At 48.0% G+C, this 69,868-nt stretch overlaps 3 protein-coding genes across 12 annotated transcripts in view; 2 read left to right on the top strand and 1 right to left on the bottom strand.

The window, feature by feature from the left end:
- The window catches only part of LOC123018017, a 76,705-nt gene extending 71,672 nt beyond the window's left edge, over positions 1 to 5,033 (bottom strand). The window contains exons 1-2 of the mRNA XM_044419756.1: positions 4,897 to 5,033; positions 2,111 to 2,347 (exon numbers count right to left, since the gene is read on the bottom strand). Coding sequence (XP_044275691.1) covers positions 2,111 to 2,347; positions 4,897 to 4,936 — 277 coding nt within the window. The 5' untranslated portion in view covers positions 4,937 to 5,033. The remainder of the gene's footprint in view (positions 1 to 2,110; positions 2,348 to 4,896) is intronic.
- Positions 5,034 to 14,640: 9,607 nt separating this feature from the next.
- ZBTB12 (zinc finger and BTB domain containing 12) lies at positions 14,641 to 24,057 on the top strand. Of its 2 annotated transcripts, none has more exons than XM_044419705.1 (3): positions 14,641 to 14,803; positions 19,098 to 19,687; positions 23,025 to 24,057. In XM_044419705.1, exons 2-3 carry the CDS (start codon positions 19,191 to 19,193, stop codon positions 24,055 to 24,057), a joined length of 1,530 nt encoding a protein of 509 aa, XP_044275640.1. In that variant the 5' UTR covers positions 14,641 to 14,803; positions 19,098 to 19,190. The 2 variants fall into 2 exon arrangements, with proteins under 2 accessions (XP_044275640.1, XP_044275639.1); XM_044419704.1 differs by lacking the exon at positions 14,641 to 14,803 and adding an exon at positions 15,298 to 18,114.
- EHMT2 (euchromatic histone lysine methyltransferase 2) lies at positions 23,980 to 64,521 on the top strand. Of its 9 annotated transcripts, none has more exons than XM_044419696.1 (28): positions 23,980 to 24,080; positions 33,624 to 33,687; positions 34,872 to 35,111; positions 35,488 to 35,810; positions 37,085 to 37,157; positions 37,412 to 37,512; positions 38,214 to 38,357; positions 39,809 to 39,967; positions 41,095 to 41,209; positions 42,533 to 42,634; positions 45,744 to 45,889; positions 46,627 to 46,770; positions 47,208 to 47,437; positions 48,907 to 49,098; positions 49,916 to 49,998; positions 51,377 to 51,483; positions 52,641 to 52,763; positions 53,714 to 53,815; positions 54,349 to 54,453; positions 55,772 to 55,926; positions 56,031 to 56,198; positions 57,054 to 57,198; positions 57,725 to 57,802; positions 59,349 to 59,464; positions 61,092 to 61,178; positions 61,361 to 61,439; positions 61,977 to 62,152; positions 63,070 to 64,521. In XM_044419696.1, exons 1-28 carry the CDS (start codon positions 24,078 to 24,080, stop codon positions 63,248 to 63,250), a joined length of 3,741 nt encoding a protein of 1,246 aa, XP_044275631.1. In that variant the 5' UTR covers positions 23,980 to 24,077; the 3' UTR covers positions 63,251 to 64,521. The 9 variants fall into 9 exon arrangements, with proteins under 9 accessions (XP_044275631.1, XP_044275630.1, XP_044275634.1 ...); XM_044419695.1 differs by lacking the exon at positions 23,980 to 24,080 and adding an exon at positions 28,833 to 28,895; XM_044419702.1 differs by lacking the exon at positions 23,980 to 24,080 and adding an exon at positions 29,361 to 29,517.
- The last annotated feature ends 5,347 nt before the right edge of the window (positions 64,522 to 69,868 follow it).

The raw sequence follows: 69,868 nt of genomic DNA, 5'->3' as shown, positions 1-69,868 counted from the left end.
ACTGAAGACTTTCCCTGTTGGATAAAGAATCATTATCTTGGGCACTGATTCCCAATCTAGGGTATATGTAGACCTTGGGGTACAAACCAGGATATTTAGGAGTGCACCAAAAAAAAAAAAAAAAAAAAAAAGAATAATGGTGGGAAAAGGAACATAGGTCAACAGTGCAGGAAAAGTCAAAAGTTGTGAATTAATTAACATTATGACATGTGGCAGAATGGATTTTCTTCATTATTTAACCTTGAGAAAAGCCCCATTCCCCCACTTTTGGCAAATGGTGGGGAGTTCTCCCTAAACAATGTGTTGTGAACACATCACTACCTTATTACCGTATTTTTCCATCTATAAGATGCCCCCATGTATGGGATGCCCCCCCCCACTTTTCTTACTGATCTCTGAGCGAGCAAGCTGCTGCCTTGCTGCGCCCCCGCCGCCTCGCCGCCTCCCCACGCGTGTGCCCGTGATCACACCAGTCTCCCCTCTGAGCACACCTGCGATCACACCTGTTTTCCCCCCCAAGCGAGCCCGCGCCCGCCGCCACCTTTCCACTGGCCCCTGTTGAAAAAGTTTGAGGACCCCTGGGCTACACGCTCTCCGCAGCATCAGCTGACAACAGTTACATAAGGCTCATGATTGGAGGAAACCTGTTAGTCTGTCTCTGCATTCGGAAGTTTTGCTCGTGAGGCTAGCTTGCAGAGATAAGGTACAGCAAGTTTTGCTACCATGGTTCTCCTCTTGACCCCCGTGTATAAGACGCTCCTCCATTTTTAGGTAAATATTTTAAAGAAAAAGAAAAGCAAAGAAAAAATCGTGTATAAGATGATTTTTCCATGTATCATCTTATATACGAAAAAATACGGCATTCTGTTGCTTTTTAATCCCTTTATTGGACTATTTATTTACAGTTACAATATATACATTTGAAATAACAGCAACTTATTAATTACAAACTTTTTGCTAATATGAAGGATACAATTTATGGAAATGGGCTGGCCAAGGGGTACAAAAGGTTGGGAATCACTGATGTAGAGAATGATATCATATAGCAGGTCTTCCAGATAAAGCTTTTAATAAAAGAATGAGCCCTTTTCTATGAGTGGCAGTATAAAAACAGGGAAACAAAAGATTCTGTCTCCAGTTCTGCAGGAAGAATGTCATCATGAAGTGGAATCTAACTACTGTTAGCAAAACAGAGGGTAAAAAATTAAGATGAGCAAGCATAAATGTCTTCCCATCAGGGGTAGCCCTACTATTAGTGAGGTAGCTGCTTCAGGTAGTGGATGATGGGACACAGGATAGCCAGGCAGAGCAGTGAGTGACGGCAGCAAAGGGCTGAAGGACAGAATTATGGGTTCCACGTGACCTGTCCTGCCCCACCTGAGCTAGCCGTCAAAAGATATGGTCCCATTATAAGCCTTGAAGTAACATCCAGTGCCCAGACCAGCTGGGTTTTGTATGCAGAACAGACAAGAGAGAAGGGGTGGAGTGTTGCCACAGGCAGCACAGTGATGTTTTAATGGTCAGTTGTTGAAGTGAATATAAATAGCACAGGCAACCCCCGAATGTGATAGGTTCCCCAAAACATTGAGCAAGCATGCAATGGACAAGAACTTCAGTGACTCAATCACTTGTTTTTCTTTCCTTTCTGAAAAAGGAGCCCACTTTTCAAAAATCAGCTTGCCTCCCCAAGCTTCTGTACATTGGAACGCCTGTACAAATTTACCTTGCACTGGGATCTTCAATCTTTTAGGGTCCTGAGCTGGAATTTTGTGAGTGTGTTATGGACTCTCTCACAAAATGGCTGCCTTGGGGTGGTGCTTGCTTATTCCTAAAACACTCATAAACACTCATTTCCCAGAAGGCAAACTAATAAGATGAAAAGAAAGGTAACTTACCCAGCAACCTAAGTATAAAGCAGAAGTGGAGTGTGAGTTCCAAAACATCAAACCACACTTTCGCACCCAAATAAAGATGGCGCTACAGGGCATCTGCACTTTACAGCATGTCAGCCTCCCAATTAAAAACAACCTTAGAAACATTTAAACATAAAATAAAAATCAAGGCGTGCCTACAGGAGATCCTAAGATTATACTAAACAACCATGACATACCTTTGCATTGTGCTATGTTGGTACGGACTCCATTGGGTAAACGCATGGGAGTCCACTTCCCATCTGACTGGCAGATCCGCTTTCGTGATGGATATGCATAGGTGCCAGCTGGGCAGGAATAGGTGAGGACGCTTCCTGGGCGATACCCATCTGAGAGTGACATGGTGCCACCTCTGATAGACAGCTCTGTTGGGCAGGACGGTGCTGTATCAAGGACAGATTCCTGCGTGGCAATAGCTGCAAGGCATGGCAAACAGATATCACTTGCTTGGGAGTTGACAGAGAATATCCTCACTCAGATTTTGGGTTCAGTACTGCTATTCATTTTTACAGGCCGTGAAACGATTAGAGAGAGGCATGTCGAGAACACCTTCTCCTGGGAAAAAAAAAGCAGGACAGGGTTTCCAGAAAGACTGTTGAGGCTCCTTTCCTGTACATGCTGACCTGGAAGCAAGACCATTACTTGCTACAAAGAAGGCATGCATAAGATTGCAGCACTAAGCTTTAGAGATACTGAACCTCTATTAGGCTTAGGGCCGAGTTCCATTATGGAGAAACTGTCTGCAGCTATATTCCAGGATTAAGTGGGGCTGAAGGAGATGAGGCCAAAGGCAAAAGAGGCCAGGCCAGAAATGCTGTTGATATACTTTATTTATTTATTTATTATTTATATCCTGCCTTTTTCCTACAAAGGGCTCAAGGAAGCTTACATCATTCTCCTCCTCCGTCTTATCCCCACAACAACCCTGTGAGGTAGGCTGGGCTGAGAGTCTGTCCCAAAGTCATCCAGTTGGCTCCATGGCTGAGCGGGGACTCGAACCCGGATCGTCTGAGTCCCAGTCCCACGCTCTTAACCACTACACCACACTGGCTCTCCATGTGCCTCTATTTTAAAAGGTTAACTGAAAAGTTTCCATTCTCCTGTTGTTTCTGCCCGTTTCTTCTTAGCAAGCCAGATGTATTCTGATAAAGGGAAAAGACCAGGACAATGAAGAAGCCCAGGTGTAGTTCAATTGCAAGCTTGTTCACACAGAAAAAAATCACAGTGTCCAGCCAGGCTTACTTCCTGATAAGCAGTCCTGGCCAACTGGGTTGCACCAGCCTTATTTTCATAACATAGAAATCTGGAATAAAATTAGGACTTGAATAGCACTTTTGGATGGACAAAGCATTTCACATATTGTCTGAGTGGTACTCACAACCCTGCAAAGTAGGTCAGCATTCCCTGTGTATTGTGTGTCCATGTGGCAAGTGTGGGGCATTACTGACAATGGGAGCTTCTCTCCCATTGCATATAGCTATTACGAAGGACTGACTCAGACTGGGCCTGTAGCAGGGGCAAGGGGTTAGAAACACTCGGTATGCCGCAGTGGCATCTGGTTCAAAGCAGTTTATTAAGCATCTGAATGTGAGGCCAAACAACAAACAAATATCACATCCAATTAAGAGAAGGAAGTTAGCCACGGGAGGGTCAGATTACAGCAGACCTTTAAATTTTTAATATTTCAGACTCAGCCCATACTCAACCTTTGAGTGTGGGCCATTGTCTCTTTACAAAATGTTAATCTATTATATTTAAGAGTATCTGCCAAAGTTGAGCTCAAAAAGTGAAAATGTTCAGCTTCCAAACAATACAATTTTGTACAATTTTTTTCCTCTTCTAAAAAGTTGAAATGCAATTCCTAAGGTTCAGTTACCAGCAATAAGAGTCCTCAGCTAAAGTAAGATGGAATTCGAGCAGTTTTTGGACCTGCCTCTCTTGCTGATGGCCCTCACACTACCGATGCAGCTCCACAAAGCTTCTCAAAAATGGAATTCAGCCCTCTAACTGAAGGAGGTTCTTGCATCAGGTCATTAGAAGAATTCTTGTGTTACTTCCTAGATCTAAGGAAGCACTTCCAAAGATCTCAGCAGAAAGATCTTTAGGAACTTAAAAAATAAAATGGGTGTGAGAAGAAAAATGGGGGTGGGGTAGTAGAACAAGGATGTGGCTGTAATCCTAAATATAGTTGCTAGTAATCCTCATTACATACAGCAGAACTTACTTCTAAATAAACATGCATAGACTTTGGAGTAAACATGCTTGGGTTGAGCTGTGAAGGCTATTAAGGAAACAGAATGAAAGAATTCAAGTAACATTGCGTTCCTATATTTGCGTACCCTATAGGAGGCTCCACTGAGTTCAATAGGACTTTACACTCAGCAAGGAGTTTACAGGATTGCAGTACTTTCTTTTACATTTCTTCCCCGTTTTATATTTTTTTTCCTTTTAGGTGTAATCTCAATACACATACTTAAATACATAAATAAAAAATAAACACACAACTTACAGTGGAACCTGATTGATTAGCCATGTAAGAGGGGTGCCATATGCAAGATAAAAGTGGAAAGGTTGGAAGAAGGAAGAAAAAACAAAAAGAGGTACGGCAAAATTAGACACATAAAAGGAATGAAAGGGTTACAAATATAACGTGAGACCACGAACAAGGAATTAGCTTTGGGAGGAGGAAGAAATCAAAGCGTTTAAGGATGCAAGTCTATCCACCCTTCCCTGGGGGTAAGTCCTACGAACGTATTTCTCAGCAAAAGGAAATGGAGAAAATAAAGGAATGGCAGTAAGAACGTCAAAGAAAACGTCAGGTTCAAATACAACGCACAGAGGCAGAAGTATAAGAAAAGGTGTGACAAAGAAGCTAGATAGTGCAGTTTCTGGCCCTTCTCCCGCCTCGCCTCCTTGCCACGGACTTCCCAGAAGACGCCACCCACCCCACGGTTGCGGCTACTACCTGGCAAAAAGCAGAAGAGGGCACAGAGGAAGGGGATCATGGTGCCGCGACTTCGGAGTCCTCTCCTAATTCATGCAAAGGTCGCAAAGTGGGAATTTAGTTGTCAGCTGCTAGGAGAACAGTTTCGGTTCTGCCTTCAAAGAGCTGAGAAGGGAAACTGATGAGGGGCACAGGAGAGAAAGGCGATTGAGCAAGCTCATTCCAGGGTTGCACTTCTTAGTTGGACACGCATCAGAAGATGTTTGTGCTGATGTGCAGGTTACTGCTGCAATTTGGGTCGGAGTAAGGGTGCTAGGAAAAGTGGGGAGAGGGGTTAGACCCTTTCTTCCAAGCACTTTTGGCAATCTTGGTTTGCCCCCAAAGTACCAAAATAGAGGGAAACAGACATGTGTGAGTATATGAATGCACACACAAGTTAGAATGATGCATCTGTTTATGACCCTGAGTATTTTCTCCTGCTGTCAGAGGTCTGGTTACTTTTTTCCTTCTGTCCAGCAGAAGCTGGCATCAGTTGTGTCATTATGAGGACAAAACATTCCCTTCACAAATAATCCTCCCCCGCGCCCTATTTTCCCGTAATTCTGTGTTATGTTTGCAAGTTTACTAAAGCAGAAGTCAAGGCTACTTCCCAGGAATGTGAAAATACAGGCTCTTCTCATCCCTGTTGGCAAAGTTAGATATTCCCATTATTACTACCTTTTAACCTGCATTTTTTTTAGATTTGGAAAGAATTCATCTACAATGGTGGGGCAAAACAAAGAGATCAAAGTGCTAATTGCAACTGCACTAAATACTGGGTCACCTGGCTGATACCAATTTTCATCCCATTTTAATTAAAAATGGTAAGTAGAACAGCTAAAGTAGCTTTTACAAGAAAGATCCTGGTGGTGCCTTAAAGACTAGCAAGGTTTATTTTGGCATAAGCATTTTAGGCTAGAGTCAATGTTAATTAGATGCTTGATCCAGAGAATCTTATGCCGTAATAAGCATGTTAGCCTTTAATGTGCCACAAGATTCATAGCTGTTTCGCTGCCCCTCTGGAAATGTTACTACCTATACTTCTCTTTGCTTCTTTCTCTCCCTACCACAGAAACTGTGTGTTGTACCTACAGTCAGGGACAAATCCTGGTATTGGCGAGGTTTTATATTTTTTAAAAACAATGGAATTGCCTATTATGTTTGTGTTTGTTCCGTGTGCTCGACCTGCCAAGGGTATTTTGTTGCCTGCAGTGAAATGGCACCCTCGCCCACACTGCATCCACAGAGAGAAGCTGAAAGGGCTGGAAGCTGGACCTTAATACTAGAAGGACGTCCTTTATCATAACCAGAGGCAGCGGGGTAGCTCTGGGATCACAAAGCAGACTGCACAAACCATCCATCTTCACCTTGCAACATCTCGCTGCAGCTCCCTGCTTCCCAGCAACTACCACGCTCTGCCTAATGGTAGGTACAGTTGTTCTGTCTTGGCATAACCTGACACCTACACGGCACTGACGAAAGCCTAGGTCTGTGCCGCTTTTTCCACTCCATCACACCGAGAAGTCAGATTTCTCCTCTCTTACCCAATAAAAAGTTATTTTATTTTATTTTATTTAAAACTTTTATATACCATCCCATCACTGATGTCTCGGGATGGTTTACAAGAAAACCAATAAAATAAGATAAAAAGGTAAAAGTAGCACAGCATCCAATAACAAATATAAACCCACAAATTAAGACAATTAGCAGTTAAAATAGTGGGGGGAATTAAAAGGTTTTCCTTTTCCAAAAGGAAAAAAGCTTTGGTGCCAGGCAAACCTCTCTGGGAAGTGTGTTCCACAGTTGGGGTGCCACCGCAGAGAAGGCCCTCCTCCAGATAGCCACCCTCCTTATCTCTTTCAAGGTGGGTTCCCGAAGAAGAACCTCTTGACAGTTATTACATGCTGGCGAGACTTAATGGCAATCCCATGAATAAACACTCTCCAAAATGTCCTGCCCTTCACGGCCTTGCTCAATTTCTGGAAATGCAAGGCTGCGGCTTCCTCAATTGATTGCATATTTAATGTTCCTTTTCTTCTTCTGCCTTTCCCTTTCCCTTTCCCTTTCCCTTTCCCTAGCATGCTGGTCTTCCGCACAGAGCTTTGCCCTCTCACAATGTGTGCAAAATACAACAGCCACACTTTTGCCATTTTTGCTTCCAGGGCAAGTTCTAGCTTGATGCGATCTAAGACCCTTTCTTGAGAGAACTGGGCTTGTTCAGCCTGGAGAAGAGAAGACTGAGGGGAGATATGATAGACCTCTACAAGCACCTCTAAGGCTATCACAAAGGGGGACAAGATCTCTTCTCATTCAGCCCAGGGTGCAGGACATGGAATGACAAACTTAAGTTAAAACAAGCCAGATTTAGACTAGACACCAAGAATAATCTCCTCACTGTCAAAAAAGTATGACAATGGACTTTATTACCCAGGGAAGTCTTGGGCTCTCCCTCACTGGAGACATTCAGAAAGTATTTGGACAGTCACCTGAGTGGGATGGCGTACCTTAGTATCCTGCAATAGCAGGGGCTTGAACCCAATGGCCTTCTGGTCCCTTCCAGCCCTACTGCTCTATGATTCTAAGACCCACTTTTCCATCTTTCTGCCAATCCAAGGCATTTGCAAAGCTCTTCTCCTGCACCATATTTTGAATTCATCAGTCTCCTTCCTGTCAGCTTCCTTCACTGTCCAGTTTTCACATCCACACGGACGGTGATCTGGAATACAGGACTGTGGGTGATTATCTTTTCTAGGTCCTTCATTGCTGCCCTTCCAAGTCTCAGTCTTCTCCAGATTTCTTGGCTGCAATCTCCATTTAAATTGATGTTTGAGCCAAGGTATGCAAAATCTTTCACAATTTCAGTTTTTAAATTGTTGACCTTAAGGTTTGTGCAATTCTTCTTATGCAATTCTTGTCTGGCACCTTGCTTGTAAGAAACCTTTCTGTTTCTCCATATTCTGTTCGAAGGCCAGTGCGAAATATGTCTTTCCTGGGCAAGGTTCTTGAGAGGATGGCTGCACTCTTGGAGGAGACCGATTACCTGGATCCATCCTGATTGGTTTTCAGGCTGGTTTTCGCATGAGAATGGCCTTGGCCGCCCACTCTGATGGCCCGTGCTGAGAGAGGGACTGGGTGAGCGAGACCCTGTTGATACTTCTGGACCTCCTGGCAGCTTTCAATTCCATCAACCCCGGTATCCTCCTGGGGTGACTTTCTGACCGGAAAGGTGGGTGATGCATCGCAGTGGTTCTGTTCATACTTGGAGGGTCCTCTCCAGAAGATGGTGCTTGAGGAATACTGTTCCTTCCCATGGTTTCTCCAGCAAGGGATCTGTTCTTTCTGCCATGCTGTTTCACCTCTACATGAAACCACTGAGTGGGGTCATCCAGCATTTTGGAGCGCATTGCCATCCTGATGACACACAACTGCCGATAACACACCGTTCTATTTCCCTTTTTCCTCTTCAGCAGGTGAAGTTGTGGATGTGCTAACCCAGTGCCTGGCTGTGACAATGGACAGTATGAGGGCCAAGAAACCAAAGTTCAGTTCAGGAAGACTGAGATGCTGTTGGTGGGTGGTTCCCTCTAGTTGAACTCTTCTTGAAGGAACAGGTTCATAGTTTGGGGTTTTCCTTGATCCATCTTTGTCACTTGAGGTTCATGTGGCCTCAGTGGCTTGGAGTGCCTTCTACCAGTTTCAGCTGGTAGCTCAATTTCATGCCTATCTGGACAAGGATAGCCCCTGAAGACAGTTCAGAAGGTGCAGCTCGTGCAGAATGCAAAGTCAGATTGGGACCCATAGATCCAAACATATAAGACTGGTTCTAGCCTGTCAGCATTGGCTACCTGTATTCTTCTGGGCCCAATTCAAGGTGCTGGTTTTAACCTATAAAACTTTACACAACTTGGGACCTCAATGTCTGCTGAATGCCTCTCTTGGCATACTGATCTCTTCTGATACTATACTCAGCCTCTGGGGCCTTTCCCCAAGTGCCAACCCTAGGGGAGGTTCAGAGGGTGGCAACAATGGGAATAGCTTTGGCTATAGGGCGGTATAGAAATGAAATAAATAATGATTTAAAAACATGTTATTCACACAAAGTTATGGAGGTTTCAGATGGTTTTCAAGATGTACTCCTCTTCCATTTTCCCACCACCTCTTCTAGCATCTTCGAGGAAAAAACCCCATTAAGGCATACAGGATAGTTGCACGATGCCTTTTGATTATTAATATAGAATCAAGGAATAGCAGAGTTGGAAGGGGCCAAGAAGGCCATTGGGTCCAACCCGCTGCTGGTGCAGGACACCAGGTTACACCATCCCACTCACAGGACTGTCCAGTTTCTTCTTGAATGTCTCTAGTGTGGGAGAGCCCACCACCTCTCCAGGCCGCTGGTTCCACTGTCGTATTGCTCTGACAGTGAGGAAGCTTTTGCTGATGTCCAGCCTGAATCTGGGTTGTTGCAACTTGATTGATTATTCCGTGTCCTACACTCTGGGATTATCAAGAAGAGATCTTGATCTTGCCCTTTGTGACAGCCTTTGAGGTACTTAGAGGGATACCATGTCCCCTCTCAGTCTTCTCTTCTCAAGGCTGAGCATGCCCAGTTCTCTCAGTCTCTCTTCATAGGGCAGTGTTTCCAAATCGTGGATCATTTTGTTGCCCTTCTCTAGACCCTTTCTCATTTTTCTGCATCTTTCTTAGATCTTGGTGCTCAGAACTGGATGCAGTAATTCAGATGTGGTCTGACTAATGAGGAGCACAGGGGAACTATTTCTATTAATGCATCCCAAAATAGCATTTGCTGTTTTGACAGCTGCATCACATTGTTGGCTTATATTTTGCCTGTTGTCCACAATTATTCTGAGGTCTTTTTCTTTTTCAGTTCTGTTGAGCCACATATTCCCATCTTGTATTGATGCATTTGGTTTCTTTTTCCTAGATAGAGGGATTGGCCCTTGTCCTTATTGAATCTCATTCTGTTGCTTTCAGTCCAGCATTCAAGTTTATTAAGATTGCCCTGGACCTTCATTCTGTGTTCTAGGGTGTTCACTATTCTACCCAGTTTTGTATTGTCTGCAAATCTGGTTACCTTTTCTTGTACTTCCTCATCTAAATCATTAATAATGATTCTGAAGAGCACTGGGTCCGGGACTGAACCCTGTGGCACCCCAGTAGTTACCTCCATCCAATTTGAGAAGGTGCCATTGATGAGCACTCTTTGTGTCTGATTTAGCAGCCAATTTTGAATCCACCTAATAGTTTTTCCATCTAGTCCAGTTTTTGCTAATTTTCTTATCAGAATGTCACGGGGCACTATGTCAAAAGCTTTGCTAAAGTCTAGGTAGATTATATCCATAGTGTTCCCTTTGTCCATTTGGGAGGTTACCCAGTCAAAAAATTAAATTACTCTGACAGGATTTAATTTTGATAAATCCATGCTGGCTTCTATTAATCACTGCATTTTCTGCAAGATGCTTGCAGACTGATTTTTAATAATTTTCTACAAAATTATTCCAGGGATTGATGTCAGACTAACTGGTCTGTAGTTCCCAGGTTCATCTTTTTTCCCCTTTTTGAAGATGGGGACACAATTAGCCCTTCTTCAGTCGTCTGGCACTTCTCCTGTTTTCCAAGATTTATTGAAGATAATAGCCAGTGGTTCTGAGAGTTCCTCCTCTTATGACTCTGCGATGGAGTTCATGGGGCCCTGGAGATTTGAAAATGTTTATTCCATCTGGGTATTCTGTGACCATTTGTCTGTCAATCTTGGGCTGCCATCTCTCACACTCAGCTTGTACTTCCTCTTGGTTGTAGATTTTCTTGTGGGAGAAGACTGAGGCGAAGTGGGAATTGAGCACCTCCTTAGTATCCCTCACTAATCTCAGTTCATTTTCTGCTTTAGCCTTCCTTATGCCATCCCTGCAATTCCTTGTTATTTGTTTACGCTCTTCCTTTGTGTCCAGGACCTGTTGCTACTTCCTGTACATGTTCTTTTTTCCTTCCAGGCTGTCACTTAATTTTTTGTGGAGCCATGTGGGCTTCTTCTGTTGTCTTTTACATTTTTTCTTTTTGGAATTGTTTGTAGTTGTGCTTAGAGAATCTTCTTTTTTAAGATTTCCCACCCCTCTTGGACTCCTTTTCCCTTAACAGTAAGTTGCCATGGCATTTGGCTTATTATTGTTCTGAGTTCGTCAAAGTTGGCTTTCTTGAAATCTAGGAAATGTGTTTGGCTACAGTTAACCTTTGTCACTTTCATAATTGAGAATTCAAGTATTGCATGGTCACTTTCTCCCAGAGTTCCCATGGCTGCTATTTTGTCCACCAGGCAGGAAGGAACCCCAGATGACAGAATGATTTTGAATTAACTTTTAAAAGCTATCATGGTTGGAAGCAGGTAAACTGACATTGACAGAATTTTCCAGAGCAGAAGAGCCACTGCCAGAAAAACCTTACATCAAGACTAACTGTAAGATGAAGCAGGACGTTTCCTACTCTGTATAGACTTAGGACACCATTGTATGCATGTTTAGACAGAAACAGTCTTAAAATTCCCAGCATACCTCCACTAGTCATGGCTGCACCTAGACAGGGGTCTTACAGTGCTATTACCCTGCCTCATTCACCACATTTTCTTCAAGTGCATGTGTCCAGAGAATATAATTCACTTGTTATCCTCCCATCTTTTTTTACTGTTTCTTCTCTCTTTTCTCTTACCATGGAAAATCTATTAAGAAAGAAAGGATGGCATCATTGCACAATGTCTTCTCATAGCCAGTGCAATAATCCATTTATCTGGAAGCACTTTTCAGAGACATTTTCTGAAAAAGCTATCATTTGGGATACCTCGTCATCCATGAAACTAAACAAACATTTAGACAGCAAAATGAACTATCCAGACCACATGCAACTATCTTAGACTCAACATGAAGAACTCTCGGCTTCCCTGCTCCCTTTCTTCTCACTTATTGCATTACACAAATCCCTTCAAGTTTTCTGTGTCCCATTTCTTTTCAGTTGTTGGTATGGGACACATGGAAGAAGGGCTAACCAGTTTGCCGAACAAATTCACAGATGATACCAAAGTGGGGGCAGTGGCCACAACTGAGGAGCAGGTGATCCAGATCCATAAGGATCTGGACAGGCTGTAGAAATGGGTTGGGGACAACAGGATGGCGTTCAATGTGGATAAGTGCAAGGTCTTGCACTTGGGACACAGGAATAGCTGTCATAAGGACAGGTTAGGTGACAAGTGGCTGCAGAGCAGCACTTGTGAAAGGGATCTTAGGGTACTTGTCAACAGCAGGCTGAACATCAACCGGCAGTGTGACATGGTGGTTAAGAAGGCAAAAGCCATCCTTGGATGTATAGCCAGAAGTGTGGCTTCCAAATCTAGGGAAGTGCTGATACTGCTCTGCATGACTCTGGTGTGCCCACAATTGGATTACTGCATCCATTTCTGGGCTCCACATTATAGGAGAGACATAGCTTGGTTAGAATCGGTTCAGCACAGGGTTACAAGAAGGGCAGCCAGGTTGGGAGAGATGACATATGATGAGAGACTGAGGGAACTGGGTCTTTTCAACCTGGAGGAGACTTCAAGGGGATCTTTTAGCAACTTATAGGCATGTGAAGGTATGTCATATGGAGGAGGGCTGTGACCTGCTCTTTCCCTGCATTAGAGGGCAGGATATGTTCAAGGAACCAGGCTTCAGGCTGGATGTCAGGAAGGACGTCCTGATAGTTAGGACCCCTAGGATATGGAATGGGTTTCCAAGGTGGTGTCGTGTGCTCATACTCTGATGAGATTTCCAGGTGCGCATGAGAGATGGCCTGTCTTGGTGGGACTGGTAGCTCAGACTCGGAGGATGAGGTGGGAATGGCTGAACCAGAAAGGGCTCAGAGCTCACACTCTGACAATGGAATAATTGTTGTAACTGACAGGCCTGCTCTGGATGAAAGTAGCTCAAGGACACCCATGGGGCCCAGTCTCCCTCCCACCTGTGGCAGACAGAGGATGGGAGGGGGGAGGTATGAAACTGGGTAGTCTCTTGGATGGAGAACACAAGCCTTCTCAAGACATGGACCTGAGGGCCCACCCACACAGCCGCAGATTGGACCAATTAGGGGCTCAGAGTGCAGAATGCAGGTGTGCACATTTTCACAGCACCCCACCTTCAGGAGACCAGCCCTGAAGGGTTCATAAGCAGAACTTTGAGTAAACAGGGGCCAAGAGGGGTCAACACTTCTCCTTGTGTAAGCTCAGAGGCTTGTGAATGCTTAGATTTCCTGTGTAGAATAAAAGCCTCTTATAAGACGTGCTGGAAGTGATTGTCTTGCTTGGGAAGGGACACCTAGCACAGGACAGGTGTCAGGACCCTTGGCAGCCTCAGTGCTCCCTCTACTGGTCAAGGACCAGCACAGCAGCCTCAGTAGTTGCAGCATCACTACCCCAGTCTGCTGCAGCTGCCAGGGCAATTATGAGCTCCACCAGGGAGCCCTGGGAGAAGAGCTATATAAGAACTGGCTCGTCTCCCTAGAAGCTGCCTTGGCAATGGAGGTCTTCCTGAAGTGCTCCTGGTTTGTGGTGGCGCATACTTTGCTCATGCCTTGCTCCAGCCCTCAAAGTATCTGCTCCCTTTGGCTTGTCTTCCTGGTTTCCTGATGCCTGGTTTGTCTGACTACACTTTGTTCATGAACAGACTGTCTAATGTTGCAGCCCCTGGCTCTGGACTTTGTGACTGTACTTGTGGCCTGACCTGTTTGCTGCACCCCAATTGCCCAGCTCCCAGTGCTCCAGTGTGCCAATCAGCTGCCCTTGTCCTGGATGCTGATGCAAGGGAGATAGTTGAGGGCCCATCAATGAGGCTGTTCAAAGAAAGATTGGACAACCACATGTTAGGCATTACATGAGTGGAGCTGAGGGTCGGACTAGATGGCCCAATAAGCCCTTTCTGACTCACTCTGTTTCTAAGTTTCTATATCTGTTTCAATGATGGATTTTTTTTCCTGAAGTCCCAGGAACAGTCAGTGAAAAAGATGACAACATGAGGCCCTTAAAAGGAATTCAGATAGGATTGCTCTCTTTTTCCTAGCAGAGCTTCTGAGACACTCCAGTGAGAGAGAGAGAGAGAGAGAGAGATTTATATATATATATATATATATATATAAATAAATAACAGCTGGAGATCCTCCTGGCATAGGCAGGATGCTAAAGAGATGAGAAAAGCTGCTTCTGTTGAACTTCTGCTGTTATGCAGCGACAAAAGGCTCAATTGCTCAGCCACGATCACAAAGTGATGAATCTTCTTTCTAGGCTACTGTCCTTAATCACAATCTGGTGCTTGGAGCGTGCTAAGTGTACTTTTTAGAAGTGCTGCATAGAGAGCTTAAGGACAAGGTTCGTGTTCAACCACTTTTTGAACTCTCTGCAACCAATACTGCTTTCCATAACCCCAAGATTTTCCTCCCTTTTTAAAAACAAAGTTCTTTGTAAGCCGAAACCTATCTCGGAAGGAGGGGCGATTAGTTGCCAAGGTGATTTGGAGGAGGCCGGGAAAAATACCCCCACCAACTTTCCAGGGGCGCGTTGTTATGACATCACTGGCCTTAAAGGGGAGGCGGGAGTGGAGTTAAAGGACCCGCACATGGATGAGCAACTCCCCCGCGGCGCCGTGAAGTTATTCCTCTCCCGCTTCTCCCCCACCCCCGCTTCTTTCATTCACCCTTTTCTGTCCTTTTTCTATGTGGCTGGCAAATATCCCTCTCACATTGCTGGCCGCCTGGCCCTTTAATGAGGCCCCTTTAATTCCTTTCTCTCGCTTTGCCTCCTTGTTTGGCCATTTGGGGCCACCCCCTCTCCTCCAAGAGAGGGGGAGCAGCGTGCAAGGTGAGAAGTGGGGAGGGGGCGAGGCTGGGGGGAAGTGGGGTGAGCGGGCAGGGAGGCGCGCCCGGTCTGAGCCTGGGCTGCTTGCCGGGAAGAAAGGAGCGTGCGAAGGGGGAAAGGAGGGACGGCGATCCGGAGCGGAGGCGTGTGGAGGGTGGGGATCACATTGTTTGGATCCGGCTGTGAATGGGAGTGCTGGGCGGGCGGGCGGCGGGGGGGCTTGCACGGGGTCAGAGAGATCCGTTCGTCTGTGTGCTCATCGGGGTTGCTGGCTGGGAAAGGAATGTGTGAAAAGGACTCGGATCGCGTGGGAATGTTGAGGAAGCGCGCAAAAAGAGAGAGGAGAGCAACTGGGGGGGAAATCATCGTGCGCCGTGGTGCATGGGAGAAGCAGCGTGGAAAGCTTTGCACATGCCGACGGGGATATCGAGCTCAGCAGTAGCGGGGGCTGCTCTCGCGCTTGCAGAAGATGAACAAGAGGATTTGGAGAAAATAGCTGGCAGGCCGTCTCATTCCTTATGCCTTTTCCATATGGAAGGCACGTGCGCGTGAGAGAACATTGTGTTGCCTGTGTGTAGATCACCAGACGTGATGCTGTGTGCGTGTGTGTTTCTGCTTCCCGGTGTGTGCCCTTCAGTGAAATCTATACTTAGTCATGAAGTGTAACAAGCTGCATGTGGTTGATCATGCTTTCTCTCAACATGACTTCTCCACACACCATTTCTGTGCAACAGATAACTGCTTTGACTTGCATGGGGGTAATCCTGCCTGATGTCTGCACCTGTGTTTATCTCACACGGAGCATGGACTAGGATGGTACCTCCACTGGCAGGTTCCCTCCACATGAATACTTGAATGTGCAGCTCAGCCATCCTAACCGCTGAAATGTGAGATGGATGCATAAAGATAGGAAAAAAGCACAAAATAATTCTGTAATGAAGGTACTTTTATCTCTTTTGAAATGAAACGGGGTGTGTAATGGAAGAACTGAGGTTTGGTAACAAAAGCTAGATAAACAAGTTTCATTGTATTTCAGCACTGTACTAAAGAAGAGTAAAGTTACTGGATGTGATCAGATGTCACGATAGCCCATGGTTATCCTGACAGAAATGTGTCCCTAACACTTGAATTCCAAGTTACCTTCTATTCCACCATTGTGGCCATGAGTTCAAGCCCAATAGAAGCTTTCAGTTTCAGGATTTTTTACCATGACTTTTAGCGTTATCCAAACCCAATGAATTGTGGTTAATCTTAAGCCTGGTTTGTTTGAAACATACAGATGCGAATTATAGAGCAGTTTGCATGAACAAACCATTTAGCATGATTTGTGTAACCCATGGTGTGCCATAGCACATACCAGCCACCATTTTGCATATTCAGCTCCCAACTGATTGCTGATTGTCCTGTGAACCCAAGCACAACCTGATTCCAGTGGCTTGGTTCACACAACATGACAAGCAAGCCACACTGGAAACTTGAATAGGACAATGGCACCAGGCATGTGCTATAGCCTTACTGTGGGTTAAGTAATCCATGGTCGTTTGTTGTATCATGCAATGCCGGTTCATGTTTTACAAATCAGGCTCATTTCAGTTAAGCCATAGTTAAGATTAACCATAGTTGGAATTTGGGTGGCACATGAAATTGCAGTTAACTTAAAATGGAAGTAGAAAATTCCAGGTTCCTTGCAGGCAAATGAGGGGGTGTGGGTGATATGGGAGCACCTCCGTCAAGAAGGAAACTCAGCTTCTTCCTGTTAAGGAAAACCATAGCTTACCATGATGTCTGAACAAACCCATAGAGAGTGCCGAGCATTCCCATGTGTGAAAGGGGAAATAGAGACATACATGGGAATCTACATGACATCTTCTGTGAAAGACTAGGCTGCAAGCAGCATGCAGATATCAACTGTTACACTTCTGTCCTGGGTTTCCTTTGTAGTTCAAGCCAAAGTGTAGCGCCTTCCAGACCAAAGTTAAACACATCAAAGTGCCAGGGCTATCATTTCAATTTTCAAATTATAAGTGGTGAGATGTTCAAAGGCCTGATGCCTTGAGCACTATTTTCAGAGGAAAGGCTGGTTATCCGTGGACACCATTAATTGTGTATAAGAGCCCAGACACTCTGGTTCGGCTGAGGAGATGCACAGAGGTAAGTAGACATCCCTCTGTGAGCAGGGTGAAGAGCCAAAACCACAGGCATAAATCTAATGCCTCTGTGAGGGTCGATGCTGGCTGTCCTGAGCACATTGTTTTCAGCAAGATGTGCATTGCTGGCCACATTTTGATGCGAACGGGCACCGCTCAGTAACTCTGTTTACCAAGACAGCATGACTGGGTCAGGTGTGTCAGATCAGTTACCTGGCCAGAGATGCATGTTAATATATACAGACTTGCCTTGTGATGAGCCCCTCCTTGGCCAATGCACTGCTGTCGGCAATAACTCACAGAGGCTCTTTGGGATCTCGGGTGGCGTCCTTTCCACCCCTCCCTGGCCACGCTGGGCAGTCTGCCTGTGAAGGGCTGTTTCCCTGAACTGAGATCCCTCTGCTCCCCAGATGTGCCTAAGGAATAATCATTTATATGAGCTTTCACTGCTTCCAGTACCCGCACCTCTTCAGATTTGCTGGCTGGCTACTCCTGAAAAGTTTTGTTTTGTTTTGTGGTGGTTCTCAAGCCAGAATGCCTCCCCTAAAGAAGTCCACCTACTTTGTTGGCGTTAGGGCATCAGGCCAAGATATTGTTATTCTTGTAGGCCTTTAAAAAGAATTATTAACTGCTGCTTGATATATTTATAAAATGTTTAACACATTTTAAAAACTCTTTCTCCATGTTTTAGCAGGTTGCCTATGCATCTCTTTTTTCTTGAATTATTTATTCTGCTTTTAAAACAGTTGTGTTTCATTATTGATTTTATCATTGATTTGCATTTCCTTTTGTTATGTCCCCCTGAGAGGCTTTGCCTATTGGGCAGCTCACACACTGAACAAATACACTGGAACACAAGGCCTTCTCTAAGTGCTGTCTCTTCAGATGGGCACTTAAAACCAATAAAAACACGAAGATGGTGTGGCCCACTCACTACCACCACAGTAGAAGAGGAGTTGCTTTCATCTGGCTTTGTTCTACATTGTTGCTGTGATCCATTTGGGTGCAGCTGGTAGCACAGTATTGATTTGTTCCCTCCAACCCAAATAGGTGAAGTTCAGTTGTGAATGACCCACCAAATTCCTGTTTCTAAAAGGTTGCTGCAACAGGATGACCCAGGCAGCAGCACCATAAATGAAAGACTCAGCAGGCCGCAGTCTAGCTTTGGTGAGAGACCAGGACAGCTAAAAGGAAGGACTGCTCAACACAGCGCCTAGTTAAGCGGTGGATTTCAGTTTCTCGGGATATGGTGGTAGCCACCGATGTGGAGGGCTTTAAAAGAGGATTGGAGGGGAAGTCTATTAATGGCTACCACAGCTGGCAAGCCGCATGCTCCCCCCACCCCCTGTTATTGGAGGCAGTACCCTGGTGGACATCATTTGCTGGGAGATGTTGGGGGGGGGTGCTGGTGCGCTTGTGCCCCCGATGTGGGTTTTCTGTGGGCAGCTGGTTGCCCGCTGCATGAACAGGATGCTGAGCTAGAGCAACCCTTCATCTGATCCAACATTTTCTTAGATTAGTCCTAAGAAAATCAAAGTGGGCAATCTGTATCAGACTGAATCAGAACAGGGTTGGGGTGAGACAAGGATGTGGATTGAAACTGAGAACTTATTTTTATTTATGTATTTATTTATTTATTAAAACATTTCTATGCCGCCCCTTGCCGAAGCCTCGGGGCAGCTCACAACATTGAGGAAACAACTTGCGGGGAAGAGGTTAAATGTACAGATTAAATTGTACCTGTGCAGGAGACCTGCTTCTTTGGCAGAGCAGGAGCATTAGGAAAGGTCTTGCCTTCTGGGAGCCTTCTATGCCTGGGACTGAAATGGCTCACACTTCTGCTGGCCTAGTATATTTTAGCTTGCACCCACACAGCAGGGCTCACCTTTCGAGGAAACATGCAGGGGGTTGTGCTGTTAATGTGCCTTTAGCTTGTTTGCTGATGGCACTTGGAGCACCCAATAATTAACTGTGTGGGACAGAGCAGTGAAAGTGATGTGAACTTGATCACGTTTGGAAGACTTGAACAGCAAAAACTGCAAAGGAGAAAGGGTGGGTCACTGTGCGAGCTGCAGCGGTGGCGATTCTCTATCCACAGGCACTAAAGCGATACAGTCTCAGACTCATATCTTTGTCCTCTCTGTTTGCAGTGCCTGTTCCCATCATCCCTCCAGCCTTCACCTCTTCCAGCCCAGTTTCCGTCATCCCTTGTGTTGACTGGCTTCTGCATCCTGAAAGAACCAATGGCATCTGGTGTGGAGCTCCTCCGCTTCCAGCTCCCAGGGCACGAAGCGGCCACCCTGCGCAACATGAACCAGCTCCGCTCTGAGGAGCGCTTCTGTGATGTTACCATCGTGGCCGATAGCCTCAAGTTCCGGGGTCACAAGGTTATCCTGGCCGCCTGTTCCCCTTTCCTGAGGGACCAGTTCCTCCTCAATCCTTCCTCGGAACTCCAGGTCTCCCTCATGCACAGTGCCAAGATTGTGGCCGACCTTCTCCTCTCTTGCTACACAGGCGCCCTGGAGTTTGCTGTCAGGGACATAGTCAACTATCTGACTGCAGCAAGCTACCTGCAGATGGAGCATGTGGTGGAGAAGTGTCGGAACGCCCTGTCCCAGTTCATCGAGCCCAAGATCAGCCTCAAGGAAGAAACAGCGAAGTTTGGAGGCCACCGGCGGTCCAAGTCCCCCAGTGTGGTGGGCTGCTCTACCTCATCCCGCAAAGAACATTCGCGCAAGAGGTTTGCTGAAGAATCCCATGTTCCTCCAATCTTTGCCAATAAGTCACAAAAGTTACAAACCCTCTTGAGTATGCATTTCCATGTTAGTCAAATTCCTTCCTTAAAGGAAAAAACAAAACAGAACCAACTTTTGTCAAGGTTTCCTGCCTGGTCGCCTGGAGGTGATTCTTACCCGCCACAGGCGACCAAGGCAAGCAATTTAAAGATTGTTCTTAATGGTATCTTGTAAACTGTGTTGTAAGGAATATTGCAGACAAGTAGGGCCATAGCACCATCTCCTGGCAGCTGGAGAAATAATCTCACTGTCTACTCAATGCACATTTATTCATTTTTATTAGCCTGTTTGGTCAAACTATAAACACTGGTTCACCTGCCCTTGCCGTGATGCATCCTGAAATGTGGTCAAGGCAGATATAATCTCTGATCTAGAATCCACAAACACAGTTGCAGTGTCCTGGAGGTGATTCATGTGGCCGCCACATGAATCACAGCTTTGCTGTGTTGCCAAACTGCCTGTTGCCACCTTGCAATGGTTGTGCTTGGTCATGTGTTTCACCCTCTGTTCGGGTATCCTCAAACACACCGGAAGATCAAATACCAGGGCAGTGATGTGGGTCATAGGATTCAAGCCTATGGGTTGTTTTTCACAAGTGCAGATGTTTTCCTTCCATAGAAAGATAGACTGTCGGGTTGGAGATGAGGTAAAAGAATATATGTGGTGTGGTTTAGCTTCCAAACACATGTGCATGGCCAAATGGACACTTTTCACACATTAAGAATGCAATCCTAGGGAAGTCTAGACATGCAAAAGGCCTGCAACTGTATAGCTGGGAGCTATATAGCCATAGGGCTTTCATATGCATAAGATTGTGTCTTAAGGTGCTTATATATTTATGTCAGGGGTACAGATCTTTAGGCCAGCAGGCCTGATCCATCCTTGTAGGGATCCCCAAGTGGCCCCCAGCCATTGCTCTTTTGGTGCAGACTTGCCTACCTGATGCCCTTCAGATGTTTGGGACTTCAGTTCTCATCAGCCCTGACTAGAATGGCTAATCGTCAGAATGCCGAGGGCCAACACATCTGGCGATGCCTGGATTTTGTGCATGCCCCCGCCCCCATTTGCAAAGGCTAAAATACTTTGCCGAGGCTTGCTCACTGGGAATAGAGCTTTAAGCTCACCCGTGCTTGTATTCCTGGTATTAGTACCCCTCAGTGGAGTGAAAATGGGCTTCTCTAAAGAGTCTTCTACGAGACGACTCGTGCAATCTAGCCAAGGCGTATGTCAAATACTTCTTGAAAAATAGCTCCTTCCACCTTTTGAAGGAATCACTAAAGACAGTGTTCCACATCAGTGTTGCTACTTGCTTATTTTCTGCACCCCACTTTTTGGTTTAAGGGCATGGTAAAGGTGAAACACAGGAAAACTAAATGATTGGATATAAAATCAGATTGGATATAAAATACAGGCAAATAAGGACAGAAGAGTAAAATGCTAATAACAGCAAATAAGCTGACCTGAAACAGTAGATATAAGTCAGTAGTGTTGATCATTAAGCAGCTGGGCAGGTGAACCCTGCTACCTAGGACATAACAAGGCACCAGTTTGGCACATTATTTGGGTTCAACTAATGAATGAAAAGAAATAATTTCTAACAGGTCTGATAGAATGATAATTAACACAAGCTTCAGGCATTCTGCTATAAATTATAGAGAGTTCAGACATAATATATGGATAAACATACACTTGTATGCACACATTTTAAAGACCAAAATTCTGAATTCAATTGACTAATATTAAACACTATCTTGTCACCACCAATTCTGGCACAAATTCAAGGACCTTGCCAGGCCGAAAAAAGGTGTAAGGACTTGCCAAAGCTTATGCATGTCAGAATGCTATAGCTTGAAAGAAGACCTTAGACTTCACTGTGGATATATAATTTATATATTACATTTTTATAGCCATCCAACAAGGTGGGTCACAACAAGTAAAATTATAAATACACTATAAAGTTTAAAAGTGTAGCATAAATTAGAAGCAAAAGCCAAAGTCTTAGCAACAATGCAAAGATTTAAAAATCCAGTAAAAGATTTACTGCAACAGAAACGGAAAGGCTAAAATTCCAGGGAAAATAGAGATGGCAGAAAGAGTGCAGCATGGGCACCAAGCAAGCCTCTCTGGGGAGCTTATTCCACAGCTGGGATGCTGCAACAGAAAAAGCCCGTTTTCATAGGCACACACCTGACTTTGCTAGGGGCTCACAGAGAAAGTCTGCTAAAGTTCTGGTAAAGGCGATGAACTGCTAGTAGTTCGTAGTATACGACTGAAGTCATACGGAAGGCTTCCCCTGAAGAAATCTGTAAAGTAGCCACTATAAAATATTAGTACATTAGACTACCCCAGCTTGGTTTGATGGGAGTTGAAGCCCAAAATATCAAGGGCATCAGCTTGGGATAGTACACAGTTGTCACTAAGAGTAAGACATGGGAGTCCCTTCACCTGAAGCTTCTGTTCCAGATCTGGTGATCTCAGTAGGCTCCTTGCCAGTTGCACAGCCTTGGCCTGTGACCTCATCTGCTCTCCTCTGGAGCCGGCCATGCTGATCTGCAAAGTAGCCCTGAGGCACCTGGACTGTGGCCATTTCATGTGTGTCTTCTCAGTTTTCTCCTTTCTAACGGAAGCCGGGACATCTGGCTGCAGTCAGAGATCTCTGGCTCTGACTGGAATGGGGTCTGAAACATGATACGCATGACTTATAAATGGTGATTGAAATATGCCTACTGCAGGGCATGGGTGAGTGGAATGCTTTGTACTTCTACCCCAGCAGCCCTGCCAGCGTGGCCAGCGGTCAGTAATGCTAAGTGTTGACATCCAAAGCCTCTGAAGAGCTCCTTTCTGCCTCCCTCTGCTTCAGAGAATTAATTTGAATCCGTGGCTGTGAGGACAAGTATATAGCTGGGGAACAGAGACCCTCATGCTCCTATGGGAGGTTTTGCATTAAGTTCTTGACTTTGCCACCTCAGAGAATCACAGGCATTAGTACTGCAAAGGATGCTGCTCCCCAGAACCTTGGAGAGCTACAGCCAAACAATTTGGAATGAGTAGTATTTGACTAGGTAAAATTTTCCTCACCTGGTGCTCTCCGGATATTTTGGACAACAACCCCAGCAGTCCTTGACCAGTGGTAATGCTGGCTAAGACTAATGAAAGTGGAGTCCAAAGCATCTGAAGGATACTAGGTGGAGCAAGGCTGGCTTTAACTCGGTATACATCAGCCGTCTCTCAGCCGGATTTCCCCGTGAATGCACTGACGATTTGTGTCCTTGTGGTTGGCAGATCCCTGCAAAGGCCCGTCAAACTGGAGTTCCCCCTAGAGGAAGAGCTGGAAATGAAGGCAGAAGATGAGGATGAGGAACAGGAAGAGGATTATGGGGATGAGGATGCTGTTTCAGACATCTGCATTGTGAAAATCGAATCTGCCATGGAGGTGGCCCAGCGGCAGAAGAAACAGCAGCAGCAGACCACTGGCACTGGCTGGAACAAAGATATGTCTCCCCAGCAAAGCTGGAGCAAGGAAACCTCTCCCCAACAAGCTTGGGGCAAAGAATCTTCTCCCCCGCCTGGGTGGAACAAAGAGGGATCCGGAGACCAGGAAGAACCTCAGGTCAACTCTACGGTGGCAGAAACCATGAGTTCTTCTCCTGAATCCACACCGGAGAAGCCCCAGCATGGTGTGGTGAAGGCTTCCTACAGCCTCTCTGAGGATGCGGAGGGTGAAGGCCTCCTTATTATCCCTGGCGGAGGCTACCTGGAGGAGACCAGTGAGGCAGCAGCTGTTGCTGCTGAATGCCAGAGCAGTGCTGGCGGGATGGGATTGGTGCTGGCGGGACTGAGTGGGCGTCCCTTCTCCACCTTTCCTGCAGTGGGGAGAGGGGGCAGCTCGGGAATGGCTGGGGGTGGCGGCAGTGGTGGTGTCTCCAGGATCATCCGTTGCACCAAATGTGAGGAGGTCTTCCAAGGGGTGGAGAAGCTGGTGTTCCACATGCGGGCCCACCACTTCATCTTCATGTGCCCCCGGTGTGGCAAGCAGTTCAACCACAGCAGCAACCTCAACCGCCACATGAATGTCCACCGTGGCGTCAAGTCGCACTCCTGCACCATCTGTGGGAAGTGCTTCACCCAGAAGTCCACCCTTCACGACCACATGAACCTCCACAGTGGCGAGAGGCCGTACCGCTGCTCCTACTGCGACGTCCGCTTTGCGCATAAACCGGCCATCCGGCGCCACCTCAAGGAACAGCATGGCAAGACCACGGCGGAGAACGTCATGGAAGCCAGCGTGACCGAGATCAATGTCCTCATACGCTGAAGGAGGAGGAGGAAGAGGAGATGGTAGTGATGGAAGTGGAAGAGGGGAGGCTCCTGAGCTCAGAGGGGGGGAAGCGGGGTGTAGTGGCTAGAATGTAGGGGTGTGGCGAGCCAGGGCCCCCGAGATTCTTGGGATAGGATTAGCATCTAGTATACTAGAGGGATGGAACTCCCAGGTTCTGTGGAATGGGTGTAGGGGAGGGTGGGGTTAGTTGATTAGAAAAAGAGTAGGGCACGGGGAAGTAAGCTTCCTGATTGTCTGAGAGGCAAAGGGGATCTGGTCGGTCAGAGCAGGGGGCCGTGGGATACGGGACCGGGACCCCTGCTGTTCATTATCTTCCTTCACAGTTCCTGTCCCTTTGCCCCCAACACCCCGTTAACAAAAACCGCTACCTCTTTTCAAAGCCCGGTCCTGTGTATGTTGCCTCAGAGGTCCAGCCCTGCTGATGCTGGTAGTTCCGACTTCCGAGTAAGCAGATGTGAGATCGTGGCCTTTGGGTTGTTTGTGGGGAGATGCACGGGACTTTAAATACCTCCCCCACTTAAGGAGCATGGATGGGACCTCACTTTGTCTCCACAGCCAAAGAAACCGAAAAATTCCATAAAACCCCATGGCCCTTGGCAGAGGGGGCGACCCGACGGCAGTCAGTGGAAGACCTGGCCAATGCCACCATAGACCTGCCGCCTCTCTCCTGGCCTCCTGTTGTTTCTTTCCGTTTAACTCTTCGTGGGCTGAGCTCGGAGGTTCGGCGAGAAGCCCGCAAATGAGCCTGCGTGTGGCTCCAAACCTTTCTGTGACTGTAACAGTGAAAGGGAAGTTGGCAGCAACCTCCGTCTACCGTGCGAGCTTGTCCTGAGAGTCAGACCCCAGAACTCTTTGGGCAAAGAGAGTTGCTACTGTGTAGTTTGACTTCAGAAGCCCGCTAGGCTTGGTTAGTGGCATGGGGTGCAATTTTACCCAAGTACTAAGAGGCCAGTAAACTGAGGGAAGTGACAGGAATGTGAAGGCAAATGGTTAAGGGAGATGACAGGGCATCTCTATGATTATACTGTGCAAAATAACTTTTAACTTAGGAACTGAGAAGGAGGCTTCTAGTCCCCATGGCTACGAACATGTTCTTGAACGGTGGGATCAGTGACTGGAGCCTTGGAAGCCAGAGGACCACTGAGCAGGGTTCAGAGAGTGAGATTTCCAGCACAGATTTCCTTGCCCCTTTTTCAGAATAACAGAAGCAAAATAAATGAAAGCTATTCAGAAAGTCAACCCATTCTTTAAAAATCACATGATTTGATTTCCCATTGGAATACATGGATTTTCTTTTTAAGCACAGAGCAGACACGTTACAGGAAATTGGAAATACTTCAGAAACTCGGTGTGGATTGTTGACCAACACAGGTAATTATTTTTAAGGTGCAATTCTATGCAAGTTGATACCACTCCCAGAATGCCACAGCCAGCTGCACTGGGAGCTGTAAGCCCCTTTTCTCTTGAAACTTGCATAGGATTGCACCCTTATTTATACATCATTTAAAATAAAGAAGCATGGTACAGAGAGTAGGTTAGAGAGGTGTCAGGTTTCTGGAATCTGCCTTTGCAGAACTCAGATGCCAGGGCAGAATCCAATGCGGCGCAACTGGTTGCATGAATTACACTGCAGTTTAGAAAGGCTGCTGTTCCACCTAAGCCTTGTTTGCTATGCTAGTGCAAGGTACCTTACGTTGGCATGCATGTCGCATTGGATGCTACCTCCAGAGTCCACCAGCCAGAGCCAGGTGTGCAAAGTAGCTACCATAACCCGGTGGAGCAGACCAAGGACTGATCTCAACCTGCATCCTGCTTTCCACCACAGTGTACTAATGGGAGGCCCACAAGCAGAATGAGTGTGCTAGTACGCTCCTCGGATTGCCTTGTGAAAATAGAATGCACTGCTACAAGATGTTGAGCGACTTTAGAAGGCGCTTAGACAAATGCACTGAGGATAAGGCTCTCCATGGCTTCCAGTCCTGAGGACTGCCTGCTGCTTTTGGTATCAGGCAGCATCCCTTTGCGTTACAAATTGCTGGGAAACACATGTGGCAGAGCATTTTTGTGCTCTTTGCCTGTTCATGGGCTTTTTGCAGGCAGGCCATGCGAACAGAATGCCGGACTCTCTCAAGCTTTTGCTCTAACCCAACATGGTTGCTCATAATGTTGGCTTCAGTTTACAGAAGGGCAAACAGACGAGGGATGTGAGTTGTTTTGTCTTTGAGGGAGCATTATGCACTACTGTGTACTTAGCGATGTGCCTGGTTCAAGAAGCATTCAAGAATTCCATGCAGGCATGTAGACTGAACCCGATGGGGGAGGGATGAATCGTTTCATCTCTCCCCACACCAGTTCGCTTGTTGGAAGGCTCTCTTCCTATCCGTCTCCTCCTCTAGCCATGGAAGGGGAGGTTTGGCCTTCCTTCCATTCTTCCACAGCTGGTAATGGCAGTGAAGACTGACAGCCTTTTAGCCGGCCAGTAACTTTTGTAAGTTTAAATGCACACACGTGCGCGCGCGCACACAGAGAAATGTATCCTTTGTACTAAAAAAAAAATCCTGAAAAATTGGATCGTGTGACCCATAGAGATGGCACACATCAACCCAAATGGGCACATCCATTTCTTGCAGTCCCTGGTTTATTCTGCTAATGAAAATTGGGAGTGGGAAAGAGCTATGGCAGGTAATAAATTCTTAATGTTTGCCTATGAAAGCCAAGTGCTGGTTTCCGAGATGTCAGCAGGCATTGCCTGCATCCTTTCAAACATCAAGAGCTAGAAATTACCTTTTAAAAAAGATTGGAAATTAAATTCTCCGGATTGCTGTATTCTGGACCTAGTACCAAAAATGACAACCTATATGGAGTCCTCACAGTCCTGGAATTAGTCCCAGAGGCAACAATGGGAAATGGGATTTTTTTTTTAACTCCTCAAGGCAGTATTGACTCTGATCCCTTGGACCCTAACTAGTGTTGGGTTTTTTTCATGATTTTTTTCTAAAAAATAAAAAAATAAAAAGCAAAATAAAACCCAACATAATCGTGTTGTTATTGTTTTGAGCTGTTGAATTGAACCAGTGGGGAGGCAGAGCAAAATTTCTGTGTTGCATCTTCAGTTTGGAAGAATAGGAAACCTCCATGGAAAACCTTTGTATAAAAGTAAATGGAGTGCTGCACTGAAGGGAGAGGATTTGGGAAGACAGTGAGAAATAAGGCACAAGAAAAACTTGCCTCCCCAACAAAAGATCTGTTTAGCCCATCTTCATACTCTGCACAGAGCTTAGAAGGGCATAAAACCCTGTGGTTTCATGCAGTATCCCTTGCTAGTCCCCTCATATCTGCTATTCAGCATTATACCACCTCTCTGCATAGAGCAGGCAACCATTTGTCCCTTCACGGCCACAGTGGGTGTTGTGAGAAGGGGCTGCATTCCGGTGGGCATAGCTTGGACCAGTGGATGGGGTATTTACTGTCCTTGGGGAATTTCGCACTACGACATCCAGAATTCCTGCCCATTTGCCATGTTGGCTGAGGCCAACAAAAGCTGAAGTCCAGAAGTCTGACGGACACCAGTCTGAAAAAGGCTGCATAAAGCAAGTAGTTTTCACCCCTCCTTCCAGTAACAGGGTGTACCCTGTTAGACCTGATCCTAATTGACTTTATTAGATGAACTCCTGAGTTTTGCTAGTACAAGAGATGGGAAATCCTTCCCATAATGCCATTCATAGCTGTATACATGTTTAGACCTCTTAAACATAAAAAGACAAGTTTATAAAGGGTTGAGTAGAGGTGGAGTTGTGAAGGGCTAGGAAAAAAGAATAATTTTCGGGGTTTCTTCTGATTTTTTCTTCTTTCCTAGGCTTTCACACATCCAAGTGTGGCTTGGCATTGAACCCTGGGTGGCTGCTGAAATGTAGGTTGTTATGCTGGCTGAATTCAGCTGTGCTAACCATAGCCTGTTAACCACAAACAATTCATGCTTGCCTGCATTGCTATACACAGAGCTAGTATGTCGAATCATGTTTGCTAAGCTGAAAAGGTGCAGGCCTGCAGCTGGATGGATGACCACATGTGGAAGAGAAGCAGAGGGTTGGACTCTGGCCCCTTCTAGCTTCCCTTCTATAAATCTACTAAAACAGCCCATGGCTTGTTGAGTTACGAACTGTGGGTTGTTCCCCACTGTTTGCTATCTCAGATGGGCTCAAACAACAGGGTAAACCACATTTCAGCAACAACCATGGTTTAACGACCACACTCAACCCATATTTCTGCTTTCCAGGCAACTGTGTTCCTATCCGCCTTCTGCTCAACAGGGGGCGTCCCAAAACGCCCCCACATACAGGCAGTCTCAACGCTCTGCCCCAGCCTTCCGCTTGCTATTTAGTATTCTTGATTAATATTCATACATCGATTAATATTTAAAAAAACTCCAAGCAGCAGCTCCCCGCGTGCCCGGCTAGATACGTTAGGCGTTGTGGTCCAACGTGCCTGGAAGGCAGCGTGCTGCGAAAGGGAGCTCTGCGTCCCCCCGGGCGCCCTTCTCGCCCTGCCTTCCAGGGGCGGGGGAGCAGCACCGTTCCCGGTGCCGGCCCGTCTCGGGGACCCGCGGGGCGCTGCGAGCGCGCCTGCGAGCGCCCGCCTGCCTCGCCCTTTGTTTGAGCCGGGCGCCGTGATGCTCCGGCCCCTTTAACTGGCTTCCGCTCCCTCCCCCCGCCTTCCTTTACTCTCTCCGTGGCCGTGACGTCAGCGCGGGGCCGGCTCTTCTGCTGCCGCCGCGGCGCGAGGCCATGGAGGGTGCCGGAGCAGGAGCTGCGCAGGTTTGGGGCGCCGATGGGGGAGGACGAGGACTAAGCGGGTTTTGCAAAAGCAATAAAAAGATCAAATAAAAGGGGACGGGGGGAGTGAGAAGGGAACGCTTCCCGTGTCTCCCGGTCCCCATCACTCGTGGCCTCCTTTTTTTTCCCAGTGCTCCCATTGCGAACTGGGAGGGGCTTCTTGCAGCGCGATTAGGAAATGTGAAAGGAAGATTTTTGTTTTGCTCCGGTCGGAGAGCTATGCGTTGGAGTGGTGGCCTGGCGGTAGACTGAACGGTGGCATGGTGGTCCCGCTGGGAGGAAAGACTGGGATTTGAAATTGGAAGTGGTTGGGACAGTGGCGGGCGTGGGAGCGAGTGAGCAGCGTCTGTTCCCGCTGCTTCCAGGTGGCACCAGTTCTGGGTAGACAGCAGTGAGTAAAGGGAGGGTCTCAGTGAAGGAACCTCCGGATCCTTTATGATTTCGGGAGGGCCGTCAACAAGAAAGGGAAATAAATAAAGAGCGACCCGTTGCACCAGAAAGAAGGACAAACTTGCACTCAGATCCTCCTGGCTTCTCAGCACGCCCGTCACCATCTGTCCCTTTCATTCCTTCCATCACGACCGAGTCCCAGCTCCTGCAGCCTGTGAGTCTTTCATTCTATACCCATTTCGGCTCTTGGCTGGTATTGTTCTTGTCCTCCCACCTCCGATGTTCCAAAATAATAAGAAATCAGGGATTAAGGTACATTATCCTCAATCTGTCTGCTGGGAGTTAATTCTGAAGGAGACCCTTTTTCATGAGGTACTGGTTAGGAACATAGGAAGAGCTGCGCTGGATCCATCTAGCCAGCATCTTGTTCCCATTGGCTAAATATTTGCCTCTGGGAAGCTGCTCATTTTCCCAAGCAAACTTGCTTCCATTATTTTATTTCTTTTCTTACCAGGTTATTATCAGTTTGTATTTTAGTTTTCCTACAAAACTGTTTAGGGCTGCATGCCTGAGTTCAATACCCACAACAACCCCATGGAGGTAGGCAGACCTGAGGGATGGAGATTTGTTCCCCATTACAGCTTTACAGCCAGGAGGTAAGCTGAGCTGAATCTCAGTCTGTTGCTGACTTTCTCAGTCTGAGGCCTTCCCAGGGTTTGGGACTGCTCTCATAATTCCTGCCCACTTGTCACTCTAGCCGGGACAATATGAATTAGTAGTCTAAAACACCTGGGGGGTTCTAGACCAGGTAAGGCTGGTCCAAAGCCAAGTATCTTATCGAAGTACATAACACTACATTGGGCAACCCAGCCTTCCACCCCACTGAAATCCACATGTTCTGGCATGCCCAACCCCACATAGAATTAAGCTGAGGCTTATTCAGTCCCTTTGGATTCATGTGAGGACCTCAGAAAAACAGGGAAGTGACACGGAAAATGAGAACAGAAAGGAAGATCTGAAGAACTGTTTCTTGCCTCTTCCAGTAATGAGGATCCGAAACAGCTAAAAATGATGTATCTTGAAAGTGTAGGTGCCGGCCAATACAGCCATACACAGCTTAGGAGGAGCCTCTGTGAAGAAATGCCTTCTCCCATGGACCTTGTCCATTTGCCCAGGTCATCTTTGGATGTTTCCAACCATGATTTTGTGATGGAGGCTGCCAGGGAAAAAGACCTCGCTGTCATGGCCCCTAACTTTGCAGTGGCTTTCCTGGAGAGATCCACTCAGCATGTACATATCTAAATGCCAGATTAAATATTCAATGCCTGCTGAAGAAGAAAAGTGATAATTTCTTGCTCAGTTTATTAATTTTACAGCTGACTCTATACATTTAATGTTTGCAACTATGGCAGCTCTTCAAAGGTGCTGCTTGGGCACGTTGAGGAGACAACAAATGGCTGTTACAAACAGGAACTGCAGAAGCTGGCTTGAGTGTTGACTTTTGCAATCTCTGAGGGGAAAAATAGTTTGAAGTGCCAAAAAGCTGTGGGCAGCCAAAAACTGCTCTTGTCAAGGCATGGAGTGAGAGAAAACTCGGTTCTGCCATGGTGTCCCCTGGAACATCGACTGGAGGGGCAAGGGGGAGGGAGTTAGCAAGCAACTCCAGATAAGCCCAATCGTTTGTGCATCATGGGTTGTTTTCAGAACAACTCACCCATAGTGGCTCAGAGTGGCTTGTTGTTATGTGCAAAGTTGCCCAGTGAAGAGCAGCAACAGGTGGTGACGATGGTGGTGACAAGATACACTTAATTGAGGGCATCTTTCCCAGGAGCACTGTAAAATCTGGAACCAAGGTTAATTGCTACTCTGTGAATGTTGTCCACAATAAAAGTCTCCACCTGCTGTCTGAAAAGGTCAGGGCTCAGGCCCCTCCTACACACCATGTCAGACAGAAGGACACCTTATTCTGACTGTATTCAGATCAGTGGTCCATCTTGCTCAGCATTGTCAACATGGACTGGTGGCAGCAGCAGCTCTCCAGGGATTCAGACAGTTCTTCTAACCATATCTGGAGATGCTGGGGGTGGAACCTGGAATCTTTGCAGGGTCTTTTATTTAAGGCAGCCTTCCTCAACCTGTATCTGTGCCTGTCAGATACTTTTGGACTATAACACCCAGAATTCCTAGTCAGTGGCCCTGCTGGATGGGAATTCTGGGAGTTGTGGTCCAAATGCCTCTGAAGGCCACCAGGTTGGGGAAGGCTGCTTTAAGGGCCTGAATTGACTCCAAAAAGGTGGGTGGGACTTTATACCAGGCAAGAAATCACACCCTCATGGATGGGTGGAGAGATGCCCTATCTAAACTGTACGACTTTTTCGGCTTGCTAGTCCTGAGTGGGTTAGCAAAATACTGTCCGATTGGCTCAGATTTGGAAAAAAAATCAGAATGGTAGGGAGAGTGAAATGGATGTAAATATTATGGAAGAGGGGAAGTTTCCAGAGTGGAAGGGGTTTGAGTTTTGGGCTATTGTATTCTGGGATTTGTGAGAGGATGGATTTATTCAGAGGTGACAGGACTATGTGGTTGGCTGTGTTACTATGTGTTAAGGAACCAACATTCAGACCTGGTTCATGTGTGGAAAACAATTGCTTGATTTCCCCAAGGTTGGCTGTTGTACACTTTGTTCTAGATAGTACTGCTTCATATTAAGGCTACTTTTTCTCTTTTAAGGCAGAGCTGCCCAACCATTTCAGGCCAGTGGGCATAATTGGGAGTGTTGTGGGTACTCTCACAAAATGGCTGCCATGGAATGGGGGTGTGCCCTATTCATAAAATGGCTGCCTTCTGCATATGGCCAGTCACAAAAAAGACTCATTCCCAAGAATGCAAACCAGAGAGGCTGAAAACAAAATAACTTTCCTCAACAGCTGAATGCATGACAGAAGTGAGGTCTGCGATCTAAAACACAAACATACTCCATTGAACCCAAATGAAGAAAGCTACTCTGCTTGCTATCTTCTTATAATTACATAATTAGAATTACATACTTGGAGTATGGGGTGGCATACAAATGCAAAAATAAAAAAATGTCAGGAAATAAAATAAGAGGTGTCTGTGAGAATGTTGTTGCCTACAGTCACCACCTTGGAGACTCCAGAGTTAAGGAGCACAAATTGATATACGTGATTCTGTCCTGGCTTAATTCTCATGACAAGACTGTAAAATTGGTTTGTTGGGGGGGATGGGACACTGGGTTTCCCAGGATCTCCCACTACCACACAAGTCTCCCCCAGTGGTGCCCTCTAAATGCTTTGGACTACAATCAATTCATAGACTATTGGCCATGCCAGTTGGGGATGATGGGAGTTGAAGTCCAGCACAAAATCCAGTAGTTTGCAGAAGACTTTGCTATACCATATTGACCTTTCTTGAGATGTATGGAAAGGCTAGTATAATACACAGATTTTTTGGTGATGAAACTTCTGGCTATACTTAGGATTCCATTTTTTTTCCTACGTGGGGCAAAAATGTGAGAGATCTTTCCCAGTTGCTCAGGATGGAATTTCAGAGAAGCAAGGTGTATCTACCACTTTGTAATTTCTGTCATTTCCCTCCCATGTCATTTCCCTCCCATGTCACAGCTCAATCATAAGGAGTATGGACTTCCAATTCTAAACAAATTTACCAGGAAAAGATCCTTTCAGAATTCAGTGGTACTCTAAACATGATTTTGTGCAGTGTTGCACTGGGGGAAGGAGAAGGGAGCAGGATTACAGAGTGGATTAGAGAACAAAAACAGTGCTCATGGCAATAGTAAAGTTTCTTACCCCAGAACATACATACCTTATTTAGATTTAGAAGCCACCCAAATAAGCCAAAAATATCTCCAAGCAGTATCAACCATAGGTCAGTGAGGTTTTTTAAAGCAACATAACTATATTACAACAATGAAGGATATATCAGTAGGCCTTAATAATGACTTACATTTATAGATAAATATGCAGTTTTAAGTTTGGGTATTCAATACCCAGAAATTTCCATGGTGGTTTGTGGAGTCCCAAGTAGATTAATAAGGTATAATACCAGAAGACAAAAGTGTCCAAAGTGCATCCTTTGACTCGGTTACCTCTGCAACAATCCTGTAAAATAGGTCAGTATTACAATCCCCATTTATAGATGGGCGCCACCTAGGCTCTGCTTTGACCTGGTACTTCTTGGCTCGTTGCTCACATTCATTTCAGGTGCACTACTCCAGCAAAAGAACAACTTGATAAACATGGAATTCAGTTGACTTTTCCCATCTCTGCTTTTATTCCTCAGGTTGAGGCTTCTCGAGGGGCAGCAGGAGTAGCAGTGTTAGTAGAAGTGGAACCAGATGAAGCAGGTAGGTTTCTCTGTGAGTCCGGTGTTAGAAATAGGGTGGATTCTGCTTTTCTCCAGTTCTCCTACCCAGACTTGAAATCCAGTGGCAAGGATTTTCCTAGGCGCTCAAAAGATTTGTGGGTGCCTTTGTATAGGCTGTACCGGAAGGAGGTTATTAAGGGTCAACAGGTAAAGCAGAGAACTTTTCTAGAATCTGAAAGCCTGGATAGAATCTTTCTCCCCCCTCCGCCCCCCGATTTATATCCTGCCTTTTTCCTACAAAGGGCTCAAGGCAGCTTAAATCATTCTCCTCCTCCATCTTATCCCCACAACAACAACCCTGTGAGGTAGGTTGGGCTGAGAGTCTGTGACTGGCCCAAAGTCACCCAGTTGGCTCCATGGCTGAGCGGGGACTAGAACCCAGATCGCCTGAGTCCCAGTCCCATGCTCTTAACCACTATACCACACTGGCTCTTGAAGCCATGCCAAAGCTTCAGCCTGCTAGATCATTGCCTTGAAGCTGAATTTCCTAGTCATTTTGCTGTCAGAAGGAAAGTGTTTGCCTTAGCAAAGCAGCTTTCCCCTGCCCCCAGGAGTGGGGGGGTTAAGAGTTTGTGTGTACTGACAGACTTGAGAAGAGTGAGAAAGAAAAACTTCTGTCAAATCCATAGCAAGAGGCATCATTAGTTCTTGTCCTGGAGCCAAGGAATTTATGTATTTCTGACCCAGGCATTTGTGGACCCCCCCACCCCAGGTGACTTCTTCAGGGAACCAATATAGCTACAAATCTGTATCAAATCTGCATGTGTTTCTAGCTATAAATGCACAATTCAAATGAGATTTAATTCAATTTCATAGGAGGCAAAGCCAGTGAATTCAATTCTTATCTAACTCATATAAAACATATTCTCCAGTGCATTTGCATCTTGATCATCCCAAGCCAATGGAAAAAGTTCTTTGAAGTTTAATTAAAGGGAAGATTTTTGAGGAAAGTTCCTCCATGAAGGAAAGGCAGAGTTCCTTTCTCTTCTCAGAGAAGTTGAGGGATAACAAATTGCATTTGATACCAGTGGACATGCAGAGTTCTGTGAAATGTCCTCAGGGCAGAGCCTCGTGGAGTCTGGCCCAGCAATTCACCTTCCTGCTTGAACGACAACCCTCCAGGACCATGAATATATGTGTGTGTGTGTGTCGCTGTTTTTCCAGGTGCTGCACCCTCCAGGGATGGCTCTGATCCCTCTCCCGGATCCTTGTCTCCTCGGAAGCTCAAAAGCACCTTGGGAGGAGTGGGGGAGGGCCTCCTGCCATCTGGCAGGAACAGCGACGATGGGGCACGGATGCAGACTAGCACAAGTGGTAAAGAAGTGGGAGGGATGTCTCCGGAAAGAGGGGGCATCTCAGCTGGCTCAAATACCAGCCCCAGTCCGGGGAGTAAAGGTCTACCAGGTGAGACTGGGGGCGGGCTGGCAATGGTGCTCACAGCACTTGATTGGCTGTCTTTCTCTTTTGTGGAAAACAGTGGTTTATTGTTGCCTCTGTTGTAATGATTCTATGTGATGTGCTGTGATGTCTCTGGCTTTGGTGATACGGTGTTCTGTACACAGCTTTATTATGGTTATCTGCCTTGCTAGCGAGGAGGAAGGACCGTGGGCTGGATGATGCCATGGCTCTCAGCGGATCTCGGTGCTGACCATCCATGATCAACCTCAGTCATTTTAAACAGACACCCCATATGCCTAGTCCAGCGTTCTACTCGTGCAGACCTGTAAAAAGCTGCGGGAAGGTCTTCCAATGACTCCTCCCCTTTTCTCTTTCACTGCAGGCCATGCTGCCAAGACTTTCCCATCATCCCCCAGCAAAGCAGGTGGAGCCAGCCGGGCAAAGATGTCTCTGACTGGGACCAGTAAGTCCCCCACCTCCATCCAGAGCTTGGCCATGCGCCTGCTGAGTATGCCCGGCTCACGGCTGCCTAGTGAAACCGGAACTCCTGCAACAGAAGCTCCGGCTCCAGCCCCTCCATCGGCTCCGGCCCCGGCCCCGGCCCCAGCCCCAGCCCCTGCTCAGCCTCCGGCTCCAGCAGCAGAGGAGGCCAAGCCCAAGGTTCACCGGGCCCGGAAAACCATGTCTAAACCCAACAGTGGGCAGGTAGGTCTAGAGATACAGCCTTTTTCTGGGGCTGCCTTGTACGATGGGTGCCTTCATCCACTGAGCTGCAAAGCTGCGCGGGATGAAGTGATTCCACTGGGGAAACGTGCTTTGCTTTGGTTGCTGCACCCACCAGAGATGGCCTCAATCTGCCTCGTGAGCATGGAGGAAGAGCAGCATGTCTGGAGACTCGATTCTTACTGTGAGGTTCTGACCTGTGGTCTTTGGCCAGTTTTCCCCACCTTTAAGTTTTCACTTGATACCTCAGAAGAGCCGCAGGTGACTCCTGAGCCTTGGTTTAGCTACCCCAGTATATGAGAACCTTGTGCATGTTTGAATGTTCACACTAGCCTTCCTCAATCTGGTTCCTCCAGAAGCTTTGGCCTACATCTTGTGTCATCCTTTACCATTAGTCTGAGTTGATGGCAGCTTTTCCTTCAAAACATTGGAGGGCCACAAATTGCTCATCTTCTCTGTGGAGGAGACTAAATAGAGAGTTCTCTTTAGTTTGCTTTTAGAGAGAACCAAACCTTCTAACTCAGGTGGGCATCAGTCCAGTCCCACCCCCAGCAGTGTACTTTGTAACAAATACTGCTTTTCCAAACCAAAACGTGTCTGGAGCTGCTTTGTTTTAATTTTAAATTTTGTTTTAATTCTTCCAGCCTTGGAATGAGCTTTCTAAAGAGCTTGCCTGGCACCATCTCTACTTCCATTTTGGCACCAGGAAGGGACCATCTTCTTTTGAAGATTTTATGGAACCTGACTGTGCTTTACTGATTATGGTGCAACGGATCTCCTCCCCTCTTATCCTTGTACTTGTACCGTTTGTTGTATATTGTTAGCTGCTTAGAGAGTTCTGTTGGTTTATTGAGTAGCATATAAATTTGAAAAATAAATAGTAAGTAAAATGACCTCTTCCCCAATTTCTGGCACCCTTGAGGGCAGTGCAGCCCTCTGGGCATTCTGGAGGACTGAAACTGTTCCTTTGACCCCCAAAGATACCCATCTGGATTTTAAGTTTTATGGACGCTCCTCTTCCAAATTTTGGCTTGTGCTTTTGGGTATTCAGGAGCATAATCCTACTTCGTCCATTGATATGTTTTCAGTGCTTAAGTAGCCAGTTAGCATGCATGCTTGTTCTGGCACTCTGTATTGACCTGCCACTTTCCCTGAGGATTCAGATTAGGGTTTAATTTGATTTACACTGAGCAGCAGGGCCATAACCAAAAAACATCCTCTCTTCAGCATTACCCCTTCCTTTTCCACCTCCCAAGGTCCCTGAAAAGCGAGTGTCTGAGATGTTGCATTTCCGAGTCCCGGATGACCTGAGGAGCATTGAAGAGCCAGGTATGCCTTGGGGGTGCTGAGGCTGGAGGGATGCTCGGGCCGTGGTAGGAGGGGGTTCTGGGATCTCCACAGCTTGTGGCTGCTTTCCAGAACTTGGTGCCTTCCAGATGCTCAGGATTGCAACTCGCAGCTTGCCTGATCAATCATGCTAATGGGACTTGAAGTCCTAAACATTTGAAGGGTATCATGTGAGGAAAAGCTGGCCAGCCAGGACGAACTTTTCATTGTCCTTCCTCTTCCTTTTCCTTCTAAAGAAGAACCTGCCAAGCGCAGGAAGTTTGACTACATGTCTGATGCCATGCACAAGAGGATGCCTCTCTCCCTTCAGCGGTCGAGTCCCAGAGCTACAACAGAGGTATGTCTCATCCCTTTGCCTTGACATTTTAAAAATTCTTTTCAAAGATTCAGGTTGCCTGGTTTCAGTTAGGGATAGCAGCCTGCTTAAAGAAATCTTACCTGGCCCATTGCATTAGTTGTCACAGATTTTGATCCGACCCACTCACATTTTCCTATGATGAAAAGCAATTATTAAAAGGGGTAGATAAGTCAGGTGCCCTCCAAGTGTCTTAGAATAGAATTCCCTTAAATTCTAGCCAATATGGTGAGATGTCAGAGGTAGTTTTATTTTTGTTGTAGTGTTTATTTGATGGAACTTGTAGTTCAAGACAGCTGAAGGGCACCAGGTTGTCTATCCCATGATCTTAAGGATTGTCTGCTTCTGCATAGACCTCTCCAGATTTTAAGGCTCTGCTTTGATTTTGCCCTCATCGTCTGAGGTGGATACATGGGTAGTGGAAAGAGACAGAACCTTTCTAGCTGCAGCCCTGCTCTGGAATCCCTTACAGACAGGTTCTCCTCCTAGATTTGTTCTTTCATGCCTGGCCACCCTTGCCCCATCCCAACCTTGTTATTTGTTCAGGCCGTTAAGTTATTTTTTTGCCACTGACCTCTGCTTAAATTATTATTAACTTGCACTTTTATTTTGTAACTTACTCTGAGGGCAACAGCTGAAAAGCAGCAAATAAAGAACATAAATAACTCATTCCTGCTTCCCAGATCACCGTGACAGAAGAGATGACTGCTCCGGCCACAGCCTCGCAGGACGAGGGTGGCCAGGAATGGGAGACTGAGGTGGGGGATGACTTCAGCCTCTTCTACGACAGCTTTTCCGTGGATGGCCATGTGGACTCAGACAGCAAGGTGCTCTGAAACAAAGCTTTCGTGCAGCTGGTGGCAGTGAATGCGGGCAGATATAGTTGAAGCTTGGGGGATACGTAACTAGTGCCATTCATGCCTTAAGAATGATTTATATATGTGGGAACTGGTGTGGTAACATTTGAAAGTGTTGGTGGTGGTACATGTCCTCCTTTGGCAGCTGCCAGGCCCCCCAGAAGGTTCCTCCACTGACACCTACCCTGGGTCTGGAGCTGCCATTTTAATTTCCCACAATGTCCCAGAATAATGATAAGTTAAAGGGGTTGTGGGGGATTAAAATGGTTCCCAGCCATCCTGTGCTAACTTCAGGATGCTGCTGCCGCCCAACAGAAGGGCTTGTGTAGGTAATAGAGGGGGGCCTTTGCTGGAGGGACCCCCCCCCCCATTTGGAGCTGGTCCTGCTTTAATGTCTACCAGTCTCTCTCATAAAAGATGTATGCAGAGTTTGGGCTATTAGATGATCTAGATGTGTAATAAATATTTATGGATATTCCGGGAAGGATCAAGATGATGTTCCCCCTGCAAGTCTGATTCTGTGATCCTGAAAGGTGGATTTGTGACCTATGTAAATCATGCAAATTTTGGAGATATGCATGATTTCCCTCATTTTGCATAGTTTATTTTGCTTCTCTTTGTCATTGAAGGGGATGGAGGGGCTATGCTTGAACACCATGTATTTTCTCTAGACACAAGAAATTAACTGGCTATGCTCTGGCTTTTGAGACCTTTGTGCTTTGCATTGCCCACACACTTCCATATAAATTTTACAACCGTAAGAACTAGCAACTTGCTTGAGAAGTGATGGTGAGGAGACCTGTAACTCTTAGCGGGCTAAATTCCCCAGCCAATATCTGTGGTTTCTCAGTCATTCCATGTGTGGCAGCACAGAGAAAGCTCTGCATAAAGATTTCCCGGAATGTCAGTTCAGTGATTCTCAAGGAAGAATCCGGGAAACATGCGTCTGGTGTGGCATGTTGGGGAGAATGTAGAACTGGGGCCCAGAAGGCCTGGGTTCTAGTTCTCAATTGGCCACGGAGCTCACTTGGTGACAAGACTCTCAACTTAATCTAAATGCAGAGATGGCAGACCATGTGAGCCTTGGTTTCCTTGCAGGGGCCAAAAAGGTGGGATATAAATGAAATAATAAGAAATAGTTATAATTGTGTTCAGAACTTACTGATCTTGAAAATTTACCACTGGTTTTCTGAGAATGGACTGGTATTAATGAAGCTGGCATTAGTGGGCTGGTATTAATGTGCCAAGAGGAAATGATCAACCCCCCCTCCGTCCCAGGGTGCTTTCCATGGTAAACAGCATGTACCCCCCTTCAGTGTCTCGATGTTTATGGTATGCCTGATCAGAGCTGGAATCGGATATTTCCTAAGTCACGCTCTTCCCTCTCCTCCTGGCTCCCAATTTCTCCTTTCCACATACAGTCGGATGCAGATGTTGGTGGAGAGCATATGAGTGAAGAGGAGGAGGAGGAGGAAGAGGAGGAAGAAGAAGAGGAGGAGGAGGAAGAGGAGGAGGAAGATGATGAGGACGATGAGGAGGAGGAAGATGATGATGAAGAATCGGGTAACCTCTCTGACAGAGTGAGTTGAGGCTTAGGTTTTCATTTGGTCTTCCTTTTTTGCTTTTTTGCGCAAAGGTATATGTTCAAATTGGCCATTCCTGATTAGATGTTTTCTGCTCCCAGCAACTTTAGACCTCACTTAATGTCCTCAGCATTGTGTATTTGTACGTGCCACATACCTGCAAAGCTTAGGAGATACTTTAGGAGCCAGCTGGAAGGGAGAAGCTGCAGCGAGAGGAGAGGGATCTTCTTGCCTCTCCTTTCAAGCCAGGCGTGGAAAACCAGGTGTGAGCCGGAAGCAGCAGCACGATGCCGCTGTGGAGGCTTAATCTGGAACGGGTGTTGAACCTTCCTCAGCCCAAGGCCAAATTTCAGAATTGGCTGCGACATTAAGGCCTTTCTTGGGATCTGCGTTCCAGCAGTGGGAGGGGCTGAAGGCAGAAAGTGTAGGCTGAGCCAAAATACAGGACCTGCCAACTTATTTTATCAGAAAGCTCTTACTGGAACTACCCAGGTCTTAGTAGAGACATTTCAACTCTTTAGAATGGAGGAAAAAGCAGCACTTAAGTTAGGAAAAAATCAGTCAATCAACAGTTGGGGTGAGGGTAGGAATGGGACCTGAAGTGCCTGATCCTGCTTAATCTTGGAAGCTAAGCAGGGTCAGGCCTGGCTGAAAATCTGAATGGGTGACTTAAATGTTGTGAACTGCCCAGAGAGCTTTGGCTATGAGCAGGATAGAAATGTTGTGTAGTAGTAGTAGTAGTAGTAATAATAATAATATACCCTGAAAGTGCCAGACAGGGACCCCTGGTGGGCTGGATTAAACCCACTGGCCTGAGTGTTTGCATCCTCCCTCTTACTGGCGATCAGAGGTAACTAAGCAGTGCCTTATACTAGATTGAGCTGTTTGTTCGTGTAGCCCCCCCCCCCCACAACACTGCCCTACTGTTCTAGGCTGCAGCACCCATCAGCCAGTGGACCAGGGATGCTGGGAGCTGTAGCCCAGAACAACTGCAGGGCACCGGGCTGGTTTATTCTGGCTGGCAGGGTTGAGTCTCTGACCATCCCCTCACCAAGCATGTGCTCCTGACGGAGCTCCAGTCACTCCCTGCCCTGTCCTCACACCGGCTCTTTTTCTCACTCCAGAGCGCTGCCTCCAGCTCCAAGCGGAAGGCCAGGAAGCGCTGGCGGAATGACAGCCCCTGGGTGAAGCCTTCGCGGAAACGCAAGCGCAAAGAACCGCACCCCAAAGACACCAGAGGTGACCACCCAGTGTCCAAACTGGGGTGCGGCGTGGTTTACTCCACTGGGAAACCAGGAAATGGGCTGGTGGTGCTGCTGCTAGACAGGGATGGGGAAGCGGCACAAGTTACGGGTGGTGCAGTCTAACCCACTTGGGGGACCGCAGGTTGGGGAAAGGATGCCTGCCATAGACACCGGCCTCGTGCCTGTGACGCTGCTTCATACTGTCTGCAAACTTCATGCAAAGTTTGTTGCATAATTTCCCCTGGCACCATTAAAAAACAGTTGTTGGAGTAGGGGAGCCAGATGGGAACCACGGGAGGCCTTGGGCACCTCACCAGAGCTCCCGCTCATGCGCATTCAGCCCCACTGCTCACAGTGGGAGGAAAGTGCTGGTTGGCGCCAAAGATGCATTTGAGGGGTGGTTCCAGTTGGGGCCAGGATGGGCCCTCTTCGCCCTCCCTACAGCTGCCCCCTGTCTCCACATGGCAGTTTTAAAATATCAACAGCACACTGGCAAACTGTTTGTCAAATGGTTTGCGGCCACTTACAGAACTTTGGCTATTTGACAGTATAGAAATGTAGTAACTTAATAGATCCGTGAGGCCCTGGGGAGTTTAATTAAGGAAAGTGGGTCCCTTGCAGTGCCTGGCTGGAGTCATGAAACCATCTTGCCATGTATCTTCTGTCATCTTGCCCTTCCTTCTTTCTCCCTCTCCATTTTACTGTTGCAACAACCCTGTGAGGAAGGCTAGACCGAGAAAAATGGAGAATTGCTTTATAAGGCCGTGAAAGATTGTGAATCTGAGTCTTTCTGTACAAGTCCAACATGGTAACCTCGAAGTGGGCAACTTGTGGCCCTCTGAATGTTCTGGCCTACAACTCCCATCAGTCCCAGCCACCATAGAAAAAGGGGAGGGGACACAGTGGTAGGCCAAAACATCTAGAGGGATACAAGTTGTCCAGTCATAACTGCTACACCACAATGGCATATCAGCTTCCCAGTTCCCTGTCTTGAGCCCCATGGGATCCAAGGAGGTCTCCCTCCCTCATCGATAGACAGAAAGCAGAGGGCCAAAGTAAACAGAAGGCTTCCATAACTGAGTCCAAATATGTTTGTGTCATACATAGACCTCCCAGGATTAATTGGGAACTGGTGGCTATTTAAATGATCTGGAAAAGGCCCTGGGAGTGAAATCCCAAGCAATTCTGCTTTAAAAGACTCTCTCCAAATGGGGTGAACAGGCCTCAGAAGGAGTAATGAGATCTGATGAGAGCAAAGTGCAGGTTGTGTTACCGTCGCTCTGGACCGTCTCATTTCCCTGCATCTCTGTCTCTCCAGGTTTGAATGGTGGCCCTTCAACCGCACAGAGCGAGTATACGGAGGTACCGCTTGACTGTTTGGAGTTGCCCAATGAGGGGGCACTGTCTCCCAACAATGCAGGTGCGCCCCTACCTTCCCTCCCTCTCTGCTGGAGACGCCACAATGGGCATTGTCCGATCCAAATCCAAGCTCAGCTTTGTGTTTGGGGGTGGATGGCTTTCGGGTGGCGCCTTCTCCCTCCGGAGCAGGCGCCTCCGTTCCTGTGCTTCATTTGCTTTTGGAAGCTTGGTTGACTCTTAATTTAAAAGGACTTTGTGAACCTGGGCAGGGGGGTGACAATGGAATCCCTCCCCAGGGAGCCATCCAGAAGATATTCTGACTTGGTCACCTATGACTTGGCAGCCGTCAAACTTTCCATGGAATTGATAACATTAATTCCCACACTGCTGGCATCATGGTGTTGTCTGATAGCAAACAAGTAAGCAGAGCGGTGTTGGGGCAGGACGGGGATCCATCTAGTCCAGTATTCTTTTCACACTGTGACCAACCAGCCAGGAAGTCCACAAGTAGGAAGTCAGTGCCCTCTCCCACTCAGGTTCCCATCGGAGGGGCCACATGGGCACCTGCCCACTGATACTTAGGGGCAATATATTGTAGGCATTTGTAAGTAGCCTTTTGATCCATGAAGCTGTCTAATCCCCTTTTCAGACTAGTGGCCATCATGGCACCTGGGGGCAGCGAATTCTATAGTTCAACTGTGTGTTGTGTGATAAAGTCCTTTCTTTTCTCTGTCCCGGATCTCCCACCATGCATCTTTCAGGGCTCAGCTTCTGGGTTTAATATTATGAGAGTGGGAGAAAAGCTTCTCATGGTCTACTTTCTCCACACCATGTGTAATTATTGACACTTCAGTCATTCCCCCTTGCCTGCCCCGCTCATGTTTTTTTCTGAGCTAATAGTCCTAAATGTTATCCTCTTTCCTCACATGGGGGCTGCTCCCACCCCTTGATCATTTTGGTTGCACTTTCCTGCACCTTTTCCAAATCTACAAGATCTTTTTAGGAGGCTGGATCAGAACAATGAACAGTTCAAGGCTGGTGGTCCTGATATTTTGGACTGTGACTCCTCGTTATGTCCAGCTAGCATGGCCAGTCATTGGGGATTATGGTGGCAGTAGTCCAAGGCATTTGAATGGTTCAGGGGCCTTCCCTGCTTCCTGCAGGAGAGCATACATAAGAGGAGTCTGGATTGGACCAAAGGTCGCTCTGGTCCAGCATCCAGATTTTATTTATTTATTTATTTATTAAAATTTGTATACTGTTCACTCAGCCATGTTGGCTGTCTGAACAGTTAACATTCAATACCCCCCCCCACCCCGAGATAATACAGTATATTAAAACAGAGTCGGTAAAGGTTTTCCTTGCACATGCGTGTTGGTCGTGTCCGACTCTGGGAGTGGTGCTCATCTCTGTTACAAGCTGAAGAGCCAGCATTGTCTGAGGACACTTCCACGGTCATGTGGCCGGCATGACTAAATGCTTTGGCACACAGAACATTGTTGTCTTCCCACCTGTTTATTCGCATTGGCACGCTTTCGAACTGCTAAGTTGGCAGGAGCTGGGACAAAGCACCGGGAGATCAGCACATTACGCACTAGGGGGTTGAACTGCCCACCTTCCAGTTGACAAGCTCAGCATCTTACCCGCTAAGCCACCACGCCCCGTCTAAAACAGTAACAATCCATAAAACATTCCAATTACAAATGAATAAAACTAAACAAAGCAATTTGCAACATAGTTTAAACAAATTAATAGGCACAAGGTCCCAAGAAACATAGAAACAGAGCAAGTCAGAAGGGACCTCCCGGGCCATCTTGTCTGACCCCCCGGCTCCAGCCGGCTCCACTCATGACATGCCCACCATATGTATATATAAATACACATATAAACAAAAACCAAACCAAAGAAGTAAAGGGAAGACCTGTGGATGTTAATAAGGTGCTGTCTAACCATTAAAATGCTGAGTAAATAAAAAGTTTTTTGCCTGGTGCTGGAACGTGTACAGCCTTGGTGCTAGGCATGCCTCTCTGGGGAGCAAGTTCCATCAACCAGGTGCCACTGCTGAAAAGGCCCTTCCCCTTCGCTTCCTTTAAAGGTGGCTCCCAGAGAAGGCCCTCCAAAGATGACCTTAAGGCACAGGTAGGCACATATAGGTGGAAACATTCCTTCAGATAATCTGGTCATAAGCAGGTTAGGGCTTTATATGTTAATACAAGCACCTTGAAGTAGGCCCAGGCTGCAATTGGTAACCAGTGCAGATTATACAGGACCGGCAACAAATGATCTCGTCTGCCAGTCCCTGTAAGCAGATGCACTGCTCTATTTTGTACCGATTGCAACTTCCGGAGCATTTTCAAGGGCAGCCCCATGGAAAGACAGACAGTGGCCAACAAGAGGCTTCCTTGGAAGGCCACCACCCAGTCCTATTCCAAGCATCCAGTAATTCAGAGCCTTCTGATCCTGGAGGTAGCAGCCATTGAGTGATAAAGCATTTTGCTTTCCAACCCAACAGAACTCTGGAAACACAAGCACAGTTCAGTTCAAGGAAGGGACATCTGGCTTCTCCTCCATTGCAATTGCAATTGTCTCCAAGCTTTTAAAAACTGGCACGACAAGAGAGACTAGTTGCTCTCTGTGTGTTATTTATTATTTCACTCCTCTGCTATGCTGCCCCATAACCCAAGGGTGCTCTGGGTGGCTTACAGATGCTGAGAGCAGCATATTGTTCTGGTTTCTTTCTTTTGAAAAAATGTACTGTCCTATGCAGTGAAACCAAGGAGAATTAATCCCAAGTTCTTCCAGCATGATTCGTGCATATTTTATATTTGAGAGACATCATCGGCTTAGAGTAAAAATAACAGGGCAGCTTCCAACATAAGGCAAGATGAGAACGTTTGCTAGAGGTGGCAGGTATTTTCTGGCTCAAGCATCAAAGGATCTTGGGCCATTTCTCGAACGTTGTTAATTTGAGCAAAGTGTTGAAATGTACTTGTGAGCACATGAAATGTTGCAGTGTCACGAGGGAGGTGTTGGTCGGCCACATAGACCCAGGAGGCCTTGCTGCCAAGTTTAAAGAGCCCGTGGATAGCCTGGAGGTCGAGGTGGCCTTGCACAGCTGAATGTACAGGGATTCTCAGAATCCTTTCTTTCCTCCTGCTGCTCCCTCACAGGGGTGTCTAACGAGACGAGCTCACTGGAGACGGAGCGCTTTGAGGAGCTGCCCCTCTGCTCCTGCCGCATGGAGGCCCCGACGATTGAGCGCCTCAGCCAGCAGGCCGGCAATCAGTGCATGGCAACAGAGAGCGCCGACGGAGAGGTGAGAAAAGGGGGGAGTCTGGGACGAAGGAGGCACAGGCAGGAGAGTTCCTTGATTAATGCCTCTCCTCCTCGCTTCTTTACCACCCTGAGATCCTTTGTGAACCCTCTGCTGATTGTTAGTTATACTAATCCTCATTCCATTAGCCAGCTCAGGCAGGGGGTATAAGCAGAAAGGGAGGCAAAATAGGGCCACTGAGAAACATGGAGGGGGCAGCCCGTTTGGGGAGACCCTGAGAGTTCAAGTAGCTGGAAAATATTGTTCCAGAAAACGACAGCCAAACAACCTGATGAGAAATGAACACAGTCCCTTGGCACAGAATGTTAGGCATCAGTTTGAAGTGAAAAACCAGGGGGTGGGAAGGAGAAGCGTGGGAATGTCTTGCTTGGAGAGGCTGGAGCCTGGAACACGAGTGCTCCTTTTAGGAGGAACAATATGCTAGGCCATTTTGTTGTAATAATCATGCCTGTTGTAATAAAATGGTACTGTCTGTGCACAGGTCGTCAATGATGAGGCGAGCCAAAATCCAAACTCTTTCTAGAAGTATTGCAAGACGTTTGACCTAGGGCCAGGCATCTTAAGTTGACCAAGGGTGGTGATGTGCCTCTGGAAGGAGTCTTGCTTCCACTGAGCAAGTCCTCCTGTGAGGTCTGAAGCAATATTGATTAGGCACTGACCCATGGCTGTGAGGTGAGCTCAGCCGGGGAAAGACACCGTCCTCCTGTCTACATCCACAGCTGAACGGCTGCAGCAGCAGCATCCTGAAGCGTGAGACGATGCGTCCCTCCAGCCGGGTTCCCCTCATGGTGCTGTGTGAAGCGCATCGAGCCAGGATGGTGAAGCACCACTGCTGCCCCGGCTGTGGCTATTTCTGCACTGCGGTGAGAAAAAAGCCCACGTTTTGGAGGAAGGGGTGCTGGTTTTGGGGCTGAGGGCCCGTCCAAACATGTGAGGCCTTGGAGGGAAGGAGTGGGGCTCCAGGCTGTCCGTCTCTGTGTCCGGGCCTTGTTGGAGTCAAAGACAGGCTGTGCTTGAATCCAGGCTTGGCTTCTCTGAACTTACCTGAGGTAAAAAAAAAATGTGGTAAATATTGCTCTGCTGACCAGGCAAGAGCTGAAGGGCCAGGCCCCACGTATTTTGTTAGGCCCAGTCAGTCCAGAGGGTTTTTACTGCCTGCCATTTGCAGAAGCTGACTGGTCCACAGCCTCATTTCCTTTGGGGGCCTGAGCGCCCCCATTTCCGCAGAACTCAGTCCCCTCACCCCTGCAGTTCCTGGCCCCAGAATCCCTGACAATCTTGTTTCTCCCGCACCTCTCAGGGCACCTTTTTGGAGTGCCACCCGGACTTCCGAGTGGCGCATCGCTTCCACAAGGCCTGTGTTTCTCAGCTCAATGGCATGATCTTCTGCCCCCACTGCGGAGAAGATGCATCGGAGGCGCAGGAAATCACGATAGCCAAAGCGGACACCTCCACGCCTGTCCCCATCCCACTGTCACACGGACAAGGCGCCTCCGAGACCACGGGCCGCGCTGACACGACCCAGCCCAGGTAAGGGGGTGGTGGCAGGTAAGAATCCCGAATCCTCGTTCACACTGTGCCCTTTCAGTGTATAAACATGTGTTCGGTTTTAATTTCCGAGAGACCTGCAGCCGCCATTTTAAAACACTGTATTAATCCAGTATGTCCACCTCTGATTTCTCAGCCTCCCCTTCCTTCAACTTCTGCGTTCTTGGTATATTCTCCTTCCCTTCCCATCTCCCATCTGTCACTAGGCCCTGTGTGAGGTGTTCCTCAGGCCCTCTCCTCTCCTCTCCTCTCCTCTCCTCTCCTCTCCTCTCCTGATGTGCTCTTTTCATTCCAGCACCATCTTCCCAGTCTGTTTAGCCACATCACTGCTGCCTTCCTGGCCCTCCAGCCTCCCTAACTAGCTCATCTCCTTGCTCTCCCAACACAACAGTATCCATTCCTCCTGCCTCTGATTCCCTGCATGAGGCTTCCACCATCCCAGCTAGCCTTCCACACTCCTTTCAGAAGATGCACTGTTTGTAAGCATTCTATACATTGGTGCTCTTCCACAGTGCCTAAGATGCTGACATCCTGTGATGAAACCACAACTCGACCACTCAACTTGTTGTCTTTCAGATGGTTTGGTCTGCAACTCCCATCAGCCCTGGTTAGCATGCCAATGGTAAGGGATCATGGGAGTTGTAGACCAGAACATCTGGGGAGCCACATGTTGCCAACCTCATGCTGTGCTCATGCAACCATATGCGCAAATACATGTTTAAATATATGTGTGTGCATGAACGGATGGGAAAAGGCTAGTTTGAATAGGGAAAATGTGAGCCACATGTGAGCGCATTGAAATAACAATGCGTAACTCTTAGCTGAAGTGTGCAAACAAAGATTCTAGGAACGTGAAATTAGTTTCAGTTCATTTTTTACCAGGATTTTACTCAGTTTTGCACCTACATACTAAGCACAGACTTGGATGGTCTAAACACAGACCTGGATCTGTCTGAACACAGACTTGCACCCAACCTGCAGTCAATTTTTTATGTCCCCAAGCTTGTTCTGCAATTTTTGAACAAAAAAAGTGATGTACATTTCAAAAATGTGAAAAATGTTTGGGAAAAATACACATGGAATTTTCATGTGAAAATTTTAACAATCCAATCCTATATGGGTTCCAGTGAAAATCCAGTCAATCCCATATGGGTTCCAGCTTTGAGAATGAATTCAGAACAGCAGGATTTGGTTTTGCTGATTCTGGCATCACCAGCCAAGAATTTAAGAGGAAGGAAGGAAGGACTAGGAAAGTAGCACCAAAATTACTGATAATGGAGACCAGGAAATCACTCTCAGAGAGACGGATACATTCATGACTACGCGTGTTTATAGGGCTTTCCTTCAGAACAGGAGCAGTTAAAGAGAGCAAGATCAACTGCCAGGCCTCTTGCCTTTCTTGGATGCCAGGCAAGGAATTGTTTGCACATGCCTGTGTCTCTTTTCCTCAGTGCCCGGATGCGTGGAGGTTCAAGCATAGAGCACCCGCCCGATGATTTGCCAGGCCTCGGTGGCCCAGGAATCGACAGCGCTGGACCACGGCTGACCCTGCCCAATGGGGCGGTGCTTTCTGCACAGGGCTTGCCACCGGGGGCTGGGCGGGAGCAACTGGAGCGAGCGCTGGTGGTGCAGGAATCGGAGAGGTACATGAAGGCACATCCCCATCCGTCCTTCTCTCCCCCCACCCTCTCCCTGCTTCCACGGAAGCCAGAATGCCTGCTGTTTCTCTCCTCCCAGTAATCGCTGGCACTGTGCATTTCCCAAGTGGTGCCTCTTGGCTCCATATACCTTAATTATTTCAGTTTTTAATATAGGTGGGTGGTTTTGTATGAAATGCATACAACTTTCTAACCATTATACATAGGCTTCCACAAGAGCAGATCAAATAACTGAATAAATATTCATTTGAATTGTTTGCTATCTGTTCAGATATTAAAAGCTTCATTAGGTTCCCATCCATTGCATTATCAGAGATGGGGTTTTTACCATTCCAGTGTTGTCATACCAGACTTTTAGCTATCAAAAGGTTGTGGAACATCCATTAATGCTGTCAATTTATTGATTTCCGTAGAGTGGGTAAGTGATTTAAATGAGTGTATGCATCAGTGAATATTAAAGACTGCTCCCAGTATAAAATTCATCTGTGTAATAACCTCCTTCCCACACAAAGCGACTTGTGGACTTGGCCTAAGATCCAGAGATGTGACACATGGGTGCCAAAGCAGTGATCGACTGAGAAGGCATTTTGTAGTAGTGCCTACAGCAGTTTCTCAAGTTCCTAAATGTGCCCGCTGGTTCCAGAAAGCGCGGAGATTCCTGGCATAGCAAAGGTTCAAGGCTCTTCGATGAGTGTGCATGAACCAGGGCAGAAGACACACTTCTCTCTTGAGCCTTCTATGGTTTGAACTTTTCCTAAATTTTACCCACAAAATCCTCTCTCTCTCTGTCTCCCTCCCCCAGGCGCAAGAAGCTGCGATTCCACCCCCGCCAGCTGTATCTCTCTGTTAAGCAAGGAGAGCTTCAAAAAGTAGTGCTAATGTTGTGTAAGTAAGGATGGAGTGGCCTTTTGCAAAGAAGCAGACCAAAATGCAAGCACCCAACCCTCACTTGTGGCTTGCAACGTATTCTGAGTGGGACAGAAGTTCATCTGGTTCTTGGTCAGATTCCAAAGGGGAAGAGCTTTCTAAAGTGTGTTTAATATTGTCTGTTGAAGTAAACAGATCCATTGTGTCTCTATTGACTTACACAGGCAGAGTTAAACAACCCAAAGAGGTGAAAATGGCTGACAAGGAGCATTAGCCATCTTGCTCCATGGTCTTCATCAAGGGGTTGATGTTCAGCCTGTCCACTTCACCTGTTCTCAGAATTGCGGATCCTTTTACTCTCTCTCTGTAAGTCAACATTGAGACTGGCTACAAATGGATGTCACAGGAAACCCTAGTTTAGCATGAGAAGAATGAGCTGCAGCGAACCTTGTTTCATGTACTCCCTGCTGCATTTTCTTCTGCTGTGACTACAAGGAGGAGTTCAGAAGCTTTTGCTTCCATTTTTGTTTAACTAATGCTTGTCATGTGTGGACTGACAAACTGTGGTTAATGTTTATTATGGTTTGTTTGAAACAAGCCAACATCATGCCATGCGTTAGGAAGTTGATTTGTTTCAACAAACTATAGTTCTTACTAGCCACAGTTGAAGGTTTGGATGAAACACTAAACTATGGTTAAGAGAAATAGAGAATGGAAGCAAACTTATTTATATGCTATGCGAAAGTTCAGAAGAGAAGAGGAAATGCCTGAGTGGGATGCTTGCTGCAGCTTGTTCTTGCTGTTCTAAGCCAGGAGAGATGACTTTTTGGCCAGAAAAAGGGTCAGGGGCTGCAGACATGTATATATACACCATTGATATTGATACAGACCACCTGCAAATCTGTAGGAGGCCCTCTGGGGTGGAAGAGCACAGGCAGTGGGAACATTGCAGAAGAGGTTGGACAACAGTGTGGGTCAGGGCACTCCTGTAGTAATCTAGTTTAGCACAATGCCTGAGCACTGCCATTGTGTCTGTTGGTTTAAGTAGGCACCCCGTGAAGCAGGGGGCAAAGGTTTGTGTGAGTCCTTGCAATACCCCTCAAAGTTCTTGTGAGCGCACAGAAATAATGCTTGCAAATCCCTGGAAGCTTTCACAGTAAACAAACTGCTATTGGCCCCTACCAAAGAGGGCAGTAACAGGGTGACTTTCTTTCCTAGTCAGTCAGGGACACCTTGCACACGAGGGCCGAGGTGTGATTTGAGGGATACCGAGCCTAGACTACCAGTTGGCTAGTTACCCTTGTTTCCTGTTGCTTCCACAAGTGCCTGGGAAATTCTCTCTGGCCCATCATGCATTCTGTTCGACAAGCTGGCAGCGTCTGTCCTTCCTTTCCAGTGGACAGCTTGGACCCCAATTTCCAGAGCGAGCAGCAGAGCAAGCGTTTCCCACTGCATGCTGCAGCGCAGAAAGGCTTCCTGGAAATCTGCCACGTTTTGCTGCAGGTGGGGCAGGTGTCTGCATGTGTCGGCATCGCGGTTTCCTTGCAGGCAGTGTTAGAACCCGGCTTCCCAAAGCTGAAGCACGTGCTTTGGGGAAACCTCTTATTGTGGTCATACCAGTAATTGGCTGTAAACCTTTATGGACTAGTAAAGCTCCACAGGCAGCAGGTCAGAACGTCTCTGCTTGACCAGAGTGCATTTGTGTGCGTTGCAACAAAGGCCCCGTCAGCCCTGGGCTCGGCATACTGAATAAATCCAAATAAAGTCACAGTCCCACTGAAACCAGGGAGCTTTCCAAGCCAGGATGTGACTTCTGGCAAAGTCTACCGCCCTATTTTAAATTCAAAGGCCACCAAAGAGCCACCCTGTTGAAGGCTGAATCCTGGCAGGCAGTTGCTGTACCTCTCCAAGAGTTTTCCCCTGCTTTGATCGGATGGAAGATGCCCTTGGTCGAGAAACACAGGCTTCCAGCAAGGGCACGTCTCCCAGCTGCAGAAGATGACCTTGTCCTGAATCAAATCCCCTCCCATCTTGCAACTCAGGGAAAGGCCTGGCATGACTTGGACATGTGTCTTTACATGGGCAGGCCTGACTTTCAGGTGTTCCCCTCTCTCGTAGCATCAGTTTGATGGGCCTTAGTTTCCCCAGACCGGGGCAAGGACTTGCAGGCTGCATCTGGTACAAGCCCTTTGTCCTTGGACCACATTCAGTTTTGGAGAATTCACTTCTGGGGGAGCCACATTCTGATGATGGGCGGGACTGAAAGCAACAGGGGATATCAAAAACTTCCAGCCTGTTGCAGCTTGAGATTCCTACTACCAGAAACTTGACTGTGGGAGAGGCATTTCAACTTTTTTAAGTAATGGGGGACAAGGACAAGAAAAAAGCTTGGAAAGCACCCTGATGATCAGCCGCTGGGGAAAGTGGGTGATAGCAACTTGGAAACCCTGATTTGGCCCTGGACTGATGCAGAATTTTTCCTGCTGCTGCAGCCATCCTTTCCCTCAGGCCAAGTCAGTAAAGGCACCGCCTCTTGTAATTGCAACTGAGGGAAGGGAGCCTTCAGCAAGGGGAAGATGCAGAGTTTATGGATGGGAGATCATGCTGGGATTGCAGAGAGATGTCGGGGGCCAGATTAATTGTACTTTCTTCCTCTGTAGGCTGGTGCCAACATAAACACAGTAGACAAGTTACGCCGGACACCCCTCATGGAGGCGGTTGCGAACAACCATGTGGAGTTAGCACGTTACTTGGTCAAAAGGGGAGGCTGCGTTTACACCAAGGTCAGGAGACAAAGGGCAGAGAGAGAGATGTATGGATGGAAATTGAGAAGGGGATGTGTGGATGGAAATCGAGGTGCCTGCTAGAAATCTGAGGGCAAACGTACATAGTCGGCAGTGCTGTATCTCTGATGTGAATGGTGTTTGCGGCTGGGTGAGACCGAGACGGGAGGCCGTCTCTCATACATGTGGCCTCGTGAAGGGTGATCAGCATCCTGGGTGGTGTGGGGGATAATAGGGCATATGAAGGGGGCTGTTTGAATGTCTGTGTGAGAGCGATCAAGTTTATGCACTCGAGGAGAGAGTGACGGAACTCAGCTGGTGACAACAAAAGAGAGCCGATCCCTCGGCAAGGGAGGATACAATATTTGAAGATGATAACATAACTCTGTGAAGGGGAAAAACCCAACTGATCACAACCTGAAAGTCCTGAGGGGGGCAGCAGATGTCAAGTTTTCGTGGCTGCTTACTTGGTGTGTAACAGTGACTCACTCAGGATAGCTTCCCATCCTTTTTGTTTAGCTATTCTAGCTTTTCCCACCTCCTTTGCCACATGTACGGGTGTCTCACATGTATTTGTTTATGATTTTTATATACCATCAATTCATTGCAAAATCTCAAGATGGTTTACACAGAAGAAATTAGGGATGTAAGATCATGCATAATGCAGGGTTTTTTTTAAATACAGCTGTACTATTGAACAGCAAAGAGGAACTGTGCCATTAAAATCCAGGAAGCACAAACTGCTGTAAGGAAACTGGTGAAAGGTCAGCAAATGACCCCAGGCATTTGATCAAAAGGTTCTGTTCTGCTAGGCCAGCGGTGACATGAGAGGAAGCGAAGGGAGAAGTGAATTACGAGGGGAAGGACTTGGGATGTGCGTGTGCGATGGAATCTGTGCCACACACGCCCCTGCTGATTGTTGTTTTCCCTTCCCCTTGCTACTGCCAAAGGAGGACGACGGCTCTACCTGTCTCCATCATGCTGCCAAGAATGGGAACGTGGAGATGGTCAGCTTGCTGCTTTCTACAGGACAGGTGGATGTCAATGCCCAGGTGAGTGGCAGGTGGAATGGAGCCTGGCCTGCTTTCCTCTTGGGGAATAAATTTTATGTAATTTATAAACTCCTTTTCTACATACACATGCTCTAAGTGGTGTGCAACATGTCAAAGAATCAAAAACGTTTAAACCATCAGTCAACAAGACGATAGTACAATAAGCAAAACAACCTTGAAAGGTAATGAGAGGGAATTGTTATTCGTGTGAGGTGTCATGTGAGGAGAAATGATTTACTGTGTCTAAACATATGTCATGAAGATGCCAGGCAGGTCTCCCTGGGAAGGGCACCTCACAGATGGGGGGCCAACACAGAGAAGGCCCTTCCCCTGTTAGTTATCCATCATACCACCGTAGGCAGTGGTGCCCAGAGAAAAGCCTCCAAAGATCATCTTAGAAATCAGGCAGGAACATCTGGAAGATTATGCTCCTTTGTGGATGTTGCTGCTGGTGACCAAAAATAGTTCACTTCCTTGCCTTCCGTGCCACGTTCCATGCACTGCCATCACACACACTCTCCTGCCTCATTTAGGATAGCGGAGGTTGGACCCCCATTATCTGGGCTGCCGAGCATAAGCACATCGAGGTGATCCGCATGTTGCTCACCCGTGGAGCCGACGTCACGTTGACTGACAATGTATGTGAGTTTTGGTTCCCCTGGTTTCCGCTTGGGATGAGCTTGTGTGGGTGGCACAAAGAGGGAGTGCTTCCCGCGCTGCGCAATCCCCAACAGAGTCCATCTCCTTCCAGGCTGGGGTTCACACCAGGTATGCTCTGTGACGCGTGCAGGTTCAGTTCGCACCTTAGTTTTTGTCTCTACATGTAAGTTTCTTCCTGGGAACCATGGGCAGGATGTTTGTCATAGGGCAACAGTGATTGGACTCCAGGCCCGAGGAACAAATCTGTCCCCACTGGGGTCGAGTCTGGTTCCACAGATGTCCTTGCTCACTTCCCCACATCACCGGCGGCCCCTGCTTCCCCCATCCCACAGCGGATCAGTGGAGTCCCAGCTCTGTGCATGCCTGTTCCCCTGTTCCCCAAGGTGACCGTTCTTCTCCTTTGGCTTAGTTGCCACTGATAAGAACTTGGAACTCAAATGAGCTGGGATTTTGGTCCTGCCCCTTTTTGGCTTTGGCTCTGCCAGCCACTGGACGCATCCCCCAGGAGCTGCTCCCATTTAGCCCCCTGGCTCAAAGACTTTCAGCAGCCCGTCATACAGGAAGGTACTTCTGGTCTGTATCAGCCCTTAAAACGTGCCAAGGAGCAAGCAGAGGTCCCGGAAGGGCCCCGGCACCAGCCCCGAGCTGCCAGGCTGCATCCAGATATTCCTCCCTATTCTGTCTCCTAGTTATGACATGACAGGGAGGGGGTGGAGATGGAAGAACAAGGTGCCAGCTAGGAAATTATGTGGTGTGGGGGAAGATGGTGGTGGTGGAGTGCCAGTTCTCTTTGGTGCATGATTAATGCAGCAGCGTCCCTGAAAATCACTTAGAAGGCATTATTTAAAGGATTCCGTGAGCTCTGCCTTCCCCAGGAGTGTTGGGCTACAACTCCCATCAGTCCCAGCCAGCATGGGTGCATTGGGCATTATGAATGTTGTAGTCCAAAACACCAGGGAGGGCTGAACTTTCTGTTAGAGCTCTTCAGACCTAAAGGTAGCACAAGGGAATGGGCGCTCAGGGTGGATCAGCAGCTGGTGCTAGGTTGGGGCAGGAAGTGTTTGGCTTGAAATCTGCCCTCCTTCGTTCCGTACCCGTGGAATTCCCACCCCTCTTAACTCGACCTTCCTTGCATGGTGCTTGTGATGCTCTGAGGCCCGTGTGGGATGCGAAGGCAACCAAGAGCTCCCAAGGATCTCCACGAGCGGGCAGAGCCGTCAGATGGCGACCGACGACCACCAGCTCTGCTGCTGTGCCTTTGCCTGCCCCGTAACATCTTTGCCTTCTCCCAAGCAGGAGGAGAATATTTGCTTGCACTGGGCCTCCTTCACAGGAAGTGCGGAGATCGCCGAGGTCCTGCTGAACGCCCAGTGCGACCTCCACGCCGTCAACTTCCATGGGGACACCCCTCTGCATATCGCGGCCCGGGAGAGCTACCACGAGTGTGTCCTGTAAGCCACGGGGTGTCCGGGGCCTCCTTGCGATGCGGGGGCAGACGGGACAGCAGCCAGCCTGGCTCTAAACCTCTTTCTCCCCCCACCCACCACAACCACAGCCTGTTCCTGTCCCGGGGGGCAGACACGGAAGTGCGGAACAAGGAGGGAGACTCCCCAGTGGACCTCACCTTGGAGAACTCCGAAGTGTGGTTTGCCCTGCAGCTCAACCGCAAGATCCGCCAGGGCATCCTGAACCGCTCCGTGCGCACAGAACGCATCATCAGCAGGTGGGTGCTTCCAGGGCGGGGGTGCCAAATCTGGCCCATCTGGGTTTCCGTCCGAATTTCTGGGATCCTCGCATGGCTACCTCCTCCCTCTGGCTCCACTCCCATCTGCCCAGACTCCAACCGTGGGGAGATGGACTATCTTTTGTATTGCTTTCTTCAAATACCACTCCTAGGGCATCGTTACTTGCAGTAAAATCTTTAAGCTCTGTAGGCTGGTGGTTTTTTGTTCATTTTTGCCCCATTTCTTCTAATCTCGGGGCCCTCCCGCCACTGGAATGGTGGGAGGGCTTCTCCAAAACTAAATTTGGCCCTGTGGGTTAAAAAAGGTTTAACATCTCCGTTCTTGTGTGAAGCCGGGATGGGGGGAGCGGGAAGCACAAAGGGATAAGAATGTGTTAGGCTTCACTGTCCCCTAGCTGGGTGTCTCTACATCCCTTTTGGGGTGGTATAGATCCATGTGACTCGACCACCTAGGACTTCAATTCATTCATTCATTCAATTATTTATTTATTCGTTTTATTTGATTTGCATGCCACCCCATGTGGCTAGACCACCTAGGACTTCCTTCCATCCATCCAATTTGTATGCCACCTCCAAAGCTCTAAGCTCTCTGAGTGGCTCACAACATTATGTTATCTGAGAAAGTTGAAAAGATGCTCTTCCTCAGAAATCTACATAACGGTATAATCAAGGAAGCTTCCGAACAATAAAACAGCAATTTGCACCAACTAAATGACATTTTTAAATGGATCTCAGCTTTGCAAGATTGTGGTGGGAGCAAAAACATTGTGCATAATTTAGAAACCGTTGCATGAGAACCCAGTATTTTTCACTGTTCCTCCTGGTCCTTTCCAGGGATGTGGCCCGTGGCTATGAGAACGTGCCCATTCCCTGTGTCAATTCTGTGGATGATGAGCCATGCCCAGATGATTACAAATACATCTCGGAAAACTGTGAGACCTCCACCATGAACATCGACCGCAACATCACCCATCTGCAGGTACTTGGTCCGTCCCAAAGCAGCAGGTATGGAGGCCATGAAAGGGGGTGAATCAGAAACATTCCGAAACAGGTGGCAGCAAGGAACGAGGAAAGGTTCTCCCTGTCCTGATCAGGAAGTGGATGGGCAAGGATTAAAGCCGGTCCCAAGCCAACTCTTCAGGTGTCCCACTAGTGGAGCATCTGGTTGGCATGCAGAAAGTCCCCGGGTTGATCCTCCGCCAACTCCAGCTTTTGGGGTTTTTCAAAGGGTTGGAGAGCAGGTGGTGGAAAAGGTCTCTGGAGAGCCCCTGCCAGCTGGAGTAGAATGTACTGGGCCAAATGGGCAAATATTTAGCCCCCCTCCCCAAATTGGGTAAATGGGCCTGGCATAAGGTGCTCTCCTAAATGCCAGCTTGCTTGTTCAAGTAAAAGGTGTGCAGCACAAGTCTAAGGAAGAGGAGCCTCTGCGCCCCAAACCTCTCTGTGAGCCACTGCCCCATCTCGCCTTGCCCCCATCCACCTGGTGCCTCTTCTTGCCCCCTCAGCACTGCACCTGCCAGGACGATTGTTCCTCCAGCAACTGCCTGTGTGGGCAGCTCAGCATTCGCTGCTGGTACGACAAGGTGCGTTTGTGTGGCGGGGGAGGGCGCCTGTTGGCTCACTGCCTGTGGGGTGGAAGCGGTGGTGGGATGGAGGGGAAACGCACTAGGACAGGGGTGGCCCACGGGCGTTTACAGGAAGCGCCGTCCACCCCGGGAAAGGGGGAGAGGGTGGTTGGAAGATGTTACCCCGTTTCCCCGAAAATAAGCCCTAACCAGAAAATAAGCCCTAGCACGATTTTTCAGGTTGCTCGCAATATAAGCCCTACCCCCAAAATAAGCCCCAGTTAAGATCATCAGCCAGATGGACACATTTAGTACGTCCATTGCAACACAATTCGGGGTTTGGAGAGGTGTGACGATGTTCCAGAAGAAGATGGCGTGACTGTATTTGAATAAATGTAGATTTTTGTACATGAAGAAATGTAGATTGTTGTACATGAAAAAATAAGACTTCACCTGGAAATAAGCCGTAGTGTGTCTTTTGGAGCAAAAATTAATATCAGACCGGGTCTTATTTTCGGGGAAACACGGTACTAGATGTTGCTCCATCCGGCTCTCCTCTGCCTGCCTCTCCTGCTCTGGCAGAAACATTTCCAGAAGGAAAGGGGCGTGTGCCTTCTCCCGATCCCTCCCGGGGGTGGCACGGCTCCTGCGCCTGGATCCCGCCTGGAGCAGCTGGAGCGTGGAGAGGTGGCAGCACTGAAGCTATGTCAAACAATTAAATTACAGGTTCTCAATTGTAGCATAAGCAAATAAAAACACTGTGAAGCCCAAGATTTTTATTTGCTTATGCTGCAATTGAGAACCTGTAATTTAATTGTTTGATTACGGCTTAAATCATTAATATATAATCGATTTATTATGCACGTACTGAATCTTGAAGCATGGGCCCCTGTTAGAAGGGTCCATGGCCCATGCTTCAAGATTCAGTACGTGCATAATATTTCTGGGTTGCTCTTTTTTGTCCGAGGGGGAAGTAGTCTGCATTTCATCATCCCACCATTGAGCGACAGGTGGGCTCACAACTGAGCTCTTCTCACCCGTGTGCTGGGAATCCAGCTCAGGAAAAAGGGTCAAAAGCAGGGAGTGCTGTGGCACAGGCTTGAAACCTGCCAGTCTTCATGTGACTCCAGCTGGGATTATACAGTGCAGGTTGGACCCAGTGGCAGGAATTGGCATCTGTGCGCATCTGCCAAGGCTCATGCGCCAGCAGGGGGACCACCGATCAACTCCAGAGCCCCCTGAATTTTGGGAAGCAATGAGGCAGCTATTCCTGGCACGCTTTCCAGGGCCAGGGTGGCCCCAGCTCTTCGGATGAGGACTGGGAAGGCTGGGAAGGGAGGCGTGTGGGCATAGAGATGGAGGAGGAGGGTGGGATTGTCCCACGGCCCCCATCTGCAGGTGCTCAGGCTGACCTTGGAAACAGATCGGGCTTGGTGGTGCGAGGAGCATTTGTTTTCTGTCTGAAGGAGCTGCTGGGACAGCTCAGCCTATCAGGCAGGCCTAACGAAAGCTGACTCACAAATTTGGCTTGTAGCGAGATCACTCCCTGTCCCTCCCCTCGCAGGATGGCCGCTTGCTGCAAGAGTTCAACAAGATTGAGCCCCCCTTGATCTTTGAATGCAACCAGGCCTGCACCTGCTGGAGGAACTGCAAGAATCGCGTGGTACAGAGTGGCATCAAGTGAGGGCTTCTTTCCTTTTTGCCTTTGCGGTTGCCCCAGCTGGGAAGAGATATGTTAGCCAAAAAGCAGAGAATTTTGGAGATCGCTGGAGCGCCCGGAATGAGCTGGGCCTTCCTGGCAGGGAGGGGGAACTGAATTGCAGCATATTGTTTCAAGTCTGAACGAGTGAGCTTTGTGCCCAAGTGGGGTCTCCAGTGCTAGTCTAACACCAAGAGAGCACTTTTTGTTGTGTGAATAGAATTAATCCCTAACTGAACATCATTCCTGGGAGAGAAAACCCGCGAGCCTCCAGACATTGGACTACAACTCCCACAAGCCTGGCCTATGCTGGCTGTGGCTGATGGGAGTTGGAGTCCCAACAATATCTGGAGGGGTCGCAAGTCCCTCAGCTATGGTCTGCTGCACACAAGCTCTCCGCCGTGACTGCTGCCTGTGAAATGTCCAGGTTCAGAAACTGGGCTGTTCACTCCTTGTGAGCCTCTGGAGGCATCTTTCGGCTGCCCTTTGGAGATTCAGATGCGAGACATTTGTTCTGAAGAACATGAGAAAAGCCAGGTTGGATCAGGCCCGAGGTCCGCCTAGCCCAGCACTCCATACACATGGTAGACCAGCTGCCCGCAGGACCCCTCAAGCAGGAGGGCTGCAAGGCCTCTGCCTCCCCCACTCCTCAGCTGCTGGTATGCGTAGGCAGGCGCCTCCAGTAAAGGCAGCAGCGCGTAGCGAGCAAGGCCAGTAGCCACCAAGAACCTCCTCCTCCAGCAGTTTGTCCAGTCCCCGTTGAGAGCCATCCAGGTTGGCAGCCGTCGCCACTTCTGCGGCAGTGAATTCCACGCTGCATGTGTTGTGTGAAGAAGCACCTGTCCTGAACCTCCCACCGATCAGCTTCGTGGGACATCGTTCCAGTCTTACGGGAGAAGGAAAACATGCCTCCCTCCTCACTGCTCCATACCACACATCGTTTTGAACACCTCTATAAATTACGTCTCTCTTTACTCACCCTTTTTGTAAGCGAAGCGGCCCCAGATGTTGTGATGGACACTCGATTTAATTCAGCAAGGCCGTTCCTACGTTCGTTCACCTTGTAACACGAGGGGCATGGCCTGCTACCAAGAGAAAGATCCAGTATCAACAACTGGGGATATGGCTAGGTTCATCTGCAGCACGGCTCCCACCTCGCTGTCTCTCCCTCCCCAATATATGTCACTAGAACCTCCCCATAATATTCCGTGCATCTGATGAAGTCCATTAACGTTTTTGCCTTCATTTTTAAGGTGCCACAGGACTTTTAGCGTTTTTGCCCCAGCAGACTAGCTCACCTACCCCTCTGGAAAGTCAGTGTGCGGGGGAGAAAGGTAGCAGGATATATTTAAGGCCATCATCTACCTGAATTAGCACTGTATATTATACCAAGTGGGCAAACATAAGAGTTTTCTGAAAGGCCACTGGTGGCCTTGGACTTAAGAAGCTGCCAGATCGATTCCGTGCTGGTTTTGCTGGAGTACGAGAGGCGACCTCTGCTGCCTTTTCACTTGCCCTTTTGATCTAGCCCTCCAGGTGAGGAAGGCTTTGGACTCTCCTACGCCTTCGCAGCCTTCAGCTCTCCGCCTTGTGTTCTCTTCGCTGCAGGGTCCGTTTACAGCTCTATCGCACTGCCAAAATGGGATGGGGAGTCCGAGCACTGCAGACAATCCCCCAGGGAACGTTCATATGCGAGTGAGTGCTGATGGGGTGGCGGGGGAGAGAGCTTTCCTCTGCGCCCGCATGTGAGGGAGGGGGCCGGAGGGCTGCCGCTCTCCGTGTCGGAGTTCCCGCCCTGGCCACAGACTTCCTGACTTTGAGGAATGAGTAACCCTCTAGCAGCTGCACCCTCACCTTCTGCACCATCTGGCACACAGATACGTGGGGGAGCTGATTTCTGACGCAGAAGCTGATGTAAGGGAAGATGATTCCTACTTGTTCGATCTAGACAATAAGGTAAGATTTCCCTAACTCACACTGACCTGGACAGGACTTGGGGGTCAGTGGCGTAAGGTATTTTATAAACTACACCAGTGTGCAGAGTCCTTGTTCCTGGGGCCTAATTTGACCCACCTGACATCCCAGCTCAGCCTGTTATGGTTCACCAGAAGGTTGCACTTCCTTCTCTACAGCCCAACCACCAAGCAATTTTGTGTAGTTCCCCCATCCCATTCTAAAAAAAAAACTCACATGCCTCTCTTAAGGCTTAGTGACTGGCCATGAGAGCCATAAAATATGGTCAGCTGGAATTTTTGTCCTATTGACCGACAAAAATTCTTTGACACTGGCTAGGAGGTGGTCCCCAACAACTTCTCTGAAGCTGAATTTGTCCCCCAGGCCAAAGCAAGTTCAAGACCTCTGATTTACAGCAAGGGAACTAGAAGTCCTGGTTTCTGTTTAAACACAGTTGTGAGCGGGATAGAGGAAGAGTTAAACTAGTGGATGTTTTAAAAGTGAAAGTGCTGTGTTTGCTACACCCTTCCCCACTGGCAGGACGGCGAGGTGTACTGCATTGATGCGCGTTACTATGGCAACGTCAGCCGTTTCATCAACCACTTGTGTGACCCCAACATCATCCCCGTACGGGTGTTCATGCTGCACCAGGATCTACGTTTCCCCCGCATTGCCTTCTTCAGCAGCCGGGACATTCAAACTGGTGAAGAGCTCGGGTTAGTGGATGGAGAAGCATGGGAGAGAGAGAGACAAGTCCCCTGGGCTATTGCGAAGGAGGCGGCGGCAGGGGAATTGGGGCTGGAATATGCCCTGCAGCCGCAGAATGCAGGAAAGGCGCCTTGCTGTATGGGCAGAAGATGACCTTGTTCTAGAAAGGGTCCATACTTAGTCTTTCTCTAGCTGGTGCCCTCCAGATGCGCCGGGCACCCAATTCTGTCTGCTCTAGGTAGCATGAACAGTGGGCAGGCATGCAGGCGTTCTGTCCCAGGCAGTCAGGTTGGGAATGGCCACTCTCAGCTCTGAGGGGGGAACAGAAGGGCCTGACTGAGCGCCTCAACTTGGGGGGGCACCAGGGCTTTGGGAGAAGCACGGTGAGAGGAGGGCATCGGGAAGCATCTGCAGCAGATCCGCATCTCTGGAGCAGCTGCAGTGAAAGATGGATCAAGCTGCAGGAAAGGTGGCCAGGGAGAAGGAAGGAACGGTGGCTTTCTCCATCTCTGTGGTTGCCAGCTTCAAATCTGCAGTGTCAAACCAGTAGTAATAATAATTATGCTTCTCTACTGCCTGTAGCCATTGCTCTCTGGGCAGTTTACAACAGTATCATAGAATCATCCACTCAGGTCACCCATCGAGATTCGAACCAGGTCTGGCCCTGCTTAGCTTCCAAGATTAGGCAGGATCAGGCACTTCAGGCTGTATGGAAGCCATATTTAGCCAGCAGGCAGGCAAAGCTGCCATCCCCATTGGAATGTGCCCTATACTGAGTCAAACCACTGGCCCATGCAGCCCAGTATTGTCTCCACTGATTGGCGGTAATTCTGCAGAGTTTCCTAGCCCTGTTGGGAGAATCCAGCAGTTTTCCACTGAACTGCTGCTCCTCCCTCTTACTCCTTTTCCTTGCCCTGGGCTGTAGGTTCGACTACGGTGACCGATTTTGGGACATCAAGAGCAAATACTTCACATGCCAATGTGGATCGGAGAAATGCAAGCATTCGGCTGAGGCCATTGCCTTGGAGCAGAGCCGCCTTGCCCGCCTCGAGGCCCACCAGGACGTCTTGCCCGACAGCAGCAGCCTCCCTGCCACACAGGCCTGAACCGGGCCCAGGTGCCAGTCCAGAACACTGGGGCCTCCCCAGTCCCTCCTTCCACTGGCCCTGGGCTGCTCCTCTGGGACCAGGCATGCTGGAACGTGGGAGCTTCTCTTCTCCGCGGGATTGCTCCTCGGCGAAATGTAACGCTGGAGAAAGTGGGGAGAGAGGCAAGAAAGTGTGTCCTCAGCCAAGATACGTTCGAGGGAGAGAGGGAAAAAGAGAGGCCCACTGCCTGCGAGAAGGATCCTCTTGGAACAGGAGAAGGGGGCTAGGGCAGGGGGGAAAGAGCACCAGGGCTCCTGGCATCCTTGGCCCCCTTACAGCCAGGATGATAGAATGTGTGATCCACCCACAGCTTGCTGCCTGCTTGGAAAAAAAAAAAAACTTTGCTTAGGTGGCCTTTTTCTTGTTTTTGGGCCAAGTTAACGTTAACGTTTTCCTAAAGGACAGTTCTGTTTTGAATTTGACCAAGGCAGGCGTTCTATCACTTGTTCTTCCCCTCCTCCTCTTCCTCTCAGCCTCCGAAGATGCCCTAACAAGCTGCTGACCCATGCCTCGGTTCTGCACTCCCAAGCGGGCAGGCATACGAAGGCTTTGGTGGGCCACCTTCAGCCTGGTGGACCGCGGATCGCACAAGCACCGTCCAGTCAATGTGAGCCAGGTCGGCAGCTTGTGGTGGTGCCAATGCTGGGGCCTGCAAGTTCCATCTATTCCAAGGGGCAAGGGGGCTGATGGGAGTTGCAGGCCACACCATCTGGAGGGCGTCCACCTCATTGCAGGAGGCAGGCTAATTGTCAAGCCTTTGGCTGGCCATGAGGACTGGCAAGAATGGATGGCACGGAGCAGGTGTGGACCAGGATGGATGCTGGCTATGCTTGAAATGATGCTGTCACCTTTTGGTGGGAGAGTGAGTGGGAGTGTGCGCACGCGTGCGCCAGTGTCTTCCTTGCCATCTGGAAGAACGTTTGTGTTAATGTGGCCTTTTGCCTCGAGGAAGGCCAGGTTAATGTTTGTTTTTTGGTCAATGAAAGGTTTGAATGGGAGCCGGGCTGTAGACACACACTCCCACTGCCTGCACCTCCGCTCTTGTAGCTTCCTCTGCCTTTCAGTTCCCGCCACAGCAACAGAGGTCTGGTTTGCTTGAAAGAGGCAAGCTTTCTCTTCCTCTCTCTCTTTCTCTTTTCTATGAGTTTCACATTTGTTTTTAAACTGTAATTTTCTGGGGCCATAAAACTAATAAATGTTGGCATCTAGTGATTTTGATACAAAAGTAAGCAGAAATGGGTTGTGTGTCTATCGCTTCTCTTCCGCTTTGGCAAGACGGGGCTTTGCATGTTTGACACGACAAAGCCTTCAGGCAGAATGCACTCTCTGCAAAGCTACGATGCCCACTCCTTTGGCAGAGCCTTCCAAACAAACCTGTTTTATTTAAAGCCTTCCCACAGCCCTTAGACCAGGGGTCAGCAATCCGCGGCTCCGGAGCTGCACGTGGCTCTTGAATCCCTCTGCTGCGGCTCTGTTGCTCAAAATATGTGTCACAGCCGCGGATCTGCGACCGAGGCTCAAAATACCAATAGGTGATGATGAGGCATCCACTCAGGAAGGCTGCGCTAGCAGGTTAAGTAAACTGCTACATTCCTCTGCTATTGTGCAGGGAAGGAGTGGAGCAAGCTTCCTGCAGGCTCTCATGTTACATGAAACGCTGCTGAAAAGATTCTCTTTGTCCAAATGTAATCTCCTTCCTCTGAATGTTAAAAGCTGCGCTTGGGACCTGTCACAATTCACAGCACTTGACTGTTTATCTGATAATCAGTCACTAAACGCACCTATATCTGCGACTTTCCCTGGTAGGCCAACCATGGATAAATCGAAGAAAGGTTTCTGAAGAAAACCAAACGTTTAATGATAAGTAGGTAGATTAATTTGCTTTTACTGCTGACAAACTTACGGGGTTTGCTGTTTAATGCATGCAGCCCTTTAGCACTGACTTTGACTCTGTAGGAAGCTGTTCTCCTATTCAAAATATATGAAAGGAATCCTCCTAGTTTATAATGTAAGATTAAAAATAACAGTTTTTAGTGACTGAACAAGAGCTGCAGCTAAATCATAATGAAGATACACATAGCATTAAGGTAAAAAACGATATATGCAGTGTTATCTTCATTTTAGATGTCAAAAGGGCTTTGCGGCTCCTGGTGTTTTCTTTTGTGTGGGAAACGGGTCCAAATGGCTCTTTGAGTGTTAAAGGCTGCTGACCCCTGCCTTAGACTGTGGCTGCTTCCTCAGCAGTCACTTCCTGGTTCCTCTGAGGAAGCACAAGCCATTCAGGCCAGATCCAGAACATCTTTAATATTAGGTGCACATCAGTTGGAATTGGATACATCTGCTCATCCTGTCCGAGAGAAGCCGTGTCTGTTGGGTAAGAAGCCAAAGGGTCTTCTTCCATTCCCCTGAAGGGGCTGCCTCACAGTGCAGGGGAAGACCTGGGCCTAGGATGCTGTCCCTCCGTCCCTCTGCTCATTTCTCCATCTTCTAATGGCTTCAGAGCTGTGTGTTGCTTAGGAAATTTTGCCTCCAGTACCTGAAGATGTTCCTTCAGATGCTTTAAGTAACAGTCACGGGTTTCAACAAAAGAGCCCTGAGTTGCACACCCCTCAAGACTCTCTGTTGAGCAGGGCAAGCTTAAGGTGTCCAGTTTCACACGCTTGAGCTATGCCACTGATGGAAGCAGAGCCAGCCCACGGACTTAACGGGCTCCCCGTCAACATGTGTTGGGCAGCTAACAACAGAGCATACGGCATGATGCAATGATGACACAACCGCTTCTGTAAAACAGTTTTAAAGCTTCCTAGCAGTTCAAGGAGGAAAAAACTCTAGGAGCTCAGGTCACAGAACAAAAGTATTGAATGCTTATTTTATAAAAACACATTGAAAAGGCCAGGGTGAATATGAAGATCGTCACCTGATGCCAAAAACAGAATCAGCTGCCCCCACCGCTTGAAAAGACTATAAAGGAGGTGGCAGATGAGTCTCCTTGGGAAAGGTGTTTCACAGTTGGGGTGACACAAGCAAGGAGGCCCTGCCTATAATAGTCAACCATTTCTTCCACTTGGTAGGGTTACTTGGGGCAGGGGCACTGCAAGGAATTTTAAGGTCCGGGTACATATATACAGAGAGATGATTTCTCAGGTAAACCTTTTCCAAGCTGTTGCAGCAGTGGGCAACTTGAGGTTCTGCAGGTACCAGCCAGCCAGCATCCCCAGTAGTGAGAGATCATGGGAGTTGAAGGCCAAAACACCTGGAGGGCCACAAGTTGGCCATAACTAAGGGCTTTATAGATTAAGGCCAGCCCTTTAAAGTGGTCCTGGACACTGACTAGGAGACAGTGCAGCTGTGATAAGACACTGACGTAATATAATCAACTTCCTCATCTAGCAGTTTAATTTTGGACCAAGGGCAGTTTCCAGACCAAGGCATGCCCATGAACAAAAGCCTAAATGGGAAGTTACCAGAACACAGATGTCAAAATGTTTTTCACCCAGGTGTGGTTGCCACAAGTGTATCAGCCACAACTGGTAAAGGCACTTTGAGCTTCAAGGCTTTCCCAAGCCCCTAAAGCAGTCTTTCCCAACCTGATGCTCTCCAGATGCATTGGACTCCAACTCCTAGATTCCTCCAGCCAGCAGAGGGCTGTTTGCAACTAATCCATGCTAGGGAAGGCAGCTCTGCAGGCAAACCTGGCTCAGCAAGCCCCAAAGTTCGATCCTGTTTCCAAGAGGGATTGAACATCATTTGCCCAGGGGGATGGGTCATCCTGCAACAGCACCTCCATCTTACCTGGGCTGCATCCCAGTTTCTGCACTCTTGTCCAGCCTATTCCTGCACCCAAGGATGGACCCAGATCATCAGCACCTGGTGGAAAAGGAAGAGTGGTGTGGCCTGCAACCTGGTAGCACATCGACTCAAATCTTAGTTCCTGCTGTTTCATGTTGATCAGCCTCTCCCAGCCTAGTGTTCTCCAGCCATGCTTCATCCCTGGCCAATGGGAAGGTTGGTTACCAACACTTGGAGGGAATTTGCCCTGCACTTGTTCAGGGAAACCCTTTTGTCCTGCTCCAGATGTTCCAGGGTTACAGAAAACAGATTCCGGAACCAAACTTTAGTACAAGCTGTTCAGTGGTGGTCTTGACCAAGGTTCGTGCTTGTACACGTGAGCACAGGCTGTCAGGTCATTGCTCCATCTGGAGCAGGACTGTCTATCTGCAAAGACTGGAAGATACTCTGCAGGGGTTTCAGGGAAATGGCTTTTTCCCTTGCTGTCTTCTGTATATCAGTCCTGTAAGGTAGGTTGGCATTATTCCCATATTGCAGATCAGAGGAGTGAGGTTGAACAAATTGCTGTCATTATCCCCTCATGGCACTAATTAATTTACCTAAGGAGAGTTGATAACCCTTGCTTATCTCTTGCTTTTTAGATAGGTAATTTTCTAGTGCTTGAAGTTTGTCACAATCATGTATGAAGTGGCTGGGGTTTGACTGATGAAATCCTAGTAACAAGTTGGCTTACACAGAAGTGAAAGGGACTCCATGATGAGCCAAGGATTGTGCTTGCTCATTTGCCCCACACCCTCTCTATTTTCTTGGAACGTGCTTGTAAAACGAGACAAACTGAAAAGTGGCACAGTCATGTTTGCTTCTGACGATCAACGCTTAGTCAAAAGTGGAGTCTTGCCTCTAGAAGGGAGAGAAAGATGTTTGCTTAGAAACAGAAGGGGGCAAGCTGGCATTTTTGGAAGGGGAATGAAGAAATGAAGAGCGTGAGAAGGATTCAAGTTGGGGTCCAGGAGGGTGAGCTGTTTTTTGGAGAAACTTGTGCCTGCCTGTTCCCAAGGAAAACCAGACTGCTCCTAAGTTTTGTGCCAGTGGAATTTCAGTAGAGAGTGAGAAATGTTGGAGCTCCTTTCAGATTCATTTTCTCCTTTTCAACAGAATGTTCAATTTTTTATTCTTCGACTCCTGATTTACATCAATGTTTGTTAACACTGTCATATTTATGTTTAAAAAATTACATTTATATCTTCCCTGACCCTTCAAGCAACCTAGGGAGGCCTACATGGTGATCCTATTCTCCATTTCATCTGCAGAGCAACCCTGTGAGGAGGGTCAGGTTGAGAGTGAGTGACTGGTCTCAAGTTACTTAATGAGCTTCAGGGCAGGTGGGAATCAGAACCGCAGCCTCCCACATTCAGTCCAACACTCCTTTAAAAAGTATGTATTTATTATGCCTGTATATACTCCTAGGAAGGGGACTGCAGGTAGCGCAGTGATTTAAACTGCTGTGCTGCTGGGCTGGTTGATTGAAAGGTCGCCAGTTCGAATCTACACAACAGGGTGAGTTCCCGTTGCTCCGTCCCAGCTCCTGCCAACCTTGCAGTTCGAAAGCATGCAAATACAGGTAGATAAAAAGGTACCCCTTCGGTGGGCAGGTAACAGCGTTCCGAGCACCTCGGTGTTTAGTCATGCCGGCCACATGACCATGGAGACCGTCTGCGGACAAACGCTGGCCCCCCTCGGCTAGGAAGCAGAGATGAGCGCCACCCCCTAGAGTCAGGCATGACTGGACTTAATGTCAAGGGGGAACCTTTAGCTTTACTCCTAGGAAATAACCAGGAACAGCCCTGTCAAAAACAACCCTTTTAAAAGAAAATGGAGTTCCTTCAGCTTCCCTTAAAAGAGGAAGCTCGCACTGTTCCTGTTTCCCAAGCAGTTGGAATTCTAGGAAAGAGTGGAAAAGGAAAAGGCCCCCAGAAGAACTACCCCCCCTCTGATCCCCCTTGAGGATCTCGTGATTTAGTGGTGACCCCTTTTCACAAGCAAAGATCACGCTCAGCTGCCGAGACAAATCAAGGTAGACAATAATGCCCCCACCAGCCTCTCTGGGCCGCTGGTGAGTGCTTGTCGCACGTTGATAACGGACACTTCCACAGACGTTGTCAAGGCGGGGCCTGCACATGTTTGAGTACAAATAGAAATTGAAAACAGTGGAAGTTTGTTGCATATTTTCTTTAAAGCAGTAACAAACTAGTTCCAGCCCATGCAATGTTTTAGCTGGGACATTGAAGGGGCTGTCACTAGCTGTCAAGCTGGAGAGCATGTTTCACAATCTCTTGGCGGGGGCTGGGGGGGATTAAAAAAAAAGGATAAAGGGGGCAAAAAACTGGTGGTGAGCTCAGAGGCTGAACTGCTTGGTGGTTCTGGAGTGGCTGGCACAAGCCGCAGCCCAGGTGAGCTTCGCAGCTGCACTACCCACGAGAGGGCTGGTTGCCCGGCTTCAGATAACACAGCAGCCAGCTGTGGATGCAACAACCCTTACAACAAGCCGTGGTTTGTCAGGGTTCCTTGCTGCCTACGAACAAGCCGCTGTGTAGGAAAGCGTTCAGGTTCACATGACACTATCACCCACTAGGGATGGTGGAGTTGCATAACCCAATCCTATTTCTAGTAGCTGCCTTCCTTCCTGTAGCGTACATGCAGCAACTTGGTAAAGATATTAATGTCCCAATCCAGCCAAGATGAGTGAAATCCCGGCGTTCACCCAGCACAGAGTGAGGGCACGCCAGA

This window comes from Varanus komodoensis, unplaced genomic scaffold, assembly GCF_004798865.1.
Source record: "Varanus komodoensis strain SLA01 unplaced genomic scaffold, ASM479886v1 scaffold107, whole genome shotgun sequence".
NCBI classification, from domain to species: Eukaryota; Metazoa; Chordata; class Lepidosauria; order Squamata; family Varanidae; genus Varanus; species Varanus komodoensis.
This window is presented reverse-complemented; position numbering and strand designations above follow the sequence as displayed.

Coding starts and splice junctions, on each gene's coding strand:
- ZBTB12 (XM_044419704.1), top strand. CDS start 18,082: ATGAAAGACTCAGCAGGCCGCAGTCTAGCTTTG. Junction 18,115..19,097: donor CAGGCCGCAGTCTAGCTTTG/GTGAGAGACCAG, acceptor CTCTGTTTGCAG/TGCCTGTTCCCATCATCCCT. Junction 19,688..23,024: donor AAAGAACATTCGCGCAAGAG/GTTTGCTGAAGA, acceptor TGTGGTTGGCAG/ATCCCTGCAAAGGCCCGTCA.
- EHMT2 (XM_044419694.1), top strand. CDS start 29,921: ATGGAGATTTGTTCCCCATTACAGCTTTACAGCCAGGAG. Junction 42,635..45,743: donor ACTGTCTCCCAACAATGCAG/GTGCGCCCCTAC, acceptor GCTCCCTCACAG/GGGTGTCTAACGAGACGAGC. Junction 47,438..48,906: donor GCTGACACGACCCAGCCCAG/GTAAGGGGGTGG, acceptor TCTTTTCCTCAG/TGCCCGGATGCGTGGAGGTT.